Source organism: Prinia subflava, chromosome W (genome assembly GCF_021018805.1).
Source record: "Prinia subflava isolate CZ2003 ecotype Zambia chromosome W, Cam_Psub_1.2, whole genome shotgun sequence".
NCBI classification, from domain to species: domain Eukaryota; kingdom Metazoa; phylum Chordata; class Aves; order Passeriformes; family Cisticolidae; genus Prinia; species Prinia subflava.
Genome location: NC_086282.1, coordinates 4854026 through 4926114, shown reverse-complemented (window position 1 = coordinate 4926114; position 72089 = coordinate 4854026).

Below are 72089 nucleotides of genomic sequence, written 5' to 3'. Positions count from 1 at the left end.
CAACAGTTCCATCAAAATGTTCCAGGTCTTGTTAGCGTAGGAAAACATATAACCACATGAAGGCGATCATATGCGGTTCTTTATTTGCGCGAGGGGACACAGGGGCGATGATACGCCCAAATCTTGTGCCCAAGAATACAGAGTCGATTTGTGATTTTTATAGTTTAAATTATACACATGTTAACTAACCTCCACCCTTAGATATTGATTATCCTATTCCTTAGTTACTATCTTAAATCATACCTATGCTTCTACCCTGATCCACACTGGATTTGGTTAAAACAATGCTTCTCAATTATCCCCTGGGTTGCAGTCACACTTGATTCGGTCATTACAATAGCATGGAGCTGGTTGCAGAAGCTGATGCTTGTTCCAAAGCCGAGCTGCGTCAAGTTCCAGTTGTACATTCTCTACTTTCCTCCCGCCACACATATCTCAACCCCGTGGTTAACTTATACAGAAATTATATTTTTTAACCCTCCACCATCAGTCTGATCCGACAATTCTGTCTAAGGCGAGATCAGGCCAAAGCAATCATAGATACCTGTCCAAACTGCCAAAACTTCTCCCTAACATCGTTAGGATCAGGAGTTAATCTGAGAGGACTTGGCAGTTGTGAAGTGTGGCAAACAGATGTCACCCACATACCCCAGTTTGGAAAGTTTAAATATGCCCACGTTTCAGTTGATACCTTCTCTGGTGCAGTTTATGCCTCAGCCCACACAGGAGAGAGGACCACAGATGCGCAGAAACACCTTGTGCAGGCCTCCTCCACTTTAGGGATCCCCAAAATGATCAAAACTTATAATGGTCCAATTTATGCCTCCAAGGAGTTCAGTAATTTCCTTCAAGAGTGGGGGGCTTGAACATTGCAAGGGTATCTCTCAGTCCCCCACTGGTCAGGCAGTAATAGAAAGAATCCATCACACTCTCAAAAAAACCCTAGAACAACAGAGAGGAGATGTCAAAATCAACAGTCCACACCAATGACTTTGTAAAGCTCTTTGTACAATGAACTTTTTCAATTGTTCATTTGAAAATCTCAACTCTCCTGTTGTCAGGCATTTCAACCAGAGTCAGCAGTTGAAGTTTGGAGACCACCAGTCCTGGTGAAAGACCCTGAGACCTGGAAGGTCCAGGGGCCCTTTGATTAAGTCACTTGGGGTCGAGGATATGCCTGCGTGTCCACCCCCTCAGGTTTGAAATGGGTCCTGCAAAAATGGGTCAAACCTTATGTTCCACCTAAAGGAAAAGACACCCTAAATGTAGATCCACCTTCACCTTCCCTACCCAATGATGTAGCCATTGCTTCCTCTCGAAGATGATGCAATGGAAGTAGGGAACCCGAATCCTGTGTTTTCCCTGATCCAGAGTGTTTAGTAAGTTCTTCTGATGAGTGTTAAATATTATTTTCCTACTTACATGTGTATTTTGTTTTTAGATATCTTGCTATTCCCCAAAATGAAGCCAGAACTCCTGTGGTTTTTGTTCCTGCTAACGCTGTTAGCTGAGCATGAACAAGAACATGATGACTTCAGAGTGATGCCTTGCCTCAATTTATCCAGCAGAGGCCAGAGCATCTTCGATTCCATTCAAGAAATGAAGAACACGATTGAAGAAATTAAGCGAGAATCAGGAGACTGGCTGAAAAACATCTTTAGAGACTGGGGGTTGCCAGGGTGGATGTCATCAGTTGTAAAATATATTTTAATAGTTTTTCTCATTATCCTTTTAATTTCCCTAACCTTTAAAGTGCTAAAGGGAGTTCTAGCTAAAAGAGCCAAAAAATGGGCTCCTTCCAAATTCTCTGTGGCTGCCGTTAATAGATGGTGGGAAGAGCCACAGACAGGAGTTTGAAGAGTTAGTTCTCTCTCCCCTTTCATTTCATATTAAACAAAAAAGGAGGAATTGTGGTGGTGGGTTTTTGTTGGGCTGTTTTGAGTTCTGTATCTCATTGGTTCTTCCCTGTTTCCCCCCGCTCGATGGGTTGGGTGCTGTCCAGGCATGTCCCCTTTTTTGTCTCTTTGTCTACCTCTCCTACCCCTGCCTTATCCCTAGAAGCTTCGGTTAACTGTCCATCTCTCTCCTGATCCTGCCCTATGTTATGGAAAAACCTCTGTCCATCTGTCCTGGGGCCAATCACCTGCTTGTTTCTCACCCTCCACCCCTTGGTTTTAAAAGCGGGCACGGGCTTTGCTCCTGGCTCCTTTTCGCCCCCCCCCCCCCCCCCCCCCCCTTGGGGAATAAAGGTCTCTGAGGTTCATTTGAAAGAGTCTTCTCTAGTCTTTGCTCTGAAGTCTAGACACTGCTATTGCCTGTTTGCCGTAGAAGATCAGCCTTGCTCTGCACCATTACCTGAATCTGCTGACAGATTTGGCATCGGTCCTTGGCACAGCTGGGACTCAGAGCTAGCTGGGGTTCTACCAGCTGTATCATGGGCTGAATCTTCTCCGTAGCAATTTCAAATCCTGCTTCCTCGATGGTTTGGATAGTCTTTTTGAGAACAGTCTCTAAATACCAGTCAGTCTTAGTGCAAATCAGTATATCATCTATATAGTCAAAAATGATAGCATATGGGAACCTTTCTCGAATAGATGAGAGAACACGGGCAACATACATTTGGCAAATGGCGGCAGAGCATTTCAGACTTTGGGGAAGGACTTGCCATTGATATCTTTTTACAGGGGCTTGATGATTAATTGAGGGTACTGTAAATGCAAGTCTTGGAGCATCTCTGGGGTGGAGTGGGATATTAAAAGAAAAATCTTTAATATCAATGACTGCCAATTTCCAGTCTCGTGGGAGCATTGAAGGTCAGAGCAGGCCAGGGTGAAGGGAGCCCATGTCCTCCAGATTTCATTTACTTTCCTGAGGTATTGTAGGAGCCTCCACTTGTCTTTGCCGGTTTGCGAATGACAGAGACAGGGGTGTTCCAAGGGCTTGTGGATGGGACTATGTGGGCCCTAGCTAATTGCTCCTCTACGAGGGATTTAAGCACCTTTAATTTGACTTCTGTCATGGGCCACTGTTCTCCATAAATGGGCTTGTCAGGTTTCCATACGAGAGGTGGGGTCAGGCGCCCAACAGTGGCCCCAGCTAAAAATCCCATGGTTGTGAAGGGATTTCTAACCTACCTCCCAATTGCGACAACACTTCTTTGCCCCATAAAATGACAGTAGCTTTTATCAATGTCCTAGAGTGACTTTATGATGCTTGTATCCCCAATCGTCTGTTCTGTCTGTGCTGTATATTGAGTTCTGTGCCTTTAAGACTGGCTCTGAGAGCAAAACAAGACATGAAGAAGCACCAAGTTTGTTTTGAAAACAGCTCTCACTCCTGCACATTCCTCTCCGGACTGTGTTCGTCTGAAGCACAGAGCGGCAGCTGAGACAGAGATCTTGTTTTGCTTTTTATTTAGTTTTAGTTAGTTTAGCTAGCTAAGGCAGAGACGTTCCCTGAACTGGTTTTTTTTGGGGTTTTTTCTCCTTTTTCTTGAGACTCTTTAAATCTGCTCTGGACTGAAAACCCCAGAGAAGCACCGAAAGCTCACACCTGAGGCCCACTGGGCCTAAACCTCTAGAGAGACTGGGACTGATAAAAAACTGAATGAGCTGAGCTACCCATGGCAAAGATTTTTTCAAGTTTGCCATCTCTCTTCAGAGCAGCGAGAGGTTTTATTGTTTCATATTATTCATTCTTTATGTTTGTGGGCATTTTGTTTGTTAAATAAATAGTTTTTTCCACTTTTCTCCAAAGAAGTTCTTTTCCCAGACTGGCTGGGAGGAAGAGCCTTTTGAGTTTGCTTTCCAGAGGGACCCTATTCAGAGGTTTACTCCCAAATTTGCCCTAAACCAGGACAATGCATTTTGTTATATGTGCCCAACTACGGGGCTTGAGAGAGTAGAAAAAACTTGTAGTGATTATTGATTGCATTTTAGTTTTACTTTGTGTGGAGATAAAACAGTCAGTAGCCATGTTGCTGCTTGAATTCATAATGTCTCTAGGAATGGAGTCCTTCTTGTGTTTCTATTCCCTAAGCTTTTTTGAGGTTTTAATACCTCTCTGGTCCCTAGGTTTGTTTTCTTATCCAGAAATAGCTCCAATGTTGTCTCTAACCCATAGCTTTTAGACTAGAGGTGCACAAATTAAGATTGCTATTTTGTTGGGCTCGGTGGTCATGATTTATAAGAAGCTTATAAAGGTACTGGAGTTTTTGCCAGGTATGTTTAGTTTGTAGTTTCTTTGTCCTACCCTGCGTCCTAGTTCCAGTAGCATGTTTTACAGATTCATTAGTACTTGTACCCAGTTTTTTAGAAGAGGAGTAGGGGATGAAGCTTTGCAACCTTTCCTTTCCTTCTCTTTTGAAGCTATTACATCACTTTTTGAGAATGTTCAGTGTCCCCTGAATGTTAAAGATACCACCTTCCTGGTATTTCATCTGGTAAGCTTCCTCTATATGATTAGTAGCTTGTCTAGAGTGAGGTCTGAGATTTCCAGAGGGGTTGATGAGACCCCTGACCCAGAAATAGACCCAGAAGTAGACCCAAGTGTAGAAAATCCTGAGTAGTGTAGAGAATGGGAGAGAATAGGCTGAACCTTGAAGGAATTTTCTGATCCCCCAGCTTGAGAATTTTCATGTGAACAAATTCAGAACCCAGATGAAGTAGGGAAATAACTGGAGGAGTACTGCCATGATGACTCTAAAGAGAAAAAGCTCATATCAATAAACTGAGCCCTGGCATATGCTTATTGCACGCTGCTAAATACTGTAGGGCAGCAGCTAGAGGCAGGGGGGCAGGGAGACCAATCAGCAGCTACCCCAGCCCCTCAGACTGCAGCCAACACCCCAACTACTCAGACAGCAGCTAAACCACACAGTGAACCTAAGACACTGGCAGTCGCTGCGGGAAAGAAGGGAAAAAAGCACACATGCAAAACCGATCGACCGGTAGACAGTGATTCAGGTGAAAGACCCTCAACACTTCCCAACACACAATCAGAAGCTGAACCAACTGGCACCCAATCAGAAGCCAAAGCAACTGACACACAGTCAAGAAGCCGAACCAACTGACACAAAATCACAAGTCCAACCATCTAGCACAAGATCGGGAGTCCAACCAATTCACACAAGAACAGAAAGCCAATCAGCTGGTACAAGAGCAGGAGCCCGACCAACTAGCACAAGATCAGGAGCCACTATTGAGTCCTTTTCCCTGAAGGACCTTTGTGGCCTAAGAAAGAATTACACTCGATGACCTGATAAATCTATAATTAGTTGGTTAGTCGGTCTTTGAAATTCTACAGGCGAAGCTACAATTCTAGACAGCACTGAAACGAGGCATTTAAAATCCCTGTCACATGATCCGGTTATCGACCAAGAAATTATGAGGGAGACTCACTCTTGCAGTCTCTGAGAATGGGTCCTGGCAAGTGTGGCACAAAAATATCTGTGTGAAGACAATCTCTATATGCAGCAAACCCAGTGGAAGGCCATAGAACAAGAGATTCAATGCTTAAAAGAAATAGCAGTAGCAGAGATTGCCTTCTCAGATGACTGAAACATTAAGAACCCAAACTTAGTACCATGTACACCCGTCATGTGGCAAAAACTTGTACGACTTCAGCCACAAAAATACTCTTCTGCTTTAGCAATAATGAAGCAAGATGACATGGAGGAGACTGTGCAAAATATAGCAAAGAAGCTCCAAGTGTATGCAGATGCTGTGCATAGTCCAACACACGCAAGAAGCACAGCTGTGGAAACATGTCTGCAGAAATTAGAAGACAAGATAGAAGAAAATCACAAAAAGCTCAGGGAGGAGATTAGAGAGAAGATGAAAGAAGGCTTTCTCCAAATCTCGGCAGTACAGATCAGAGGTTATGGCACCAAATGCAGATGTTCCCCAGACAGAGAGAGAAGAGACACTCTACGAGCTGAGCTGTAGTCCTTCCTGCGTAATTGTAGGAAAAACATCGAGATAAGATAGAAAACCTACTGCTGCTCTGGCACGACAAGTGTCCGAATTAGAAGACATCAAGACTCCGAGAAGAAGTTCCACCAAAAAGGAAGCCGCTCCAGTTATCCAAGAAAAGAAAGATAACCAGGCTTAGAGGAGCCCTGCCTCTAGCCAGGTAGAGGCTAAAAAATCCCGTGTTTTTTAAACTGTGTAAATTTGTTGGCTTGGCACATCTGAACCACAAGAGTATGAGCCCTTAGTTGACACTGGTGCGCAGTGCACATTAATCCCATCAGGATATGTAGGAGAACAATCTGTTTCTATTGCTGGCGTGATAGGGAGATCACAAGATTTTACTTTGGTAGAAGCTGATGTGAGCCTGACTAGAAATGAGTAGAAGAAACACCCTATTGTGACTAGCCCAGAAGCCCCATGCATTTTGAGCATAGATTTCCTCTGAAATTAGTGTTTCAAAGACCCAAAGAGACTCAGGTAGACATTTAGAATAGCAGCTGTAGAGACAGAGAGTGTTAAGCAATTGAACACCTTGCCTAAACTATCAGAGAACCAATCTGCAGTAGGACTTCTGAAGGGGGAAAAGCAACAAGTGCCAATTGCCACTTAGTGCATCGCCGACAATATAGAACAACTCGACATGCCGTGATTCCCACTGACAAGATGATCCAAGAGCTGGAAAGCCAAGAAGTAGTCAGCAAAGCCCACTCACCCTTCAACAGCCCCATTTGGTCTGTGCTCAAGTCTGACAAAGAATATAAATTGACTGTAGACTATCATGCCCTGAATAAAGTGATTCCACCGCTGAGCGCTGCTGTGCCAGGCATGTTAGAGCTCCAGTATGAGCTAGAGTCTCTGGGAATACACAAGACAGAGAGTCAAACAGACTTGATTAGCATAGCTGGTTTGATAACCAAGATGCCATGGCAGGAACAAACAGAACTGTGAAAATTACAGGAGATGGGATTACACCTGCTTATGGGAAGAGAGAAGATTCAATCAACTTCTGCAAGCAAAGAATTGTTGTAAAATGCATGAGTTTTCTGCGTGATTTTTAACCTGATTATTGTAGTAGAAATCATTAACCTGTTTGAAATAGTATATAAGCTTTTGGGAAACCTGAGTAAAATCGAATTCTGATCACCGAATCAGTCTTCCCGTCTCTCATCAATCGCCAATAGAGTCCAAGGCAGCAAAGTAGTATGCCACTATTAACATTGTCAATGCATTTTTATCCATTTCCCTGGCAGCAGAATGCAGGCAACAGTTTGCTTTCACATAGAGGGGAGTGCAGTATACCTAGAACCAACTGCCCCAGGGGTGGAAGCACAGTCCTAGCATCTGCCATGGACTGATCCAGGCTGCACTAGAAAAAAGTGAAGCTCCAGAACATCTACAGTATATCAATGACATCATTGTGTAGGAGAACACTGCAGCTGAAGTGTTTGAAAAAAAAAGAAAAAATCATCCAGATCCTCCTAAAAGCCAGTTTCACTATCAAAAAGAGCAAAGTTAAGACACCTGCTTGAGAGATCCAGTTCCTAGAAGTAAAGTTAAAAAATAGATGGCATCAATTTCCCACTGGTGTCATCAACAAGATCACAGCAATGTCTCCACCTACCAACAAAAAAATCCCACAAGCTTTCCTAGGCGCCATAGGCTTTTGGAGAATGCACATTCCTGAGTACAGCCAGATTGTGAGCCCTCTCTACCTAGTCACCAGCAAGAAGAACAATTTCCACTAGGGCCCTGAACAGCAACATGCCTTTGCTCAGATCAAGCAAGAAATCACTCATGCAATGGCCCTTAGCCCAGTCAAGACAAGACCAGATGTAAAAAAAATGCTATACTCTACAGCCGGGAGCCATAGTCTGTCCTAGAGACTTTAGCAGAAAGTGCCTGGTGAAACTCAAGGCTGACCACTAAAATTCTAGAGCCGAAGTTACAAAAGATCCGAAGCCAACTACACTCCAACAGAGAAAGAAATCTTAGCTGCCTATGAAAGAGTTCAAGCCGCCTTAGAGGTGATGGGCACAGAAGCACAACTCCTCCTGGCACCCCGACTACCAGTGCTGGGGTGGATGTTCAAAGCAGAGGTTCCCTCTACCCACCATGCCACCAATACCACACAGAGCAAATAGATTGCTCTCATCACACAGCGCGCCCATATTAAAAACCCAAATCGCCTTGAGATTTTAGAAATAATTACAAAGTAGCCTGAAAGTGAAAACTTTAGTCTCAATGATTAAAAAGAACAAAAGCAAGTGACACATGCTGAAGAAGTTCCACCATACAACCAACTGCCAGAAGAAGAAACACGCTACGCTCTTTTTACAAATAGCTCTTGTCGCATCGTAAAGATGAAATGAAAGTAGAAAGCAGCCATATAGAACCCCACACGACAAGTAGCACAAGCCACTAAAAGAGAAAGTAGATCAAGCCAATTCGCTGAACTCAAAACCATCCAATTAGCCCTAGATATTGCTGAAAGAAAGAAGTAGCCAAGGCTCTACCTCTACACTGATTCGTAGATAGTAGCCAATGCTCTGTAAGAATAGCTAGAGAAGTAGAAAAAAACCAACTGGCAGTGTAAGAGAAAACCAGTCTGGGCTGCTGATAAGTGAAAAGATATCACTACTAGAGTAAAGAAACTACCTGTGAAAGTCCGCCATGTAAATGCCCATGCCCCAAGAGTAGAGCTAATAAAGAGCACCAAAACAACGAGCAAGTAAATCAAGCTGCCAAGATAGAAGTATCAAAGATAGACTTAGATTGGCAACACAAGAAAAAGTTGTTCCTAGCTCGATAAGCCCATGATGCCTCAAGTCATCAGAATAGAAATGCCACCTATAAGTAGGCAGAAAACCAAAAAGTAGATCTAACCATAGACAGAATTTCTCAAGTTATCCATGACTGTAAAACGTGTGCTGCAATCAAGCAAGCCAAGTGAGTAAAGCCCTGTCGTGGTTTGAAAGACAGGTATCTGCTAGGAAGGGGGCAGGACCTCCCTAGAGATGGAGAATTAGAATCCTCTCCCTCCAGATTATTCTAATTTAGAAAATTAAAGGGGCTTTCAGGCAGAGGTATGGGGATAGGAATAACAGTTCTTTACTAGTATATATGACAAAACAAACAAACAAACAACAACTACAGCATCAATAATAAACAGAACCAGGAACCTCGAGGGCTTTCTTTCACAAAAGCCTGGGGCAGTTTGATCTCGATGCCCCTGCAGGACTTCAAGAGGCCAAGCTGGAAGGGTGGAAAGTCCCAGGCTAGTGGATGAGATCAGATGCACTGTACTGGTAGCTGAAGCGGCAGGGATGTCCTGGCAGGGCTGGGCAGTGCAGGGCTACAGAGTAGCAGGAAAACCTCAAAGCCCCGAAGAAGCAGCGACTGTGGGGGGAGGGCCGGAGAAGGCGAGCTCAGGATTCCTGGGTACACGAGCAGATGACGGTAGATTTCCCAGGATGAGACGGAGTGATGGCCATGAACTCTTCTTGCAGCGAGGGGCAGCTTGACTGTCCTCCTCTATGCCGAGAGCGAGAGAGAGCAACTGCCCCCCTAACTCTGTCTTTTACCTTTCCTAAAGCTCGTGTTATCTCCCCTCTCTGAGGGAAGCTCCCAGAAACCCCAAAACAATAGGTGTAGCTTTGTGCTGCCATCTCCTTCAGCTACTCCCTTTGTTCTGGTTAAGCACTGTTGTTAAGGTTTCCTAGCAACTTATGGGAAAAAATTCTGTAAGTGAAAAAGAGGCAAATCTAACCCCCAACAAGCCCCTATAGTATAATAAAAAGTAGTCCAAGTATAAATATAGAGGCCTAGCAAATTGATTATATTACACTACCCCAGACATGCCAAAGTAAGCTCTATGTGCTCACAATAGTAAAAGCAATCACAAGATAGCTAGAAACCTACCCTGTGCCTCACGCTACAGCCCCTAACACCATTCTAAGCCTTGAAAAACAAGTTCTTTGAAAACATAGTACCCCTGAAAAGATTAAGTCGAACAATGTACCCCTGAAAAGATTAAGTCGAACAATGAGACTCATTTCAAGAATAGCCTTATCAAAACCTGGGCTAGGGAACATAACATTAAGTAAGTGTACCATATCCCCTACCATGCACCAGCTGCTGAAAAAGTAAAAAAGTACAATAGACTGTTAAAAACTACCTTGAAAGGATTAAGTGAGAAATCTTTCATAAATTAAGAGCAGCATTTAACAAAAACCACCTAGTTAGTGAACATCTGAAGTTCCACCAACAGAGCAGGCCCTGTCCAGTCTGAGTTCCAACCAACAATAGAAATAGATAAAGTCCCAGTAGTACATGAAAGAAGTTTGTTAAAAAAAACCAGTTTAGATCAAGTCTGCCTCAAGGACAGACAAACCCATCCATAAGATTGTCTTTGCTCAGATACCAGGTTGCACATAGTAGATAATGCAGAGATAGAACAACACAATGTGTACCTCAGAAAAATATGATTGTTAAGTGAAAACCATGTGTAAATATCATTGTTTGCTGAATGTAACTGCCATTGTCTGTATATAGTTGCATACTGTGTATATATATACATATATGAAGTGTGTGTATGTAAAGTAAGAATTTATTTAGCTTTGGTAGTAAGTTGACGATATAGAGATAAGGAGTAGAATGTCCTAATGTGACTTTATGATGCTTGTATCCCCAATCGTCTGTTCTGTCTGTGCTGTATATTGAGTTCTGTGCCTTTAAGACTGGCTCTGAGAGCAAAACAAGACATGAAGAAGCACCAAGTTTGTTTTGAAAACAGCTCTCACTCCTGCACATTCCTCTCCGGACTGTGTTCGTCTGAAGCACAGAGCTGCAGCTGAGACAGAGACTGTGTTTTGCTTTTTAGTTAGTTTAACTAGCTAAAGCAAAAACGTTCCCTAGACTCTTTTTTTGGGGTTTTTTTTCTGGTTTTTGTTTTGTTTTGGTTTTTGTTTTGTTTTTTTTTTTTCTTTTTCTTGAGACTCTTTAAATCTGCTCTGGACTGAAAACCCCAGAGAAGCACCGAAAGCTCACACCTGCGATCCACTGGGCCTAAACCTCCAGAAAGACTGAGTCTGATAAAAAGCTAAGTGAGCTGAGCCACCCACGGCAAAGATTTTTTCAAGTTTGCCATCTCTCTTCAGAGCAGCAAAACGTTTTATTGTTCCATATTATTCATTTTTTATGCTTGTGGGCATTTTGTTTGTTAAATAAATAATTTTTTCCAATTTTCTCCGAAGAAGTTCTTTTCCCAGACCAGCTAAGAAGAAAAGCCTTTTAAGTTTGCTTTCCAGAAAGACCCTATTCAGAAGTTTACTCCCAAATTTGCCCTAAACCAAGACAATCATGAAGGGTCTTACTGTAGCAATTTGACCGTCTGGACCTTCAATAACAATTGACCTTTTGCTATGCATAGAGGTGGCTGCCCCTCTAATCCCAGAGATGACTCCATGGACTGGCACTAGCTCCCAGCCTTGTGGCCACTTGGATTGAGCCACAATCATCACATCCGATCCCATGTCTGCTACCCCTGGAAGAGAAACTTTGATACCTTGGTAAGAGAAACTGCACTCTAATATAGGTCTGTCCTCGCCTAGCATCTCTACCCAAAAAAACTGTAAGATTTTCTGGCAAGACATCAGTCCAGGAGGGTACGAGAAAGGCTTGGGCAATTGGTGTGCCCACAGTCAAACGCCAGGGTGGGTCTGTACACATCACAGTCACAGTGATCTCTTGCCATGGCCCCACAGTTTGTACTTCTGGGATTACATGTAAGCCATCCGGTCCATTTATAGCATCTCCTAGGATCAAAATGTCTCTTGGCCCATCAGGAGGTCCATATTTACCAGTTGGAATTCGGTAATGTCTTCCATCGTCGAAGTCAATGGAAAGAGTGCTTACCAGCGATCTCCTTGTCCCCGACTGGACCCGATGATATGCCTTGGAGAGCCTGCACTTTTCCTGCATGTGGGTGTGGTCGTAGATAATTTCTCAGTGCCTTGACACTCCAAGGTTTCAGGAAAAGAGGGACGAACTGGCTTGGCATTTGGTGTCATAGAGCGAGGCCCTCTCACGCACGGCTGGAAGTTTTTTTGCTGCTGCTTATGCTGTACCTGCTGGTGATATTGCAACTGGGGACAGTGTTTTAAAGTTCTTTACGGTCTGAGCATGCAGGACAGTGACAGTCATAGGCAAGGTACACCTGTGAAAGGCCTTTTGTGCATTCAATTTTGAGGTGGCCCATTTCACCGCACCTATAGCACCTCATATTTTGTTTATTCTGTGCAACAAAGGCTTCAGCTGTCCCTTTAATGACAGCCATGGCTACTACTTGTTCTGTGGTTGTAAGACGTGTACAAGCTTCCACCATTTGCTGTATGGAGGGTTCTGGCTCTGGGGGCAGTCCTCCTATGATTTTCTTATGCTCAGTGTTTGCATTGCCAACTGCTAGCTTGTTGAGCAGTTCCTCTCTAGACTGTGGGTTGTCAACTTGTTTGTCTATAGCATCTTTTGATCTGTCTATAAATTTAATAAATGTTTCATCTGACCCTTGGTGAATATCAGAGAAACTTTGTAGTGGGGTGGTACAGTCTGGTGTTTGGAAAAAAGCACTTTGGGCAGGATTATTAATGTCATCTAACATAGCTTTGGGTAGATGTTGGGCCTGATCCCGAAGTTTATCGAATTGTCCCTCTCCACTGAGATGCTCCACTGTGATCTAGAGAAGTCCTGCCCCTTCCTAGCAGATATCTGTCTTTCAAACCAAGACAACTGTGTAGTGAGCTCAGCTAGGTTCACCTTTGTAATTATTTAATAATGCTTTTAGTTGCTTTTTCCAAATTGATTCCCAGAGAAGAAGCTCTCTAGGTGTTAAAAGGAGGGACATAACATGCCTAATATCATGGGGGACAAGCATATGTGCTGAAAAGGTTACCTTTAAGAGATTTTTAAAATATGGTGAATTTTGCCCATATTCTTTTGAGACTTTACATAATTCTTTGAGTGCTGCATATAGGATGGGTTCCCATTTTGGGTTTCTGCCCCTTTTGTATGTTACTGGAGCAGCTAATATTTATAATTTTTCAGCAAACTCCCAGTTTCTATCCTGTGTGTGGTAGATAAGGACAGGCGCCCGGAAGATCTTGGATGTCACAGAAAGATAAGGACCCTCCGCCCCCCTCTGACATAGTAAAGCCCCCTTTGACTATTTAACACCATGAGGCAAAAGAATAAACGCCATTTTGGACCATCCATCATATTGATGCCAGTGTGTCTGTGGACTGAGTAACCTGGGAGAGGCTGGGTTACCGTGCTGCTTTCTGGAACCCAGGTCGCCTGCCTTCTATCAGAACGCAACATTCTGGTGCCGAAACCCGGGAGGAAAAAACCCTCGGGAATCGGGGTTTTTGCCTGGACAGAAGCAGCAGCCAGGGCGGGAAAAGAAACCGACTCTGGCGGACGGGACCAGCCAATGGAAGCCATGGCGAAGGTCTTAAGTATGATTTATAAACAGTGGGGAATTAAGTGCAAGCTCAGGGATTTTCAACTTGCTGTCGCAAGATTATTAGAGCTTGGGGTGATTGAGCGCCCAGTTGAAATCCTCCATTCAGAGGTGTGGGGGAGATGCACGGCCGCACTAGCTGAAGATACAAAATCTTCAGGCAGCGGCAAAAGCCTCAAAGCGTGGGGAAAGGTCAAGTAAGCCCTACGCAAGGCGCTTGAGGAGCAGGAGTTCTGGAGCACCGCACGCGTATGTCTGCTAGCTACCCCCAAGCTGGGGATAGGAGCCACAACGCAAACAGCGTCTGAACGCGATTTGTCCGAGGGTGGGGATCCGTGGGAGCCGGGCGCTTTTCCCCGCTCCCTGAGCCCAAGCCCAAACCCCCCGGTGCCCTCAGAAAACCCCCGGGCCCCCCTGCCGAACCCGTCGGGTCCCCCCTCGCCCGCGGAACTTCCCAAAAATCCGCGGGTTCCCCATCTGTCTCTTTGCCACCAGCCAGCGTTTCGGTGCCCGAGGCGTGGCAGCGCTTGCGGGTTTTTTGGGAGGAACTCAGGGGTGAAGCCAGGGATGCCAAAAATGCGGCTCGGGAGGACACACAGGTAGCACCATACGCGTTTGAAAATGGCGCTGGCAAAAGGGAGGGGCGGGGCCTGGGGGGGTGTTTGCTGATGCGCATGCGCGGGAAAAAGACAGGGAAGAGGGAGAAGACCGCATGCTCAGGCAGGAGCCGCGGACTTTTGCTGATGTGTGCGGGCGGCAGGAAGGGAGAGAGAGCGTGCTCGGAGCGGCGCCGCGGCTCTCCACGGGCGCGTATGGGCCGGAGAGCGGCGGGAGGGGCGCGTGCTCTGTCTAGAGCCGCAGCTTTCCGCAGACACGCGAGCTTGGGAGAGTGGCAGAGAACGCATGCTCAGTCTGGAGCGGTGGGCTTTTGCAAACGCGCGTGCACGGGAGGGCAGCAGAGAGCGCATGCCCAATCGGGAGCCGAGCTCAATGCTGCTTCCATTTAAGGGAGAAACCTCCCCCCCCGGGAGGCAGGGCAAGCCCAGGGGGTGGGAGCGGCACCACCCCCGAAGGGAGGGGAGGGGCCAGAGCTGCACAAAAAGGCACCAAAGCCCGGAAGTGAGCTGGCATTCGACTTCCGACTCTGAGTCCAGCAGCAGCAGCTCCAGCAGTTTGGGAGAGCTGATGGAAGATAGCTGGGACTCGGAAACGGAAAGGGAAAAGCCGATGCGGTTTAAAGCGAAAACGAATAAAGCTTTGAGCCATTCCGAAAAGGGTTCACAATACAAGCCAGCCCAGTTCACTGACTGGGGAAAGATAAAGATAGCTTGTGCTGAGTGGGCCCCCGCGGCTTCAGTGTGAGCCTTCCTTGTGAGAGTTACCGGACCAGAAGGGAACCAGCAGAGAACATACACGCCGGTAAACCCCAAAGATGTACAGGCAATTGTTAAAGCAATCTCAGAGAAAGGAATTAATTCAGCCATGGTCTCTACACTCGTGGATGGCCTTTTTGGTAATTATGATTTGCTCCCCTTTGATATTAAACAAATAGGCCGCATGATTTTTGACGGTGCAGGTATGATTGTTTTCAAACAAGAATGGAAAGATAATTGCACAAACTTACTGGCTCAGGCTTCTAGGGCAGGACAGCCACTGCACAGCTCCAGCTTGTCCAGGTTGATGGGCAAACATGATGAGATGATAACCCCTCAGCAGCAAGCCGTGCACCTGCAGGCTGAGGAAGTCAAGGCCACCACCCAGGCCGCCAGGGAGGCCATTCGTGCCTCATCCTGAGTGGTGGCCAGGCCATCCCCATGGTCCAGCATAAAACAGGCAGAGAGTGAAAGTTTCACACAGTTTGTAGATCGCCTCCAGGCAGCAGTAGATTCGTCTACCCTGCCTCCAGAGGCAAGGGGCCCCGTGGTGGCTGATTGCCTGCGGCAGCAGTGCAATTCCACCACCAAGGACATTCTGCGTTCCTTGCCGGCCGGAGCCAGCCTCGCCAACATGATTAAACATGTCGTAAAAGAGGAACACCTGACACCCATCCAAGCAGCTGTTTGCACTCTAACCAGTGCCATGGCATGCTTCAAATGTGGCCAGGCAGGCCACATCGCAGTGAGCTGTCCCCAGCCAGCACAGCCATCCCCCGCAGTGCCCTTGCTCCAAGCATGTGCGAGAGGGCCCTGCTGGGGGATGGGAAGAAGGGGCACCTTGTCAAAGACTGCAGGTCCCGGCCTCAGGGAAATGGGAAAGGGAGGGGGCGTGCGGGCCGCACCCAGCCTCCTCCCACTGTGAATGCAAGGTGGCCCATCTATGCCAACCCCCAGTGGGGCGGGGAATCCTCATACCCCATGCCCCCACAGGGGACAGCCGGTTTTGCACCCCCGACAGCGACACATTTACAGAATTTTACAACACCACCAGAGGCGCCTTCCTACCCACCACCACTGCAAGCCATGCCTGCACCACAGGGCCAGCAGGAGTCGCCCCAGAGCGGGACCCTTGGGTGGCCCTGGCCATGAAAATAGGGAAGGAGCCCCTGATGATTTGGGGAACGTGCCGCCTTTATGGCAGCTGGGACCCCCACGTCATAGGGCTTCAGTTTTGGGGGGACATAGGATCTGATTGTTCAATCATCCCACAAGCATATTGGCCCTGGCATTGGCAATTTAAAGAAGTACCCCCATTGAACAGAGTGGGAGGGCAGACCCGGGCGTGGAGAAGCACCCAGTTAGTAGCTATAACACTCCACACGGAAAAAGGACCAGAACAGACAGTGGCAATTTAACCCCTACATTTTACAAAATTCCCCACCCTTGATAGGAAGGGACGTCTTTGCTATGTTAGGAGTCAGGATCACAAATTTATCCAGAGGGCCACTGCCGTGCACCCACCGCTGCCGATCAAACTGACATGGAAATCATCAGACCCTGTATGGGTTGAGCAGTGGCCCCTGTCAAAGCCTCGAATGGCAGCCTTGCTGGAACTGGTCGACCGTGAGCTGCAAAAGGGTCACATAGAACCCTCCACCAGCCCGTGGAACACCCCCATGTTTGTAATCACCAAGAGGTCTGGAGAAGGCTATCGCCTCATCCATGACCTGAGGGAAGTGAACAAGACAATTCAACCTATGGGTCCTGTTCAGACACTACTGCCCATGAACTCAGCCATCCCCGAAGGGCAGCCATGCACAGTGCTGGACATCAAAGACTGTTTCTTTTCAATACCCCTGCACCCCGAGGACAAGGAACAGTTCGCCTTTTCTGTCGTGTTCCCAAACGGCGAGCGACCCAGCCTCCGTTTCCAATGGCACATGCTACCACAGGGTTTTGTGGACAGTCCTACAGTATGCCAAATCACTGCGGACAGAGCACTGATGCCAGTCCGACACTCCTACCCTGCTGCAACCATCATTCAATACATGGACGACGTCCTCATCGCTGCACCATCAGCCAGCCAAGTGGATCACTTAGTGTCCACAATCACAGAAACTCTCCAGGCCAACGACTTTGAGATCAATAGCACGAAGATTAAAAGAGGACCCTGCGTGACTTTCCTGGGAGTGGGGATCACAAACTCCTACGTGACCCCACCCAAGGTGAAGGTGCGCCGAGACATCAAGACGCTCCATGACATGCAGCGACTTGTAAGATCTCTGCAGTGTCTCCACAACATCATCCTGATCCCTCCTGAGGTCATGGACCCCTTGTATGACCTCCTGAAAGGAAAGCACCCCTGGGAACCCAAGGAGCTGACTCCGCAAGCAGAGAGCTCCCTCGACTTCATCGAACATCAGATGTCTACTGGCACACTCGCCAGGTGGAACCCAGGCGTGCCCCTTGATCTGTACGTCCACTTTACACCGAAGGGAGGAGTGGGAGCACTGGCCCAAGGACCTTCCGAGAAGTCCCAGCTGATCCAATGGGTGGTCCTTGGAAGACCAGCTCGTGCATTTTCCCCGGGAGTCGAATGCATCGCCAACCTCATCATGAAAGGCAGGAAACTCACCTTGAAACACCTGGGAACAGAGCCGAAAAGAATCCACCTTCCCTTCCGCAAGCAGCTGACCACGGAGTCAACCGCAATGTCGGAGCACCTGGACCTTGCCCTCACTGGCTTCGGAGGAGAAATCTGCTACACCTCCAGACCACCTTGGACTCAGCTACTGACCATTGTCGACATAGCCATGCCACCAAAGGTCATGGACCAACCGCTGCCAGGACCAACGGTCTTCACAGACGCCTCCTCCACAACTTCCACCGCGGCAGCGGTGTGGCAGGCAGGAGAACAATGGCATTGTGTCAAAGCATGCGACCCCACACTGTCTGTGCAACAACTGGAAGCAGCAGCTGTGGTCTTAGCATGCGGACTCTTCCAAGAGGAACATCTCAACATCGTAATGGACTCTATATTTGTTGCAAGGTTCTGCCTGGCCATGTCAGGACCAGGTGTGTCAACTTCTGCAGCAGCCTCAATGCTTGAAGAAGCACTCTCCTTGCGACAGGGCACCGTGTCTGTCATTCATGTCAACAGCCACAACCCAGTCAAGGGCTTCTTCCAGACCGGCAACGACAAAGCGGACGCCACGGCGAAGGGAGTGTGGACATTGCAGGAAGCTCGTCAACTGCACAAGTCACTCCACATTGGAGCCAAAGCGCTGGAAAAAAGATGAAGGATCTCGACAGCGGAGGAGAAACATGTAGTAGCCACCTGCCCTCATTGCCAGAAGTCACCCCTGTGGACCAGTGGGGTCAACCCAAGAGGTCTCAAAGCCTCAGAGATCTGGCAGTCGGACTTCACTTTATGTCAACTGCTGAAGCCCAGAGCATGGCTGGCAGTGACAGTGGACACCTACAGTGGAGTGATTGTAGCCACACAGCACCCCAAAACTAACTCTGAGGTCACAATCCAGCACTGGCTGACAGCCATGGCATGGCTTGGGATCCCCAAGCAAATTAAAACTGACAATGGCTCAAACTTCATCTCCAAACTGGTGAAAGAATTCGCCTCAAAGTGGGGCATCACTCTAGTGCAGGACATTCCATACAATTCCACAGGTCAAGCCATAGTGTAGCGAGCAAACCGAACCTTCAAAACCAGAACAGAAGTGCTGGTGAAGTCAGAGGGTTTCACCAATGCCATTCCCCCAGGGGACCAGGCATGGCTGCTGGCAACTGCCTTACTAGCACTGAACCAATTCCCCAGGGGAGATGAAACAAACGGCCCTGTTCAAAAGCTCTGGGCCACCCGAGCACTAGAGGAGGGCCCGCAGGTTGTAATTAAAAATGAGCTAGGCGAATGGGAATGGGGCTGGAGGTTGGTACTCACGGGGAGAGGGTATGCAGCTGTCAAAAAAGAGGGCAAAATCAGGTGGTGTCCACTTAAGTCAATCAAGCCTGATCTTCAGAATGAGACTAATGAAAACTGTAAGTTTCTGTTTGCAGGACATGCTAGCGGGGCGCCCCCGTAACGTGCACACCCCTGTTCCAGAGGAAAGTGACGAACCGAGAGCACCCAAGAGTCCCACACCGGTGAGACCCAGACAACAGTGGTGTTTTTGTGTGATTTTGCTCTTGGGGCTTGTCGCCAGAATGCAAGCCAGCCCAGACTATTACCCCCATCAGCCATTCAGGTGGGTCATGCAACACCTTTCAAGCGACAAGGTGCTCAAAGAAATCACCACACCGGGCACCCCATCCTTTGTGTTCCATATCACCGACCTGTTTCCAGGGTGACCAAAGATAGACCGCCACGCCCCACACCTCATGCACATGTACATGGCCTACTGGTGCCCAGCCTCCAACCCAGGGAAAAGGTACTGCAACTACCCGGGATGGGAGTACTGTAGTTACTGGGACTGTGAAACCATTGTTACGGATGCCAGACCATCAGGATACGGGTGGGAACCGCAGGAGCCTGACAAGTTTTTACAGTTCACTTGGGCACCCACCAGCTGTAACAAACCCTTCTTCAGGACAGGGTTCTATCGAAACCCTTATAGAGACCCTGTACGTCGGACATGCACTGACTATAACATGACCGTTTTGCAGCCAGATCACCCTAGTTGGGCCACAGGCAGGACGTGGACCGTAGTCCTCCAGTCGTCAAAAGAGTGGGTGAATGTGCAAATTATCAGGCTCCAGCCACCAGCGCTCCGAGCGGTCGGACCCAATGAAGTTATTAAAAAGGACTCACTGAAAGGGAAAAGCACAACCCACCCCAAAGCCTTGCCCACAAAAGTCACCAATATCCCGACCGGCTATGCGGATGCCCTCCAGATAGACCGCTTAGCAGTGTCTGACCCGAACCCTATTTTTCACATGCTAGAAGCTACCTTTTCATCCTTGAATGAATCCAACCCGAACCTAACTGATTCCTGCTGGTTTTTACGATGTTAAACCTCCTTTCTACGAAGGAGTTGCTTTAAACATCCCCTTCAGTTACTCCACAGCCGATGTCCCTCACCAGTGCAAGTGGGACACTCCCTGCAGAGGAATCACCCTGAGTCAAGTCACGGGCCGGGGCAAATGCTTTGGCAATGCCACCTTAGCAAAGCAGAAAAGAAATGTTTGCACCGAAGTTGTCAAACCTGACAAAAAGATCAACAAGTGGGTGATCCCATCTGCATCCGGGATGTGAGTTTGTCAGCGATCTGGGGTGAGTCCTTGTGTGTTCCTTGCCAAATTCAATGACTCTGCTGATTTTTGTGTCCAAGTTCTAATTGTTCCTAGAGTCCTGTACCACTCAGACGAGGAGGTGTGCCAACTTTTCGAGGAACCCGGCAGGCTCCACAAAAGAGAAATAATAACAGGTGTAACTATCACAATGCTGCTCGGCCTGAGAGCAGCCGGCACAGCCACAGGTGTCTCGACCCTGGTGACCCAACACCAAGGACTTTCCCAGCTGCAGATGACCATCAATGAGGATTTACAGAGGATCGAGAAATCCATCTCCTTTCTGGAGAAATCAGTTTCCTCACTCCCAGAAGTTGTCTTGCAGAACAGGCGAGGGCTGGACCTCCTGTTCATGCAACAAGGAGGCTTGTGTGCTGCCTTGAAAGAAGAATGCTGCTTTTATGCTGATCATACAGGAGTCGTTAGAGACTCCATGGCAGAGCTCCGAGATAGACTGGCCCAGAGAAAGAGAGACAGGGAAGCCCAACAGGGTTGGTTCGAGTCCTGGTTCAGTCAATCACCATGGCTCACCACCCTAATTTCCACTCTGATAGGTCCACTGGCGATGTTGCTTTTAGCTCTCACCTTGGGACCATGCCTGCTAAACAAGCTGGTCTCATTTGTTCAAACCCACCTGGAACAGGCCAACATTCTATTTATAGGCCAACAACAAATGCTGTAAACCAAACTGTGAGCATTGCCAGTCGCGAAGTTTGTCTAATGAAATTTACTCAGGTTTTCCAAACCCCGTCCTCTTATTAAGTTACTACTCTGTACCCCATCTTAATGCCTATGTTTATGACTACCTCATTCTTTTTTGTGAGGGGGGGGGGGAGGTGTGTGTGGTAGATAAGGACAGGCGCCCGGAAGATCTCAGATGTCACGGAAAGATAAGGACCCTCCACCCCCCTCTGACATAGTAAAGCCCCCTTTGACTATTTAACACCATGAGGCAAAAGAATAAACGCCATTTTGGACCATCCATCATATTGATGCCAGTGTGTCTGTGGACCGAGTAACCCGGGAGAGGCTGGGTTACCATGCTGCTTTCTGGAACCCAGGTCGCCTGCCTTCTATCAGAAGGCAACACTATCCAAAGCTGCTTCCTTTTTAACCTTTGCCCAGTGATTCTGAGACTCATCGTCTGAATCACTGTCCTCCTGTGATGAAGAGGAAGAGGAGGATGTGCTGGTAGAATCATGAAGGCTTTGGCTGAGGTACCTATTTCGGTGCTTGGAGTGTGTGGTGTGTAGTGTAGGTAGCTTTTCGTTAGATTCAGTCGTTGTTCCTTTGCTGGAAGCATGAGGGCTGGGGCTGGGCAGGCAGGGAGGAGTGGGGGTTGGTCTGGGAACCAAGTGAACAGCTGCGAGTGTCGGGGAGGAGGGGTGGTGGTGGAAGCCCAGCAAAGGAACCACGGGCCCGGGGGAGAGTATTGGGCAAGAGGGGAAAGGGACCAGAGGGAGGGACAGCAGGACCCAGGGAGTGGCAGGGAAGACCTGGTGCTGCCATGGTGGGAACCGGGGTTGCCCCTGCCATGTAGGGAGGTGGCAGGACCATGGGGTACCGAAGGGCTGGGGGAGCTGGGGGGAGTGGCCAGTGCAGGGGCTGTGGCTGGCAGACTGGCAGCAGCAACAAGCAGGGCTGCTCCGGCAGGTGGTCAGGGGGCTGTGATGCAGGCAGGGGACGCAGCTGGGACCGGCACAAAAACGGCAGAAGGTACGGGAGGGGCAGCAGGACTAACCGGGATTGTTGCCATTGTGAAATACAAAGTTATGTTTCGTGTCAGGGAAATGAAGAAAATCTGTGTAATTGTAGTTGTGGAACATGGCCATGGGACAGTTATAAAGATGAGTTCTAATAAACAACTGAGGAAAGCATGGAAAGAAGTTTTTGAATAAATCTTTTGTTTGCAATTACCTATTATAAGTCTCAAGCTATTCTGTAATGTGTCTTATAATTATAACTTTAGAAGCTTGCTTTGTATTAATGAATTTTAAACTGTAGTTTTAGAATGTAAAAAGGCTTTTTTAGACAAAAGAAGGAAGTAAGGAGGGGGCTCAGGCCTTTCACAGAAGGTGGGAAAACATCCTGGACACGAAGACAAGACTTCAGCTCACTGATTTATGGCTCCTGGAGAAGGAAACTGGACATCACTATCAGAGACTGATGGACCTGGGAATAGAGATGGGACCCCCACATCTGGAAGCCAGATCCCACCATCTGGGAAAACATATCCTGGATGTACATCCTGGAGTATTGAAATGTCGAAATAGCTCACAATGGTCTATAGAATTATACAGGACAATCTATAGATTTATGGCTGTTAGGTATTGAATTGTGACGTTAAAACTAGAAATGGAAACTGCTGAGAAAGCCTATGAATATGTATGAATATAGCAAATAAAATACCAGGAAGTCCAGCAATGGGTGTGCAGTCGGAAGGGAAAACCCCTACCACTGTACCCAGTGCTGCCTTTGCTCACACTTTATCAAATTAATTAATTAATTATTAAATTGCTGCTTGATATATTGGCTGTGTCAAGCGTCTCATTTCTAGCACCATCGGAACAGTTTGCTCAGCCGGGGAAACCAACAGGGTAGAACAGCAAGGCACAGGCAGGGAGCAAACAGGGAAGGGATCAGCTGGGTTTTGGAGGGCTGGGGTGGCCAGCACGTGGCCCGAATCGGGTGCGGGGGTGGGGGAAACCGACGCGGGGAGGGGAGGGATGGGGCTAGGGGGAGGGGAGACCATGGGAACTTGGGAATTTGAGATGGGGCGGGGCTGAGGGCAACGCCCCCTGCAGGGGAGGAGGGCACGAGGGGAGGGGCCGGAACAGGGGGAGAAGCCACCACGGAAGCAGGGAGGGGTGGCACAGAGGTGGTGATGGGGGCGGAGCTGACCCCGGGGGGAATGCCCACCTCGGGGACTGGGCTCGCAGTGAGAACGGGGCCACATGGTGGGGAGGGGGAGGGGAAGGGTGGGGGGGGTCCCATACACTATTTTGAGTAAGGCATGTAAAATTCGAGCCAGTTCATTTAAAACAGCAGACCCTGCTACATCATTTCTCATATAACAGGATGGAAGTACAGGGTAAATGGGGTTGGGGCAGGGGTGAAGGTCAGAATCAAGACTAGCCTGGCCAGCACTAGCTTTGGAATTGGGTAGGAAGGAGCTGGAAACAGCAGGAAGCCAATAGCAGTCCTGAGCTACATTTAAGCTGTTTCTATCTCCAGACCCATCCTGAGGGGACACTGGGGGAGGAACAGGAAGGTAGGTACACGGTAGGTGTGGTGAAGATTTAGAAACTTTAGAACCCTTTCGAACTCAGGGTCTCTATTAACTATATGGAAGATGGAACAGAGCAACGCACGGTACAACCAATATGGTCGGATCATACGTTCTCCTCTTTATTCCCAAAATGGCTGGTTTTATACAGTGTGAAATAATTTACAATTGCAGGTGCATTTCTATTGGCATTCAGCGTGAACAAATATGTAAACAATCTCAGTTTGAGGTGATTCTACTCTAACTGTCCCATCTAGTCTATACACACACCTTAACCTAATTTCTAACTGCGCCACAAGCTTATCTACTTCTACACGGGCCCAAATCTGAGGCCTAGCAGGCCCAAATCTGAGGCCCAGTTTGGGATAGCTCAAATCTCATTCCATAACACATCATGCCCGCGATCTTTAAGAAATCCGGTTACACCCTTTCCCAAAAATTTAATAACTACATAGATAAAATGGTAGAGTGGATAGAATTTCCCAACACAAAATTCCCCTTGAACCTGTAGAGTGTATAAGGCTTTTCCCACTTTATCCCAAAATTCTATAGATAGGACAGACTCAGAAGTTACACCCAGAATATATTTAAAAATCCAACGAAAAAGAAGTTTTAGATCCCCTTTAGAGAAAGTAACATTATTTCTAACAAGGGCATTATATACAAGGGAAAAAGCTTCTTGCTGCTCCCGGGATAATTTAACCCCCATGGAGCCCTCTCCCTCCCATGTGATTTAAAAAGAAAGAAAAAAAAATATAAAAAGGTGACCTTCACCACAAATACTCACACCTGTCCAGTGGGTCAAAAGAAAAAGAATCACATGGAAGTTATGCTGAAGGAAACCAGTCTTCCTTAATCCTAGGAAGGTTGTTGGTTTTCCCCCCAGAGTTGTTCCAGAAAATTGGAATTTTTCTCTTGGGGCAGTGGTACTTGAAAGCAACTTAAAATCCAGACCAGAGGTTATTGGAGATGCTTGCCAGAGAGCTAATGACAATCTCTGAGGTTCAAGAGACCACGTGGTGCACCATTTGTAACAGTGTGTCTTTTTCGGAGTGTAGCTACAGCCTAATTAGATCTCAGTCAGCCTCTCCAGTGGAGAAACTGCTTGAGAAGAATTCAGGCAAAGCAATCAAGCCCACACATCCACACACGTTACCAGCTAGCTCAAGCAAGGAGAGGCAGAAGGCCCTCAGCCACCAGATCAGTTCCAGCAAGGTTTATTTTTCATGTGCCGAAGGGAATCCATGGGGCCAAAAAGGGAGGATCATGTGATTTTTCTCAGTTATATAGCGTCTCAGGTTCGTGGGTGGTTGTCATGGGTTGACGCTGGACCAAATGCCAGTGCACCTATGAGTGTATATTTTACCCAATGAGCAACTGTGAGATGCGACCAAGAACAGAGCAGAGCAGGCCTAGAACTTGAAATAGAAAGAAAACTTTATTAAACTACATAACAGAACATAGAAACAGAAAACCCAACCACCTAAAAGCAGAGATGAAAATCTCCCAGAACACTTCTTCTCCTCCCCCCAATTTCCATCCCATGCATGCTCACACAGTTGACACCAGCACATTACCCTCATCCACTTACTTAAACCTTCTACGACCCTGGGTTCCCATCACAATCATCATCCCTTAAAAAAAAAACAAAAACAATCTTCATTCCATCCAGGGAGAGAGGAGTCTCTCTCACACCACAGACCCCCCACAGGAAACACAGGTCCATCCTCCCGTATTCCCATGTCACCCATGGCACCGCCCAGGGGCAGTTTGCCAGGGTGACACCCTCCTTTCCATGTCCAGCGCTCTCACAGCCGCCCATGGACCAAAACCACAATAGGGCTCTTTTAAGGATGTTTGGACAAGTACCAAAAACCATCTTCTCATATTGGGACAGAGGTCCCCCCCATTTTCCCCTGGGGCTAAGGGTTTCCAAGAACAGGCCACAACGTCTCTGGTTTTGAGCCAAAAAAGCATCCACCCAAACACAGTCTTATTTATAATCAGGAGGGTCCAGGGTCCATCTATGGCTAACATTACGCAGGAAAAGTCCAGCCCAAAGGGCCACTCCTCTTCACTCTGGCAATCGAAGGGGGTTCTTTTCATCTCCCGTTACCATCTTGGTCCCAGGCTGTCCTCTCTCTTCTAAAACCACCAGCCATGAGAATCAATGTCTGGGAACAGTTCTCCTCTGCCTTAGAAAGAGTTAAAAGCTTCTGTCTCCCAGCAAGGCCACAGGCTCAGGCACTGGCAGGCTCCGGCAGCTCCCACACACAGGTCGGCACCTTCTCCCTGGGGGGGGGAAGACGGGAGGAGGGGGGGGGACGGGGAGCGGACGGGACAGGACAGGGGGACAGAGGGATGGAAAGCACCTCCAAAGTTCTCCACCCCTCCATCCTGGATGGAGCTGGCTAAGGTCCAGTCCCGTTCTCTCTTTTCCCACCCCCTGGGGCCCGAGGCCTACCTCAGCCAGGCCTACCTGGCTCCCCTCCCCCGCCCAGCCTGGGCAGGGGAGAGGAGGATGCTCCTCTGCTGAAAGAAGAGCCAGGAAAGAGGAAGTCCATCTGGGAGGCCTTGCTTTTAACCCCTTGTGTCCTCAGAGGCGTGTCCAACCTCTCAGTGGCCACCGAAGGTGTCAGCATCCAAACCTGGCCACTGATTGGTTTGACCTCAGCTTCCTGAAAAAAAACTCATTTCCCCTCAAACCAGGACAGTTGTACAGGGGTCAGGGCAGGGGGCAAGTGACCATAGGGAAGTGAAGGAGTATCTCCGTGACGGTAGAGTCGGCGACAAAGTATCTCTATAAGCAAAGTAGCAGGGGTAGCACGTGGTTTATTGTGAGGGCCTTGCTTGTAGCTGCTAGGAACAGCTAAAGCAGGCCAGGAGAGCAGGAACAGCGAACCGAGAGTGAGGTCCCGAATACCATACATTAATTATCTCTCCAAGTTGAATAGTATGAGTTGGACCAACCAATCTAATACAAGATAACAACACATACAGCCAATAGAAATGTCCCATTACCTAAGGCAAGCAGAAGGGGATTGTTTAATCAAACGATTTGGCCCTCAGCTTAGCAGGTCGTTGTTCACAAGCTGATGGCCCTGCACCCCACACCCTAAATCTCAAAGCATGCTTTCATTTCTATCTTGCTTGTTGAACTCAGACTCCCAGAATCTAAACCACCATATTTGCAAGGTCTATCTACTTCATCTTTCCCAACAGGGAAGACAGAAACTGGACACCAGGCCCCACAGCCAATGGGGGACCAGGGAAACGGGACACCATGGGGGAGTGATGGACATTGGGAAACACAGGGAGCAGATTGAGCAATGTTTGCAAGGTGCAAGGAACCATGGGGGGAAAGCCTTTGTTACACCTGGAAGGGGTATCTTTAATCTTCGTTTTTCCAGGGCAAGGCAGTTGGGAATTCCTTCAAGGGCACAAGGGATTCCACACTCTCCCACCTGAAACCAGGTCAATTCTGCTTAAGTAAAATATTTTCAAACTCAGTATCTTTCCTTTGGGCAGTGTTGTACTGTTGTTGCTGCCTAAGCCAAGCACAATTAGTAGCTTTTGCAGGAATCACATCATGTACATCCATGCAGGTAATTATCAATGCAAATGAAATGTTACTGTTTAAAACAGCAGTATAACAACTTAATTATGTTTAACTATTTGAAAACATACCTCTGTGCATAGAGACAGAATAAGCAGCAGTAGCATAAGAATTTCCATTCTAAACATCCTTTCCATTTCTTGCATTGTCAAACTTTCAAGGCCTGGTTCCTCCCCCCTGCAGAAACTGCACTTTTAGTTCTAAGCTGACATGTCTTACTTATTTCCTCAGTGGGAACTATTAGCAGTGTCTAGTGGTCAGAGCTGCCGGAAGGGATCTAATATAGATCTTGATCCCATTCCTATTTTTGAGCTGACTGAATGAGTTTGCAGCTACCTTGCCTGTTTCTCCAACTCTAAAATATTGCTGTCTTGTGCTAAGCAATTTAAGTTTTAAAAGTAAGCAAGCAGAAAACTCCCAGTTCATCACTACTTTAGTTTAAAAAAGAGTAAACACACAATTTTTGTGGTTACAAAAACTTTGCCACTCTTTTCTTTGGGTCTCAATAAGTCTGGTATCTCGAAGTGTGAAAGCTCAACATAAGGCAGAAATTAGGTTCGATTACCCCTGCTGGTGTTCTGGTGAAATCCATTGAAGATTAGAAAGATTTAAAGTACCCTGTGCCCATGTCAGAAGTTTTAAATTAAAAAAAAAAAAAATCTTACTATTCTTTATTATAAATTACAAAGGCTAAAAGTTGAGTGCTTGCAGAAAAGCTTTAAACATCTCTGTAGACATCATATTTAGTGGACTTTGAATCAACCTTTCTATGACAAACAGAAGCTGTGCTACTTCTCTGTCTTCAGAGATAACCAGTAGAATTTTTAGTGGTTGTCCCTATTCCCACCATACAGACCAGTGTCTCCTTTTCAAGTTTTACTTATCGTTTTTACTGCAATAAACCAAGGAAATTAATGACTCCACAAAATGTGAACATTTAAGAAATGCTAGAGTTTATGTGATCCATAAAACTTTACTTCCATTGTTTAAAACATTTTGCCTCCTTCTCTATTCTCCTATTTATTTTCTGGCTTTCATTAAGGCTCTGTCTCTGCAAGTGCTATGCTGTGAAGAGAAAGGAGTAGGATGTCTAGCAAACTTCAGGAGCAACTGGAGAATCTAGAGTTCTGGTCCTGGCTGGCTGGGGCTTCTGGATACACATCTGGAATGTCTGTGTACTTACCTACGAACTTCAAACTTGTACAGGCCACAGTAACTGATAGTATGTTTGAGATCAGGACTAGGTAGAGTTGTGTTCTGAAAGGCAAGAGAGAAAACAGCTGTAGAGGGGGGTGGCTACTCCTCTGTCACAGCGAGATCCTGTACCTACAGGTGCCCATCCCCTTCTGAAAGCACATCTCTACTTCCTCTCTTCATCTCCACATTAACTGGAAATGTGGTATGTCAGATCCCATTAAGCAGCCTTTGAACTTGTGGGCAAATTCTTCTTTCACTTTGGTTCTTCAAAGCCAGAAACATTTTTCTTTTAAAATAAAGTCAGCCATAGAAAATAAGCCATTGAGGAAACAACCTTGCTCCCACTGGCATTAATGGCAATAATCCATCTGGTAAAAAGTCTGTCTAGAAAAATTCACAACTGCAAGAAAATCTGAAAAAGATCAGACTTTGTTGTCCCTTTTTTCCCCCCAATGATTTTCATTTCCTTTCTTTCCCAAAGAAACAAAAAGCAGTAAGCAGCTGGATGGACAGACAGACGCTTGAAGTCAAATTTACTTAACTAGATTAAGTGGTAATCTTTTAAGTGTATTGCCAAACATACCACAATAAGATTTGAAATGGCTCTGAAGTGCAAAAAGCTGATGAGATGTGGTAACAGCACACCTCAAAATGTTTCTAAGTGAGCCTAAGACTTAAAAATGTTGCTTTCATCTTACTGGAGAGTGCATGAAATCTCAAAAGGTTTACAGCTTTCCTCTTACTAAATGTTTCCTCTTTTCTTTCAACTGAAGGCTTTTAATACCAGAAATTTTTTACCTTAATGAAGAAATTACTGCTTCTTCAAGGCAAATAGGAGTTAAAAATACCTCTAATCTACATGAATTTAAATAAAACACTTCAGACTGAATCTTTCCTGAATTTCCAAAACAAACAAAAAATTTGCATTTAACTTATATTTTTCTCAGTTTTGGTTATTGACAGCTTCTCCTAGGCATGGAAATCAGCAAAAGGAGAGAAAAATCTTCCTAGAAATGCTGACATCATTTTTAAACATAATTTCTCTCTTTTTGTGGACATTTCTATTTTCTACCTGCATTTAATGATATATCAACTGGGATTGAAGTGTACACAGATTCAAAATACCTGCCAATATGAATTAGAAAAATGATATGAACATCACTGATATTTAGATGTCAAGGCTGCTTCTGATACTTCAGTAGAAAAATTTGAATTCAGTAAACCAGCCTCACACAAATGAAAAAGAGTAAAATTCAGAGATCTTTCTGTTCTGATTTTTGCTGCTCTGCCATCCATAGTGTTTATTCACTCAGATATTTTTCACTCAGCTCCCTAACTACATCAGACTCCCCTCCATTCCTGGACTTAGAGGACACTTAGTTTCTGTTTTGCCTAGAAGGTTCTTGGTGGCTATAGCGTATAGGCTGATAGACTGAAGGATACAGTGAGCTATATTCACCTATTATTACCTATCATCCCGGATTTTATCCCCAAGGACATGCCTTAAGAAATATACATTTTAGAAAAGGTTGAAGAAAAGATTTTTGGAATACCATGATTCCTTTATTGCCTTGTGGAGAGCAGAAAGAAATATATTATCCTACTTTTACTTGTCTTTATAGTGAAGATATAATAAAAACTACTTACAGACTCCATTCTGCTGCCTGAACTACGGAAATCTAGATGTTGCTGAAGATGTTCACTTCTCAAACTCATAACATCTCATCAGTTCATTAATGTCCTAAGTCTCATACTTACCTATTTGCACTGAACATGCCCCTTCTTTTTTCTTTCCATTTCTTACCTTTTCCTTTTCTTTACCGTGGTGAATGACCTCAAAGTCTTAGTAGCCTAATGACAGTGATGTTCAGAGTGAACAAAGGATAAATCATCCCTTTTATTATCCAAGTCATTATTTGAATAATTCTATTAATATTCTAGGACTGCTGCCCTTATTGCTGTTGTAAATCAGAAAAAAAAAATGGGCGATACAGATCATGGCCTGATATTTTACAATGTGCTACTCTCAAAAAAAAAAAAAGTAATTTTGAAATAATGTCCACAAACTGCAAGCACAGAACACATCCCAACTCCTTCTCTTTGATGGAATTATTTGCCTTTAAAATCGTAAGTCTGTTCATCATTGCAAGGTACAGGCTGATATGAGGTCAGCTTTGAGGATTTGAAGTTCTGCCAGCAACCTGTAGAGGACTTTATTTTATTTGGTAAATTAGCAACAGAAAACCTAGCAATCCTAGTGAAGTCAGAAATAACATATGAGAAATCCATAATATCCAATCATGTAGACATAGGTCTGATTTCACTACAGTTTGTGTTGCAGAAGCATATCCCCAGTTACCTTTAAATTTCATTTTTATAGCATTCAAGTTGTTATCCAAGCTCCATCAGGACTCCTTCTGTTAAAAAAAAAAAAAAAAAAAAAAAAAAAAAGCAGATTTTTTTTCCCGTTTGTGTTACAAATTATATCAAATTATCTACATTTTTTTATACTGGTTCCAGTGTGACACAAACAAGTGTCTGAAGGAAGAATCAAAATGAAAACTATATTAAGTAGTTCATCTTGCTGAAGCCTCCAGAATAATTCCATATAGATTTCTGGGGTGTGATGATTGTAGGTATTGAAACCTAGCAAAGACAGAGCAAGAGGCCCTTTAGAGATCAAATCATTGGAAACCAGGTTTTTTGACAAGGAAATGTGGTCTTTAGTTCTTGCCTCATCACTGTCTGGCTGTAAAACCTTAGGGCAAGACTTATGCAGAGTTTTCTGTTGCCAGGAATCAGCCAGAGTCAAGACAGCACTCAATATGAGTTAGAAATCTTGCTCGTTTATTCAGCTGTTTGGCATACATTTATACTGTGCTAAGCATATCATGCACCTAACTCTGAACATCATTGGTTAAACCATAGTGTTCATGTGTCCTTACAGTATACATAATTGGCTTAGCTCTGTCCATGTGGCTGGATGCTGTGAGCCTTCTCTAATTTATGGTCAGCGCATCCTGTCTAGCATCCTGTTATGGTTATTGCTCCAAGCTTTACTTCATCCTTATCCCATCTAAACAACAGTTCAAGGACATTTCAGCTTCTACTCATCCTTTAGGCTAAAAGCAGGATTGTGCACATGTCCCTGCTTTTCCAGCAATGCATTCACTGTTTTCCATGTTTGGGAGCAGGAGCTGAATCCAGAACCCTAGGTTGGGCAGCAGAACAAGAATGGTGCCCCGAGTGGGGCCCAGGTGCACAGATACACTGAACAAACAGCAAACCTACCTAGAGAGATGGGAGGGCTGATTCTATAAGCAACAGAACTGAATCTTCTTAGTGGTGAGAACTGATCCTAGACTGCCTAAACATTAGACAAGGGATGTGCTTATTGAACTTATTTTTGTGAAGAAACAGATGATGCTACACTGTTGAAATGCCTTCTACAAAAGGGCCTTTCAGGAATTAAAGGCTAAAAATTAAATTTGCGAATTAACTAGCAGCTCATAAAGATTTTGATCCTGTTTTCTTATCTTTCACTAAACACTTCCTTTTAGTGTCAAAATGCACTAGGTCTTTAGCTTCTCTTCATGCACCCATCTGTAAAATGTGAAAAAATGTCCCAAGTGAAAGTTAAGAGGTTGTATTCATGTTTGTAAATTACTGCAAGACCCTCTGCCTGATATGAACCTGATATGATTGGGGGATGTTTTCATTTTGCAAGGGAAATTCACATTCCAGTCTCAGGGAAATGAGTGATAAAATTCCCATAGATTTTAATTATGTTGTTATTTGTCCAGAATCATAAAGTACGCTAATAATTTACATTTGCTGTTGATAAAGACGAAGCCATTTTTGTAAGTTTCAGAAGCAGTCTTTGAGAATACAGACTGAAGCATATCTTCCAATGTCTGTTGTCTAAATAAAAAAAAAACTTGACTTTGGAAAAGACTTATGTTCTTCCTGCATACCATATGGAAGCCATCTTGGGTTGAAAAATGTAACCATATTGTGTATTCTATTGTAACCTGTTGAAACTGGCTGTGAGATACTGTTCTTTATCTCTTGTAAATCTAGTGAGGGGAAGAGGGCGGATGGCTTCTGTTAATGGGACAACTGATAACACCAGATAAGGCAGTGCCTTCTTAGCTCTTCCTCCACCCATCCTCCTCCGAGGGACATCACGTGTGAATGGGCCATTTAAGGCCTCTCACATGACTGATAACGTTATTTCATTCCATTGTGAGATGCTCCACCCAGTGGGGAGGAGCCAACCATTCCCTACACAGATAAAATGGGGACACAGGGACCTCAGATCATTCCTCTTTTCAACAGGATTCTCAGAGGAAGACTGGATTCATCTCACTGCTACTATAGGATCATCTCTACTCCAACAGAACCACATTGGTCACTCCAGGAGGACCTATTTGGACTGCTTCCAAAACCCTGGTTGACAGGCTGTCAGGTAGTATTCCTGACTCCATCAGGGTTCTCTAGGATTTTTGTTTTCTTGCTAGTTTTTTTTTTTTTGTTTGTTTGGGTTTTTTTTTTTGTATTACTGCATTTGCATTTTCATTATTCCTAGTAAAGAACTGTTACTCCTATTCCCATATTTTTGCCTGAAAGCTCCTAATTACAAAATTGTAATAATTTGGAGGGAGGGGTGTTGCATTTCCCTGGAAAATGGTTTCTCTCTCCCCCCCCCCCCCCCCCCGAGACCCCTGGAGTCTGTAAACACGTAGTTTAACCCTTCCTCCCCTTTCTGACCCTATTGGGTGAGTTCCAATTATCTCTCCTTAGCAGAAGCCTAGATAAGACCCTCTTCTTCCACACTCAGCCTCTTTCTCCCTGGGAAACCACCTGGAATAAACGTCTTGAACTACAACTGGGGGTCAGAGCCTCTTTTGTAATCCTTTGTCCTGTCCCTGAAGTATTCCTCCAAAGCCTTCCAAGATCTGAGCTAGCATTGGAACATTGGGGGGCTACAGGGGGATTATTTCAGTTGTCACCCATCATAGGTTTTAATGAATTATTAGAAACCGCCGTAGAAGCTGGAGACCCTTGACTGGGGTCTTGAGAGCTCTTTGTGACGATCAACTACCCTATTGCATTTTCAGCTAAATTCTGTGGCTACAAGTGTTTAGGAAAGAGTCCATAGCTTGCGTAGCGTCTCAATTGCAAGTGGACTCATGATAGGAACTTTGGATGCTACTGGATTGGCACTGTGGTCCTAAAGGACACAGGTAAGTCCCCCCGAATTGTGGTTACCCCAGGAAATAACTCCTAGTTGGGGGTTGGACTCTCCCCTGTTGCGATTGTGGAAACAGGCTGTGGGAGGGTATGCTATGACCTTGCAGCCGCCTGGTTTCTGATAAACGCACTTTTTTTTTTTTTCTGCCGGTGTAACAGTCGATCCAAAGGTCCCTCATCTGCCTCACAACTGTCAGAGGCTGAGACCCCCCAAGGACCCTGGGCCGCAGCACAGGAGTTCTGGCCTGACCGAGGCGGGACACAAATTTCTCCCTGCAGGTGCACCCTTTGGACCAAGACTCCCTCCTCAGAGACCCGTGCATGAACAATGGATGCTGTTACGGTTCCTGGGCTGTGTTTGCGGAGGCAGTGTTTGCTCTGACTGTGCTGTACCTGCTGCAAAGCCCAGACCTGCTTGTCCCAAACCTGCCTGATCTGAATGGTTGCACCTGATTTCCAGAGCAACGAGCCTCCTCACAATGACTCTTGGGTGCTCCCCCCATGTTGGCCAGGTGCCCCCCACTTCTGCCTGCATTGGCCGGGTGCCCCCTGCTTCTGAAATGACTATAAAAGCTTCCCCCTGCCACTCACACTTTGAGGCCCTCCCCCGCGGACACGACATGCGCCACGAGGACTGCGAAGGTGGTCTTGGGCTCCAGCGTCACGAGGACTCACGTCTGTCAGTTGGTAGCTATGACCCCCCTTTTCCTCTTTTCTTTCTCTCTCTTTCTTTCCCTTCTCTTCTATCGCATAATTGTGTGTATCAATAAAGATACAATTGATTTCATTTGAACTAAGTTCTCTTTGCCTCTTTTTGCACTCTAAAATCAAAACGAACCATCACAACCATCCTTTGGCTTGTGACAGCCGGCCGGAGCCCTGTCTGTGCGGGGGCCGCCCCTGCCAGCAGAGCCACATTTCTGGACGTGAACACAGTACTGGGCTGGTCTCACGTGCCAGGCTAAGGCGGCAGGACACCTCCTCGTGCCCAGTGAGTCGTCAAAAGGCGGCAAAACAGGGCTGCCCAGCACCGCAGTTCCCCCCGCCTGTACTCACTTTAACACAACGATACAGGACTGCCTTGAAGGTTACTGTGCCTGAGGGTGGATATTGGATAAATGGCTTTTAAAAACATCAGAAATATGGGTGCACAGCTATCTGTTCACCAAAAGAGTGTATTAAAACAGCTTAAAGATGTTTTAATTTGTCGCTGTGCGTGTTTTCCTAAACCCCAGGGCACGCAGCGACATTCAGGGGTGCGACACCTTCCCCCGGGGAGCTCTCACTTCCCCACCGGGACTCTGGTTCAGCCAGTCTATGGGCGCAGAGACAAAGTGAAGACGAGACGGGTCTTGGGGTAAACTAAGGAGATTTATTACAGGTATAACTGAAGCATAACAACTAAAAAATGAACCCCAAAGACCAGGGGCACGTGTCCTCCCGTGCGTTTTATAGACAGGGCAATACAAAGCAAGCAACCAATGAAAATGCACTCAGGGAGGGGTTTAGAGCGGGGAGTACAGAACAAAATCCAATGGGAATAGCAGAAGCAGTGTGATGATATGAAACAGCAAATGATATATCGATTTAAGAAAGACTGGCAGGGAAGGCTCTAGAAATAGAGGCAGGGGCACAGAGGATTGACACCTAACAGTATGTATAATTTAAATCATAACACACAAATGAAATAGAAAGCTAGCTTGAAAACTTAGAGTAGAAAATCCACACCGCAACATCTCCTCCTTTTCTTTTCTAAAAGAAAGAGAGTGTGATGTCTAAAATAATGTTTACTAAGGAAAAGGGAGAAAGCAAATTTAAAGGAAACTGGCATTTACAGCATCCAGGAACTGCATTCATCATTGCAAAATTTTACTTTTGGCCAATTAAAACTTCATGGATCTCTGTCTCGAAGTTAGAGTTCGAGCTGATAATCTTAAACTTTAAATTTTAAAATCCAAATTTAATTTGTGGTTAATGGGTTCCTGGTTACTGTATTTTCACAAAGTAAAGTTTTCTTTATTAAGGTAATAATAAATCCTGTTTATAACTAAAATAAAACAACAGTAGTACTGGTCATGCCCCTTGCTCTGCAATCACTCAGTGTTGGATCTTCTTCTGGACAGCTGAAGATCTGCTCTTTGAATGGCGAGGAACAGCGTAACTACAGAGATGTTCAGTCTCTGAATCAGTTCTCTTAATTAACAAATCTATGATGCTGACAATTACAACACAAACACACAAACTTGCTGAGTCAAAGCAGGCTGCAGCATACTTCACTGTTGACAGATCTGATTGATGGCTGTTCTGATTGTCAGCTGGCTGGAAGGTTTTCAGCAGTCTCAAGTTTTTAGATGACAAAGCGCAAGGTGGCAGGTGCAGGTGAGGCAGCATGACTTTCTCTCTATAACATATAACTTGATAAATTCTTAACAACACAAAGGACAACTTGATGACAATATAAGTTTAAAATGATAGTAAACACAATACTTAATTAGAACTCTCTCTTCAATATCTTTGCTTCTAACTTAATACCTTTATTCTTAGTAAACCATTCATTTACTCTTTCACTTCTACTATCTCTAACTTTCTCTTCCTTCTTATTTCCTTCTTTCTTCTCCCTCTCCTAACTCTCTATTATTCCTTTATATTAATTCTCTCCCTTCGTCCTGCCCTCTAATACTAGCACATTCCTTCTTATCACTTACTTATACTTTCATTAGATTTCTTTTACTCTTTCAATTAAACTCAAATTACAATTTAACTAACACAACATAGAAAAAAGACTTTTACATATTAAAACTTACAATAAGAATTAATAAAATAAAACAATTTATATGTCATTCATTCTATTTCTAAACTATGAATCATTGATCTTCTGCTGGGCCCTAGCAGGAAAGCAATGAACAAAGTCTAGCAAATAGACTATTTAACTCATATTCTAAACTTATATATGATAGAAAAATATGTATATAATAAATGCAATATAATAATATTATTAAAATGCAATGAACATAAATATAATAATCATGTATATAACAATAGTATAAAATCAAAGGGATCATTGGGAAAGGAATGACAAGGAGTGGATAGGGACTTGTGCAGTTGCTACAAATGAATTATCAAATTAGAGAGACACAGGAGAAATGAACAAATCTCTTTTGCAATATAAAACAAAACTTCTTTTCTCGGGGATGAAAGAATCTTACAGAACCCAAAGGTTTCCTCAGAGGTCTTGAGAGATCGAGGCCATCTGGGATGTCTTTCCAATAATGGAATATTAACGGTTGAACGCAAACTAAACGTGGAAATTGCTTTGTAAGAAGAGAATTAAAAACATTAGGATTAATAGAAGAACAACTGATAGGGGTAGAAACTGAATGGGAATTTGAGCAACCGGCACAAGTGGTTAGGGGTTCTGGAAAGGGGGGTGGCCTGGGCCCCGCCATCTCGGGGGGAGGCAAGATGACAACCCCCGGGCCAGGGTTTCCGGCAAGCCGGAAGAAGGAGTGGGAGTGACGGTTTGGCGTCTCTTCAAAGGTGCTGACCCCTCTCTCTCCTGCCCCCGGAAGACCCCTCCTCCAAGGAGGGGCATCAGGGTGACGACAGGAGGGAGGGCGGTTGAAGGGAGGCGCGGAACCGGGGAAAGTCTCAGGGACCGGAAAAGAAGGATCAGCGCGGGAAAGTGGAACCCAATCGGCGTGGCCATCGCCATTTTGGAAGGGAAGGGGAGAGCCTGCCCGACCCGAAATGGCGGCAGGCTCAGGGGACAGGGAAGGGTTTGGGGAAGTCTGAGGGACCGAGGGTATGGGGAGCTTCACAGAAGCTAAAGGTGAATCTACGGGAGAGGGGCCTGACGCAGTCAAATATCGATGTTGTGCGTGATGGTAAAGGGCTTCTTTAATTACAGTGTAAATTGATTTTAACTCAAGTTTCCAAACTAAAACTTCCCAAAACGAAATCTTAAAGAAATCATTAACTGGGGTCCCTGGGTAAACCCCGAAAATCAACTTTATAATCTCCTTTAATTCTTTTTTATCAAACTCTCTCCCGTATGAAATTAAATACCGTTTTAACCTAAAATAAATGCGTCTCTCCGTTTCAGTTAGTCTCTGCCCCATTACGATTTTCCCTTCCCTCTTTCCCCCCCCACTGGAAGCGCCTAACCGAGTTACACCAGTATGCCGAGGAGGGAAACGGAAGGGACAGTGAGCCCACTCCCTCCCCCAAAAGGTCTCCTTCGAAGTAGCCTGCTGCAGTTCCTCCCTCGGGGCCAAGCAGAGCCCGGTTGCCCTTAAAGCCTGGACAGCAGACTGCCAAACAACTCTTGGGAAGAGGGCTTCCCTACCGACCCTGGCCAGTCACTCAAACTAAAAGCCGATAGGGCCCTATCCACCCGCCCGAAGCCTTACCCGTTTAGTGGCAACCCGGGTCCTCGGCGTTCCACGGCCTTCGCGACGGTCCGGCTGGCACGTTGCCCCGGGTGGACCTCCCCGGTAACCTGACAAGTGCTCCTGAGCTCACTGCGCATCTCCGCAGCCGGTCGGAGTAAACGAAGACTGGCTGACAACTCCTCATGCCTCTCGGCTCGCCGTTTCCGCAGCCATTACTCTCCTTGAGCTTCAGCCTTGCTGTAGAGGCCTCGGCTACGGTGTGCCCCCGCACTCTTCCCCCGCAGGAGCTCTTCTCCCTAAGGGGCCTTGCGACGAGCTTTCTCCTCCGCCCTTGGGTACGTGCCCCCCGCCTGGGTGCTGGCAGGCACGAAGGAGTCCCGGAACTACTCTGTTCCTCCCGGAGTCGAAGAGTCCCTTGTCGCCGGTGTTTTTCACTCCCTTCCTCTTCGCGGGCTGCGAAGAGGCAGAGAGCCCCTCTTTCCGCGGAGCTTCTCGCCGCCGCTTCTCCGGATGCTGAGGCTCGCGCCGTGCAGCGCTGGGCCGGGGCCGTCCCACGCCGCTGCCGCCGGAGCCCCGCCGGGGCCGCGCCGCCACGCGCTGGAGGCGCGGCTGGATTCCGCCGGGCCGGGGCTGCTGCGCCGGCGCCGCCGCGCTGGCGCCGGATCTTCGCTGCGCCGAAGCCGCTCGGGTCACGCTGCGCAGCCCACGCCGGCTGGCGGTGGCGGCACGTGGCGTGGTGGAGCGGCGTTTTCGCGCGGCGGCTCGGGGGGGGGCGTCCGGTCCGCCGGAGAAGGTAGGAAAGCGGCTGTGAAAAAGGCATATTGTATATGTGGCTCTACGCAGATATTTACTATATGTAATCTGATAGATAGAAAAGTTATACTATATTAACATTAGAATAATATAGTGAATGTAGTTTTGTAATTAACAGTAAGTTATAGTACAATAGAAGCTGTGTATGTGTGTTATATTTTTTTGCTCAAGAAGAGAAATTCCTCAGCACAGAGATAACATTCACAGAGGCCCCTAAACCTTACAGAGGCCTCTAAACCTTCTAGTGAAGAAGAATTTATGGCCTCTTATCCACAGAACCTAACTTTCTCAAGGACGTATGCTCTCATGCGTTCTTTTAATTAACAGAAAACTTTTGTGACAAGAAACAGCTGAAAATTACTCGTTTTACGTAAGATATGAATAGTCATAAACTGAAGGCTTAAAAAAGAAGACTTCTCTTTGTTCGGGGCCCTTCTCCTTCCTAGCCTTTGTCTGGGAGGGAGGGGGGACAAAAGCCCGGGCTACTTTCTTTGCTCTTGTTGTCTCATTATTTGTCCTGTCTCTGAAAACTTTTTTTTTTTTTTTTAAACTTTTATTATTGTATTAATATTTTTTGTAACCAATTTTTATTCTTTATTAAATATTCATAAATTTAAAAAAACGAGTGATTGGCATTTATCACAATTTGGTAGCAGAGGATGGTTTAAAATACCCCACTGCGGGTGCTGTGGGAGGATTAGAGACCAGGGAGACGCGTCCCGCCTGCATTAGGCGGCCCCGGCTCTGGTCCTCGCAGAGTACCCCAGAAAGGGGTAAGATCCAAGGACAAAGGGAGACAATAAGGCAAAGAGAAGGGAAAGAATTCCCTAAAAACCGCGGTAACCAGCTCCTAACATCAAAGTGTGCACGAAGAATAAAGACCCAAGAACAACGGAGTGGTAAGAATTGCTGGGACTGGGGGTGGCGGCGTTTGGCGCGGAACGGGGGCTGAAAGTGTGTGTGTCTGAGAGGCGGGCTGGGGTAACACCCGGACCTTCCAAGCGAGTGCGGAGTCCCCTACGCTGCGGTTCCGTTGTCCCGCGAGGGAGGCGGCCAGCACCGGGACGAAAGTGAATGGTAAAAAGGAGTGAGAGAAACCCCCCAGGAAAAAGGTAAAGTGTGTGAAAAAGGGGACCCTAAAAAAAAAAAAAAAAAAAAAAAAAAAACAAAAAACCCAAGAGCACCTGGGGTTGGGAAGGGAGAACCCCCCAACACTGTCAGATTGAGGGTTTGGTGAAGGGCATTGTCTGCCCGGGTTGATAACCAGCTGGATTGGAGGAAGCAATTCCGAGACATCCAGGGTTATGTTAAATTCTGCAGAATCTAGGAAATAAACCCAAGAGCACCTGGGGTTGGGAAGGGAGAACCCCCCAACACTGTCAGATTGAGGGTTTGGTGAAGGGCATTGTCTGCCCGGGTTGATAACCAGCTGGATTGGAGGAAGCAATTCCGAGACATCCAGGGTTATGTTAAATTCTGCAGAATCTAGGAAATAAACCCAAGAGCACCTGGGGTTGGGAAGGGAGAACCCCCCAACACTGTCAGATTGAGGGTTTTGATAACCAGCTGGATTGGAGGAAGCAATTCCGAGACATCCAGGGTTATGTTAAATTCTGCAGAATCTAGGAAATAAACCCAAGAGCACCTGAGGTTGGGAAGGGAGAACCCCCCAACACTGTCAGATTGAGGGTTTTGTGAAGGGCATTGTCTGGCCAGGTTAAAGAGTGTAAAAGTGTGTGGAAAGTAAAAGGTACCTTGTAGTTGTGATTGTTTTGTAGTGTGTGAGATTAAGTGAAAAATAGAGTGGAGTGAATGTGGACGAATGAAAGTATAGAAAGTGTAGATTTTTATTTAAATTTAAGTTTTATTATAGTTCCTCAGAGAAGATAAATTGTATTAAGAAATAGTGTGGGAGAAAGAAGAAAAGTAGTTTTTGTGGGGGTAAAAGGGAAGGTGAACAGAGACAGGGATGGGTAGAATAGAGAAAATTTTGAAAGAAAAGGGATAGAAGTCCAGTGGGGAGAAATCATCGACAGAGATACCACCCTAAGATCGTCCCCTGGGAGTTGCACTGCCGGCTCCGGTGTTGGTGCCTGTCTCAGTCCCAGTGCTTGCCCCAGGTTCTGGCTTGTCGCTTGTTTCTGCCCCAGTTTCCATCCCAGGCAAGAGTCCGCTGTTCGCAGCGGCAGCCCAGCCGGTTTCTCCCCTCCCCCCCCCCTCGCTGTTCGCAGCGGCGGCTCAGTCGGTACCCGGCCCCCACCCCGGTCCCTCTCGCTATTTTCCCGCAAAGGCTTTTTCAGCCTCATTCCCAGTATTTTGTTTGTTTGCTAGTTTGTTTTGGCAGCGCTGAGCGTTGCCGCCACTGCCTTGCTTTTGTTGGAAGCGGCGAGTACGGTCGCCATGAGCCACGTGGGGGGTGGCCGCGTGGTGGCTTAGCCGACCCTGGAGGGTCCCCCCCCCCCCACGGCGGCGGTGGCGGCAGAGCGGCCGGTTCCCCTCCCTCCTCCCCCCAGCAGCGGCGGTGAATCCCCCTCCGCTTGCGGCGCGAGGGGGGGGGCTTTTCCCTCTCCCCTCCCCCCCCCCAGCGGCGGCGAGCCCCCCTCCGCTTGCGACACGGCGGCGGCAGGGCGGCTGGTTCCTTCTCCTCCCCCCCCCAGCGGCGGCGGCGGGTTCCCCGTCACCCCCCCCTCCCGTTCGCGGCGGCGGCGGCGGCGGCGGCGGGGCAGCGGGCTCCCCCCCCCCCTTCCCCCCTTCCCGGCGGCGGTTCCTCCGCTGTCGGCGTGTGGCGGGTTGGTCCGGTCCCTAGCTGCCTCAGTAGCGATTCCAGCTCCGGTGGTGCTGGGCGTTGACTGCCGGAGGCGGCTGGACCCGCCAGCGTGGGCCATGCGGAAAGCGCGGCCGCATGGAGGAGACCGGAAATTGCTTCCCCTTCGGGAATTCCGGTGGCAGACCCCGCCCATGCCCCGTCCTTGGAGGACCAAAAACTCAGTGATCAGTCCTCCAGAGCTCCCCACTTCCTGTTGGGGAAGCCGTTCCCTTGGAAACCGCAGTCAATGCAGATCTTCTCAGGAAGAAAGGGAGACGGGCGGCCGCACAGCCGTGCCATGGCAGGGGGCTGCCCGGTGGAGGCGGCGGCGCCGAGCCGCGCGTGGGACGCGCAGCTCCCTGCCTGCCCCTCCTCCAGCTCGCTTATCAGCGCCCGCAGCTGCCCTTTTCCTTATGACCGAGAGACTCGGGTCATAGAAGTTTTAAAGATTTTTTCAGTGTTTCTCATGCGCTAGCCTTCAATTTCTTTTAAATCGGTAGCCTGTAAAATTCAGACAGCGTGCATGTGTTCTGGGATGTTTTAGGAAGGACTTGTAAGTTTTTTTTTGGGAAGAAAGGAGACAGTGTCTGAAGCTGTGCTTTTTTAAATGACTGCTGCTTGATGTGCTAACATTTTTTTTCAAGCGTTTTTCACTTAGTGAGAGAGAGCTTGGCCATGTGAAGTCAGTGTTTAGTGCTTTCTAAGTGTCTCTTCTACAGTTGATGAATGAATGTGTGTGAAAGTTGAAGGAGGAGGAGTGAAGAAAGAGAAGTATTAGTGTTCACTGGATTATTTGCTTAGTCTATGTTATATTTTAGAAGATGCAGACAGGAGGAAGAGTTGGAATTTGTGGAAGGTACAAAAGCAAGAAGAATTTGTTTGGTAGATATTTCAGAGAGGCATGGTGTAAGTAAAGATGTGATGGAGTGCAGGAGCAAGAAGAGACTTTTGCCTGTCATCAGGGATGTGGTGATATAGAAAGATACCAGAATTTAGATAGGAGATGTTTAGTTAGTCCCAGGAACAAGGAGTAATTTGTTAAGATGAGAATTACAAGTGAAATTAGAAATAAGAGTGGCTCCAAAAGATGAAATAATTTGGCAGACCAGGAAGCTAAGGTGCAGCAGAGAATGAAGCTAAAAGGTTCATGTTAATATTAACTCCAAATAAGGAAAATTGAAAATTCCAGAATTTAGTGAAACAGAGGAAAAAGAATTGAAGGAGATAAGAGGTAAACCAGATGAATCAAAGAAACAGAAACTTCTTGATAGAAGGCAATTACTTAATAAAGTACTTACTAGAAAAATATTAGAAGACATGCATCAGAAAACTCACTGAGGTACCCAAGCTTTGTGTGATTATTTCCTAAGAAACTATGAATACATTGGGATTTGTAGGATAACAGAGAAGATAACTGAAAGATGTATAACTTGTCAAAGGATAAAATAAAAAGATAATGAGGAGAACTACACTGGAAGGTAAGGAATTAGCCTTTAGACCATTTCAAAGTATCCAAGTAGATTTTACAGAACTTCCTCAAGTTCAACGATGGAAATATATATTAGTAATAACAGACCATTTAACTCATTGAGTGGAGGCAGTTCCCACTGCCAAGGCTACTGCTAATGTGGTAAGTAAAACCCTTTTGAAACAAATTATTCCAAGATGTGAGATGGTTAATAAAATAGATTCAGACAGAGGAACACACTTTACATCAAAAGTGTTACAACAATTAATTCAAGCTTTGGGGACCCCAGGCCCAGCAGCTCTGGCTTTGTAAGAAAACCCTAACAGAAGCTGTGAGGCAGCTGTACCAGGACCCCCCTGACCTTAGGCCCCTCTGAGCATTGGGGTCTAAGAAGAGAATGAATATCTTTGTCCCCAAGAGGGAAATCCCAGAAGCCCCAGGGTGTCCTTGGGGAAGTGTTCCTAAGTTCTGCTTCTGTTTGTCAATAATGCTGGGGTTGGTGTTGTTTGTTAACCTGTGTATACACACCAGAAAGGAACTATTATTATAGTCCCAGATCTTCGCCTGAGAGGCCCCTAATTTTCAAAATTACAATAATTCAGAGGGAGAGAATTTGAATTCTTCATTACAAGGGTGGCTCCAGCTTTTCTGTGGCAGATACCTGTCTTTCAGACTAAGACAGGACCATTTTTTTAGTTATCCTATAAAACTTAGGTGTGATATTTATAACAGTATTTTAGCATTGTACAGCTTGTATTCCAAGATTTTGTTAAAACCTATGATCAATTTAATATGCTGCCGTTTCTGTCAGCTATATGATGCACACACAGATAGATTATGTGTGCCAAAATGCAATTCAAAGGAATTATAAATTGCACCATATCAAAATTGTTGTGATTAATATCTCTAACTCCAAAATGAGAAGGTCCTTTTCAGGTATTGCTGGCACTGAGGCTGCGATCCGGACCAGGGAACGAGGGTGGATCCACGCCAGCAGAATCAAAGGACCTGTGGAAAAGCCTAAGGAGTGGACAATATCATCGGAACCGGGTGATACGAAATTAACCCTAAAACGGGAATGAGAGGTGATGAACTGGGGAGATCCACATGATCCAGGAAACATACGCAGGATCACACCTGACTGAAAACTTAGACTGAGTTTTGCATCAGTGGTTTCAAATACCACCTGAGAAAACTTTAAGACACCTCCAGTACCCTCCATGGGGAGGAATACTTCCACCACAGACAGGAGGATCGAGATTGTTTCGGACAGAAAACCCCTGTGTTTTTGCCTTAGCCTGTGATTTATATAAAGAGGAGGGGGAATTACAACCTCATATATTGCCAAGCCAAATACCCTGTTTGATTCACCCAAATACTGGACATGCTGGTTGGTTTAAATGTGTTTGAGCTGTGGGAAAAATTGGTACTGTAGTTCACCCAAACGACACTCTTGTTGCATGAAGTGTAGGGTGTCACCTGAGCCCCCTATCCAAGCAGAATTTGAAACAACTAAAATAATAACTTTGTTGTGTAGATGGGAATTATTAGTGCCTGTTGAACGAGAGGTGGATGAGGAAAAGTGGGAGACCACGGTTAAGGAGTGTCAAGAACGATTTGCCTGGAAATTAGCTAAGAGAAAGTGACAATAGAGGAGAGGGCAAGACCAGATTGGCCTCTATAATCGCCACCGAGAAGATCACATACACCTGCTGTGGGCTGCAACCCCATAGGCATGGGAGGTGGGAGTATAAGCCATACTGGACCTCTCCTGGTTCTGTCACTCATTTTCTGGCTCTTCCCTTTTGGGATGTCGACCCGGCCATGCTACAGGTGTTACCAAAAACTGTATATGGAAAAGACACCGAGGCTCCTTCTTTATTTCTCACACTCATATCAACAGTCACTGTTATAACCCCTCCAAACTGGGAAACTGCATACACAATAGGAAAAAGTATTGGATTGCGGAAAATTTAAGGGGAAGTGAATGTGCAAAAGGGGACAAATAGATGTGTTTCACCCACATTACTGAGAGTAAAGCAAAGGATTTGGCCCAAAACTCCCCCCACAAGTGGAAAGGGAGCTGTACTCTGGGTGTCATACAACCAGGATTTTTTTCTTTTGCCTGGACCTGAAGGCGATCACTTAGGGATACTAGTTATAAAGATCTAAAAAGAAGCAAGAGAGATATAATTGGAAGATTATAAAAAATTGGGGAGAGGATGAGTGGCCCCCTGCACGCATACTGGAAACGTAAGGGCCAGCCACCTGGGCACAAGACGGGAGTTGGAGATATCGAACTCCCATTTATATGTTAAATTGTATCATAAGGCTTCAAGCAGTCGTAGAAATAATAACAAACAAAACTGGTCTGGCAATGGAATTAACATCCAGGCAACAAACTCAAATCAGAGCCGCTGTGTATCAAAACAGATTAGCACTAGATTACCTATTAGCTGAAGAAGGGGGCGTTTGTGGAAAATTCAATACATCAGATTGTTGTTTAAAAATAGATGATAATGGAGATACTATCCTAGATATAATCAATGATATCAGAAAAATCACCCATGTACCAGTTCAGAAGTGGGAATCCATGCTAAGTACCAGCTGGTGAGATAATGTGTTAGGAGTAGAATGGTGAAAGAAACAAGGCTTTTTCCTCTTATGTGCTACAGCTAGTTTAATATTCTTTCCTTGCTTGATCCCTTGTTTTATTAGATTAATCACTAGTGTAGTTCAAGGTATGCAATTAGTAACCTTAGATCAAAAGATGGATACAACAAAAAAACGGTGCAAAAGATTATGGTATTAAGGAAACAAAATAAAGTAGAAGACCCCCTCCAAAAAGCTAGACTGATTTATGAAGAAAATAAACATAGAAGGGATGCAAGAGAGCAGTAAATATCCGCTCGAGCCAATGTATTATAACAAGAAAGAGGAGGGATTGTGAAAAAGGCATATTGTATATGTGGCTCTACGCAGATATTTACTATATGTAATCTGATAGATAGAAAAGTTATACTATATTAACATTAGAATAATATAGTGAATGTAGTTTTGTAATTAACAGTAAGTTATAGTACAATAGAAGCTGTGTATGTGTGTTATATTTTTTTGCTCAAGAAGAGAAATTCCTCAGCACAGAGATAACATTCACAGAGGCCCCTAAACCTTACAGAGGCCTCTAAACCTTCTAGTGAAGAAGAATTTATGGCCTCTTATCCACAGAACCTAACTTTCTCAAGGACGTATGCTCTCATGCGTTCTTTTAATTAACAGAAAACTTTTGTGACAAGAAACAGCTGAAAATTACTCGTTTTACGTAAGATATGAATAGTCATAAACTGAAGGCTTAAAAAAGAAGACTTCTCTTTGTTCGGGGCCCTTCTCCTTCCTAGCCTTTGTCTGGGAGGGAGGGGGGACAAAAGCCCGGGCTACTTTCTTTGCTCTTGTTGTCTCATTATTTGTCCTGTCTCTGAAAACTTTTTTTTTTTTTTAAACTTTTATTATTGTATTAATATTTTTTGTAACCAATTTTTATTCTTTATTAAATATTCATAAATTTAAAAAAACGAGTGATTGGCATTTATCACAGCGGCGTTCGCGGTTTTTTGCGCTGATGGTGCGGCGGTTCTTCTTGCTCCACGTTGCAGGCGCCAGAAATGTCGCTGTGCGTGTTTTCCTAAACCCCAGGGCACGCAGCGACATTCAGGGGTGCGACACCTTCCCCCGGGGAGCTCTCACTTCCCCACCGGGACTCTGGTTCAGCCAGTCTATGGGCGCAGAGACAAAGTGAAGACGAGACGGGTCTTGGGGTAAACTAAGGAGATTTATTACAGGTATAACTGAAGCATAACAACTAAAAAATGAACCCCAAAGACCAGGGGCACGTGTCCTCCCGTGCGTTTTATAGACAGGGCAATACAAAGCAAGCAACCAATGAAAATGCACTCAGGGAGGGGTTTAGAGCGGGGAGTACAGAACAAAATCCAATGGGAATAGCAGAAGCAGTGTGATGATATGAAACAGCAAATGATATATCGATTTAAGAAAGACTGGCAGGGAAGGCTCTAGAAATAGAGGCAGGGGCACAGAGGATTGACACCTAACAGTATGTATAATTTAAATCATAACACACAAATGAAATAGAAAGCTAGCTTGAAAACTTAGAGTAGAAAATCCACACCGCAACATTAATTAATGTTAGAATCTCAAAACAGCTGCTACAAAAAATTTGTCTCCTGGCTTTCAAAGGAAATACTAAAATCTGCATTTCAAAACATTGATTCTATTTCATTTTGGGATGAAATTGGACAGATACTGACTCTTAAAGATGAACAAGGTGATAAGTTGGCGTCTCTATTCCAATATTTTCACAAGCTCGCAAGCAGCTATTTGATTTCAAAAAAATAAGTCAGTCACAGATAAATTCCCCACATAACCCAGGACACAGGGAGAGGGCTGCCTCTTGCCAGCCCCCAAGGGATTGCAAAGGCTGTACCTCCTATTTCCTCAGACACTGGGAGACCAGCAGAATTTTTAAGACCTCAGGCAAATGTTGATGAAAACATTTTCTCTGTAGCACCTATCATTTATCTTGGTAGGAGAAATAACACCAGGGCTTATCAGCCGTTATCCTATCAAGATAAAAAGGAGATCTGTAAGACACAGCGAGAATTTGACAGATCTAGTGCAAGATTTAAGGGCATGACTGGAGCCACTTTTAATTCCAATGAGATGGAACCCAGTGAAAAAAAAGACTTATTTAGATGTCTGTTATCTCCCTCAGAGTATGATCTGTGGGAAAGCATGTGGAAAAGAGATTTAAAAACAGTATTACATGAGATTCAACAAACTCCTGGTGCAGCTAAAGACAATGATGGAAATGATATCACACTTGATCACCTGTGTGGTGAAGGTGTCTGGCATTCTCCAGAAAAACAAACTCGAGTGTTATCCAAGCCAATAATACTTAGGATCTGTGCTGTTGAATGTTTTATCAGATACCAACAATAGAAGGGAAGGGCAGCTATGTAAATATTAAGCAATTTGCTTCAGAGAATTTCTTGCAGTTTGTGGACCGTCTGAGAACACAGGTGGAATGACAAGTACCAGATCCGGTGGTGCAGGCAGAATTGATTAAGGAGATGGCTCAGAGAAATGCTAATGAGACCTGTCATAGAATTATTCTTAGCCTTCCCCTCGAACCATCCCCCAGTCTGTCACAGATGATGGAAACCTGTGCAAAAAAAGCAGAACTGTTCTGCGCACCTGAAAGGAATACAGGACCTGCACACCCACAGCCTACGACACCTGGGGTACCAAACCCAAGGAGGCAACCAATGTCACCAGACCAGCTGCAGCACATCAACTGCCTCTGCTGCAAGAAACCATCATACTTTGCCAGAACATGCCCTCAAAACCAGAAGCAGAAGAAATTCAACAAAAAAACCCCCTAAATTTACAGCATGTACCTGCCGTTTATACAACGATGTGCAAAGATATAAATATAGTGGAACCCACACTGGCAAATGCTTCTCTCTTAACAAAAAAGGTGGAGGACGGGTCACAGGGTGTGTGGGTGCAAAAAAATTAAAATGTCAAATGTTCAACTAACAAGGTTTGGCAGCTGCGAGGCCAATTCAGGCATGTGACTACCAAAGCTTTTCATTTCAGATCTACTGATTGGAAAGTGATTACAGTGGACCTGTCAAACATCTCACAGGACCTGACGGTTGACCACATGGGACTGGACAGTGAGTATTTTGTTATTGGGGACACAGCACACACACGCTTGGCGATTGAGGTAGCTCCCATGACCATTAAGGGAAAGATAATAGGCATCATGTTGTTGGCACATTGCACGCACCCACCCTTTTACCTGGTAGAGGGGCAAATTCTTGCCCAGGCCATTCCCGTTCCAGCAGAGATCACAGCAGAAGGAAAATCACTGGAAGTCTACTGGGCAGAGGTGGTGGGAGAGGATAATACCCCTATGGCATGCAACCTAGCCTGGGGGTCAGACTGCCTCCATGTGGAGGGCATCCTGGACATAGGCGCGAACACAATGATTATACCTAAGACCATGTGGCCATCACATTGGGAGTTACAGCCTGTGGCTGGCAAACTTCAGGGCATAGGAGGAATCACATTGGCAAAGATTTCAAAAAGCATCATGCAAATTGAGGGACCAGACGGAAACATGGCAAGTGTCTGTCCATTCGTTGCAGACTATAAGGCCCCCCTGTGGGGGAGAGACACCATGTCCCAGTGGGGAGTCCAATTGGTCATTCCTAAGACAGCCCAGGATTTTTTAAAATAGCCACTGTGGAGCGCACTACCCAAAAGTTAAAGTGGTTGGAGAATACCCCAAGATGGGTAGCACAGTGGCCTTTGAGTAAAGAGAAGCTCAAGGCGCTTGTGGAGTTTGTGGAGGAGCAATTGGCTCAAGGACACATAGAAGAGACAGCAAGCCTTTGGAATTCCCCAGTCTTTGTAATAAAGAAACCGGGGAAGGACACGTGAAGGTTGCTCCATGATCTCCAGGAAATAAAAAAAAATTGTAGAGGACATGGGACCACTCCAACCAGGAATGCCTACTCCAACAATGCTCCCTCAAGACTGGCAATTGGCTGTCCTAGATATCAAGGACTGTTTCTTCCCAATTCCATTGCACCCTGAAGATGCCCCACAGTTTGCATTCTCGGTTCCCACTGTTAATTGAGAAGCCCCAATGAAGCGTTATCACTGGAGAGTTCTGCCTCAGGGCCTTGAGTCAAGTCCTTTCATATGCCAACAATATGTAGCCTCATTACTGTCTCCGAGAAAAAGGAAGCCATCATCCCTCACTACATGCATGATGTGCTTGTGTGTGCCTCCAATGACTCTATACTCCAACACACGCTTGACCTAGTGGTTAAAGTTTTAACCTCTGCTGCATTTCAATTGCAGGAAGACAAACGTCAAAAGATGCCACCTTGGAAGTACCTGGGTTTGCAAATCACTGCAAGGACCGTTGTTCTACAGAACTTAGAAATTGATTGCAAACCAAAAACCCTAGAGGATCTCCACTCCTTGTGTGGGTCTTTGAATTGGGTAAGACCCTGGCTAGGCCTCACAAATGAGGATGTAGAACCCCTCTTCAATTTATTGAAGGGGGAGAGGGAGCTGGCTTCTCCCAGGGAGCTGACCCCAGAGGCAAAGACGGCAATCAAAAAGGTACAGAAGGCCTTGTCAGAGAGGCAGGCTCATTGGTGTGAGCCAAACATGCCTTTCCATTTCATTGTTCTAGGAAAGCTGCCACATTTCCATGGTTTGATTTTCCAAAGGATCGAGGAGCAGAGAGAGTCACTCTTGATCATAGAGTGGGTCTTCCTCTCTCACCACAGATCCAAGACCATCACAGAGCCACAGGAGTTGATGGCTCAGCTGATTCGGAAAGCCAGGGTAAGATTGTGTGAATTGGCGGGTTGTGAGTTTGCATGTATTCACCTCCCAGTCAGACTTTCTGAGGAGGGAAAGAACTCTCCTGAGGGACTGACCAAAGAGATGTTTGAGCATTTGCTCCAGAGCAATGCCAGTCTCCAATTATTTCTGGACAGCTAGAGGGGCACAAATATCAGTCCATGCTCCATCCCACAAGTTGTTCAGTGAGGAATTCCACCTCATTCCTCGTGAGAAGAAGAGTTGGAGACCACTCAAAGCTTTCACAGTTTTTACGGACGCATCCGGGGCTTCCAAAAAGTCGGCGATGACTTGGAGGAACCCACGGACTTAGCATTGGGAAGCTGATCTTGAGTTTGTAGAGGGATCCCCTCAAGTGGCTGAACTGGATGCAATGGTAAGAGCTTTTGAGAAGTTCTTGGAACCAATTAATTTGGTAACTGACTCTGCCTGCTTGGTGGGGGTAGTCTCAAGAGTGGAGCAGGCCATGTTCAAAGAAATAGAGAATGAGCATCTCTTCAGATTGCTTTCAAGGCTAATTTATTCAGTTTCTCATTGAGAGCATCTGTTCTATGTGATGCCTGTGAGGTCACATACTGATTTGCCAACTGAAATTGCTGAGGGGAATCGTCAGGCAGACTCCCTTGCTGCACCAGTTGAAAAAGCATGTCTCCCTGACGTCTTCCAACAGGCAAAGTGGAGTCACCAACATTACCATCAAAATGTGCCAGGTCTGATCTGACAATTCCAGCTAACACAGAGTCAGGCTCGAGCCATTGTGGGCACCTGTCCCAACTGCCAGCTCCAGGCCATGCCATCGATGGGCATGGAGGTTAACCCCTGGGGCCTTGGCAGCTGTGAATAGTGGCAGACAGACATCACACACATTCCTAGTTTTGGTCACCTCAAATATGTTCATGGGAGCATTGACACATATTCAGGCGCAGTGTATGCCTCTGCCCACACAGGAGAAAAGTCTGTACATGCCAAGCAGCACCTAGTGCAAGTTTTTTCAGTGTTGGGGATTCCAGAAAAAATCAAAACTGATAACGGCCCAGAGTATGTGTCCATGGAGTTCCTAGAATTTGTCCACAAGTGGAGAGTGGAAGGTAAAGCTGGCATCTCCCACTCCCCAACAGGTCAAGCTGTGGTTGAGCATGCACACCAGATGCTCAGGCAGGTTTTGGCTAGACAGAGCAGCTCAACTGTGTGGATGTCTCTGCACCAGAAGCTCTGGAAAGCCATGTTTATCATCACTTTTCTGAACTGCTCATTTGAAAACATGAGTCCACCAGTGGTACGTCCTTTTAACAGTGGCAATCAGTTCAAATTGTCTCAGCGCCCACCAGTCTTGATTAGGGATCCAGAAACTTGGAAATCAAAGGTCCCTATGAGCTCATGACCTGGGGTCGTGGCTATGCATGTGTGGCTACTCCCTCAGGCCCTCGGTGGATTCCCCAGAAGTGGGTGAAACCTTTTGTCCCCGAAAATCCAGCTCCAGCAGAAGGGGATGAGAAACAAGTTACCGATGCTTCAAAGAGAAGACGCCGCCGGATGGAGGAAAAAGAATCTTCCTAGGTGTCGATTCCTTCCGGCAGAAACAGAAACCTTTTAACATGTTTTAAAAATGTTTGTTTTTCCTTTTCAGAGAAAACCTGCCTCCCACTCAACCCGGTGATGAACCCCATCCAAGTTGTCATCCTGCTAATGCTGAACAGTCTGGCAGCTGCATGGACCATCCCTCAGCCACGTCAGAACGTCTGGATGACCCTGGCACAGACACTTCAGCAGGAAAACATATGTTTGTCCACTGCAGCAACAAAGAATCCTATGTCCACCTGTCTGGTAGGAATTCCATTGCAGGCTGGAGAATTTCCAGCAGATTTGAACAAATATAGGTCCAACGAAATTCCAGTCACACACCCCCCGACCACACAAAGATCATCAGAAGCAAGCTGTGGTGGTGATGAAATCCTTACAGGAGTGCTTGCTGAGTGTGCCCAAGATAGCTCAGGAACCCCAAGAGTTAGAGTTATTGGGGTCTTCCCCTGCGTCATACTGCATACATTTTTCCGTGCTCCCAAAACCTTCTAGCGCTGATGAGTACCACACCATAAGACAATATCATGGAGAGTTTACTGCAAAAAGGTGGTGTCTTAATATAAGCCACATTGCAGCAGAGAACCCATCTCACTCAAGTCCGAAAAGCCTCCTTGACGGATTGTTCTTGATTTGTGGGGATCGGGCATGGGCAGGAATTCTTTCTCAGCTTTTAGGAGGGCCATGTACCATAGGGCGGTTGTCCGTATTGACACCCACCAAAACTTTAATTGGTGAATGGACTCACAAAAACAAATTGGCAGACAAAATTCAAAAGAGGAGCGCTGACAATTTAGACCCAAATTGTAATTCAGATTTTTTTCATTGGGCAAAGTCAAAAAGAGTTGCTGTGTCCCTGTTCCTTCCGTGGGTCACAGCAGCCAAAGCTCTAGGTGAATTGGGCCATCTGGAGTGCTGGGTGGTCGAACAGGCAAACTTGACGTCCATCGCCATCAGCTCTCTCCTAAAAGACGGGGAAATTACCACACAGGCTACCCTTCGAAACCGTGTTGCAAAAGATTTTCTTTTGTTACTGCATGGACATGAATGCCAGGAATTTGAAGGAGTCTGTTGCATGAACCTGACCTCAAAAGCTCCAAACATCCATGCTGCCCTTCAAAGCATGAACAACTTGATCATATGAGTGAAGCAAGAATCTGAAGATTGGATCAAAGAACTGTTCAAGGGCTGGGGATTCACAGGGTGGTGGATCTCTATAGTTAAAACAATTTTGTTATTTCTTGTTTTTCTTTTCCTTGTAACAATAGCGTTTGGGATCTTACGTTGTTTGATTTTCAAGGCTATCAATAGCCTCATACCTTCTACCTCAGAAGTCAGCCACATAGAGTTGGCAAACCTAAAGCAGTCTGATTTCCCTATCAAATGTAAGTGGTGGGAAAACCCACACTCCATGTCAAAATGAACCTAATGTTTTACTTGTAACCTTGTTTAACAAAAAAGGGGGAGATGTTGCATTTCCCTGGGAAATGGTTTCTCCCTCCCCCCCCCCCAGTACCCTTGCATCTCTAACCACATAGTTTTACCCTTCCTCCCCTTTCTGACCCTACTGGCTGTGTTCCAATTATCTCTCCTTAGCAGAAGCCTAGATAAGGCCCTGTTCTTCTGCATTCGGCCTCTTTCCCCCCTGGAAACCACCACGAATAAACATCTTGAACTATATCTGGGGGTCAGAGCCTCTTTTGTAATCCTTTGTCCTGTCCCTGAAGATTTCCTCCGAAGCCTTCTAAGATCTGAGCTAGCATTGGAACATTGGGGGGCTACAGGGGGATTATTTCACAGGGGGTTTTACATTTTCCACTCCAAGGGAAACTCCAGTTTTCCCTGACAAATACCTGTCTTCCCAAACCTAGACAGAAGCCTTTATTTGGAAAGATCTTTCATGGTACTCTGGCCTGAAAGCATTGTCAGGATAAAATAGCTGAAACATACCACTCCTTTAACCAGGCCAAAGCAGTGCCCCTTCTTATCTAGGAATGTGTTATGGTTATGTCTAATAAACCAATTCAATAGGCACAGTATAAATTTAGTTTGTCAGTTTTATAGAGTTATGGTTCTTTGCATGTTTAAGTAACCGAAGATTTATGTAGATATAACTGAGAGGATATGTCCATTTCAGACAGGAAGTACAAAAAAAAAGGATTTATATGTAAGTATGAACACTCAGTAAATCACAGCAGTGAACATTCAGGAAAATGCCTGTTTACAGACATGTCAATGCAATATGACTGAAATCAAGAAAATTTTAAGGTAGTTTGAAATGGCATGTGAGCCATTAGCTTAAACAGATGTTTTCCTTAAACTGGGAAGCATAATATGAGCAATCTTTTATCAGATGGAGAGAAAGAGAATGGATTCTGCTTTAATTCTCTCCCTTATATTTGTTTTAATAGGGTAATACCAAAATGTAACCTGAATAATGTGCATCATTAGAAAAAGGGCAATATTTTACAGTCATCTTGATTTGGAAGGGATTCAAAGACTGTGAACTGCACTTCTCCTGTAATTTGTGGGTTTAGACACTACCAAGCACAGATGAACCACAACTGAATTGACTGAGCTTCGGGTTTTGCATTATGTGCAGAAACCATATTCCTTCGACCCTGCAGTCTCACATTATTTATTTATACAATGGCAAAACGTGGCTTTGAGATCAAATAAGAGTTCTTTCTACCCCAGTAAATTCACAGTCTAGGCTGAGTGTAACATCACATTCCTCAGTCTCACTGCTGACCAATTCCACAACAGAGTTTTAGTGAAGAGCGCTCTTATTCTGAAATGGCTCCACTTCTGAGTTCACATACACATGCTTGCCTAGAATTAAGAATAGAGAAAATATTTTAATACTGGGATTTAACTGTTATTTCTTGGGAATTTGGAGAGAAACTGTTACTATAACTCCTCAGTAAGTTAGTAAATCTCACAGAGCAGGTGTAAGGGCCAAGGTCAGTACCACACAAAAAGGGAGAAACGCATAGAGAAAAAGTATAAGAATGAATTGTCTCTTGCTGCCTGAGGTGCTTTCTGCCTCTTTCTGGGATGCTAAACAATTTTCACAGTTTCTGTGTCAGAGTTATGGCTATCGAATTGGGGATGTGTGTGTGTGGTGTGGTGTGTGAAAACTGAGTTGTGAAATGAGAGCAACCACAACTCGTCAAGTACAGGCCTGTTTAGTAAAGGTAGTTGTTCATTTATTACAACATGAAGTTTCTGTTGTACAGATTACATTGGTAATCATCACTGAATAAGGAAACTAAAAACTGGCAGTCTATTTACAGATACTTTGGGAAAGGAAAGAAACTATCTATCATATAAAAAACAATGTATTTTACAAAAGCTGTATGATACTTCCTACATTTTGTACCTGAACCATGTGCATCCAGGTAATAGGATTTCTGTAAGGAGTGACCAAGATAATTTAGGAACCTTTCAGGTTTGATATTTTTTTAAATTTTGTTCTAAGTCAGTGTAGTAACTTGCATTTTAAAGTGAAAGCTGATTCCCTCGTGTTGAGACAGTGCTCTAAAAAAGATAGATCTTGCAAGAAAAACTTGAGGAAGCTGGAAATACCACCTCCATCTGACAGAATATCTTATAATTGTCTATTTCTGACTTGATAGTAACCATGTCTATTCATAAGGGATCCATAGTGTAATGTCTAGAAGACCTGACAATGCTCACAGTTTCTGCCATGAGAAAGTATTCTGAAAACTGCACCAAAGCCTGATTATAAAATTTATTCTCATTCTGTTTCTACTGGAGGTTACACGAGAAACTTAAAATTGAGCCCTGTTAAATTGAGATGCATAGTCTGTGTGTTAATGTAGACAAATAGAAACGTTTGCAGTTTTATCTTGTAGCTAACTAGATTAAAAAAAAAATTTGTGCTAAAAGGAAGTAAAATCTTTCACCTCTCATGTCTGCATTACTGCTGTTGAGCAAAATGTTTGCAGGGACAGAGGAATTCCTTAGTGAATTGGAGAAAATATTATTAAGCCTGCTCTTCCCAAGTATTAAATAAATATATTAAATAGTTTCAGATTTATCAATCTATCTATTTAAATAGATTCAGTCCTCACAGCATAAAATTATTAGTGTTGTTGCTATATCTGTTTTCCATTCTTAATATTAATTAGTCTAATTAGTGGTTGGCATTTCATGTAGGCCTTTGATCACTTTCAAATGTCTCTTTAGGAAGATGTCAGTTACACTCAGATCTTCTCATGGCCCAGAAGGTGGCTTGGCTGTGGGGACAGGGGCTGAAACACAACACTCATGGATTTGCCACCAAGCTGGAATAAGCACTGTCAGTAAATAGAGCCCATGTTTGCCACCCACTCATTCCAGCCTTTTCTGTCAGAAGCCAGTACACAATTTGTTTGCCATTGATATACCCAAAATCTTATTATCTCTTCATCTCACTAGCAAGGTGGTCAGGGGTGTGCTTCCCCTCAGGTTAAATGTACCTGTTAAGGCAATATTTCTTTTTACTCTCCTTCTAAGCCATAGGCAACAGGATTAGAGATTCAGCTTTTAATTGTGCTTGTCTTTTTATCTTGCAAATGACAATCATTCCATAGCACCTCTTGTGATACGAAATTGAAAGTTGGATTAAAACATATTTTTCATTCCTGACCAACCTTCCTGGTCAGAAAGGCACCTTGCCTTTCTGTGGGTGTACTTATCAGCCAGTGCAGGCTTTGGCAGCTGTGTAGTGTAGGCAAATATTTAGTAATTTCAAAGCAATCCAGGCTTCATCTTCTAGAGAAGAACAGTAAGACCTGTTTTGTGGTTTTGTAGACAATACAAAGAATTATTTAGCAATGTTCATTTATTTATCAACTTCAAATCTTTAAAGTTTTGACAGATTATTAACTTCCTTCAGGAGTTTTAAATAAACATGATGCAGTAAAAAACAGACCAAGAGCCTACTTAAATTGTACTAACATATAAAGCAGGCTGCCTTGTCTAATGAAAACCTGATAAGAAAAATATCTTAAAAAAAAAAAAGATTGTGTCTCAATTTCCAAGGAAATAATTTATCTTTATATATCCACTGGAATAACAGATGAATGGAGTCAGTCAGAGTTTAAATAAACCCCAGTTATGCTCTGCCTGATAATTTGATTATATCGACACTGTATATATTTACTTATAGTTTCAATTATTTAATATTATAAATATGGTGTGTGTTTTGACAAAATAGGATTTGGTTTTTCTTTTTTTTTAATTTCAGCATAACTTCTGTAGATTAGTATAATGAGGAAGAAATATTCCATGTGAAGGGGTTTGGAATTATAGCTTCAACAAACCTTATTAGTATTGGAGCTTTTCTAGAGTCTCAGCATCAGAGGTTGTGTATTCATGTAAGTTTAATTGATGTTTAAGAACAAGCTGGATTGATCGAGCCATAGTCACTTAGTTCAATACATATGCCAAACTGGTATAGATTTGGGGCCAGATGGCCCAATTCTCTACAGCAAAGATTGTTGTTTAGACATATTTCCTGATGATTTTCAACTCTGATTTTTCCAGACACAGAAACTGGGCTCAAAGACCCACTTGCATACGTTTCCCTATTGACAGAGTAGCGGGGTGAGCAAAACATCACCATTAAACTACCATTGTAAATCTTCCAAACTTGTGCTCTGCACATGTAGGCTTCAGCTAGCAAGTGGCTCAGCATTTCTCATGGGAAAATGAGCAATGAACTCTTGTTCATGCCTTCAGCCTGAAACCTCTGACACAGCTCTGCGGCTCTACAGTGCAGGAGGGCAAGTCATGGCTATGCGGCAGCCTGGAGACCAGCAAGACTGACCTGGCACAACTCCTTGATATGTTTTGCAGGTAACCCCAGAGTCCCTGCTTATCCTCCTGCTGGGACACTGCAGGAAGCCCAGTTCCAGTCATTCACCTTCAGCAATCTCTGCATTCAGGCCTTCAGTGCATGTAGCTTGGGGTTTATTGGCAGTGTTCAGTTTGCACTGATCATATAAAATAAAACAGTGGCATGGATTTATAAACATCCTCTAAGGAATATTATTAGATTTTTAAATGCCTTAACAGGTTTAAGAGGTGTGTTGCATAGGAGCAGAAACAGAAGGTGTAAACCAAAGGAATAAACAATAACCAACAAAGCCAATGTTAAACTAAGTGTCAGGAAATATATGGACCGGTTTCCACAAGTAGGAAAGTTCAAATGATTCAAGAGGATCCCAAGGGTCAGACAGCAGAACAAAATGTCTTTTTCTTTTTTTTCTCAGAACAGCTTATCACTTAATTAAAATAAATATTTCTGCATTTCTTGAGTAAGTCTACAACAAAAATGACAGGTAGTCCTTGTTTGTGGTAGATATTGCATTTTGACCGTGCCAAGATTTAATATTTTATAGGAAGATATATATTTCTAACATTGATTTGATTTTGAAAATTAGATGATAATTTTTTTTCTTAAATGTAGAAATTTCTTCCCCAGCTGGTGTCATAAATCAGCTACTGAAAAAAAAATCTTAGTTTAGAGGAGACCTGTTGCATTATGAAAGCTTTGTTGTAGAATTATTGGAATACTATACCTTTAAAATATATTTTTCAGGCAATCAGTAAAACTCCATGCAATTCATTTTATGCTGAATTCATAGTTCTGCTGTTTAAGTAGTCACACTACATTTACATCAATATTATGGAAGGAACTTGAAGGAATTGAACATTTCATTCTTTAAATTTTTTTCAATAAAACTGCAGAAGATACAGAAGTAGTACATGTAGGGCTTGAGGCCTAAGAAGGATGTAATTTTGTTACCAGCATTAACTTGAATAATGTTTAATTTAAGTCTAATAACTCTGATTTTTTTCTATATTCAAAACAGCCTGGCTCCTATTTTCATTAAATCTGTTTCATAGGGATGCCTTGTTTATTTTGGAAAAAGGAATTGCAAATTATAGGCACTGAAGGATTTTTAATTATTTAAATCTTCCTTACAGTGGAAAGCCTTCAACAATGATTTCTTCCTTTTTTAAAAAACTGTAACTTTTTCACTCAATGTACTACTAAAACCGTAGTGTTTCTTTTGGTTTATATGTTTCATTTTGGAACAAACTGCATCATTTTGGGGAGAATTAGCTGAGACATCAGAATATCAGGCTGATTGACAGACTGGACCAAAAGTTCTGCAGGGAGCAGTGGGAGAAAACACAGGCATACTCATCCTACACAAAAATTAACACATCAACAAGGAGCTTAGAGGAGTGAAAAATTTCAGAGACATTACAAAACACACTTACATCAAAGGTTTTTTTAAGCTGTGTGCTTCCTTTTCAGTGTCTGTGGCTTATTTTGTCTGTTGCTGTTTCTATTAGATTTGTCACTTAAAATTCTCTGCAAACGGAATTTCATTAAATCCCAGAAGGCAAGGAGATTGGTAAATCTTTTCTAACAATATCATGAAAGAGGGTTTGAATAACCAATACACTTGGGAATTCTAATGTAATTATGAGTGTTTACTTACTCTATGTGTTTCTCACTGAGCCTCAGCTGTATCAGGATAAACCAAAGGGAGCTAATGTTTTATAGATGGTAAAACTCTGTTTTCAGTAGGGCTAAGTCTCCCAAAGCACTCAGACACACTAATTAAACTGCAGAGGCCCATAATAAAATATATGTTTGGACACTGAGAGATGAACTCCACTGGCTTATTAAAAGTCAAAAGAAAAATATACATTATTTATGACTTCAACGGGACACATTGTGAGCTCCAGTTTATTTAAAGGATTAACTAAGCATTGGTTATTGGTGACCATCTGAACAGCTTTCCTTTCACAGTTCATCAGTTATGTCATATATGTGGGAAGTCATAATTTGAGTTTAGATCAAATATTATTAATCAACTTAATTATGGAGGGTACACCAACAATATTAAATGTAATCTTTAGGAAAATAACACCTCACAAATCCACTTTTCTCCAGTTGCCCAATTACATTTCAATACATAAACAAAAATCCAACAGATACATGGCAAGTTTTATAGAGCTACCGATCTCTGGAGTGGGTTTTTTTTTTTGGCAATAAATACAACACATTTAAAAATACCAAATAGAATTGAAAAGGAAACTCTTTGTAGGCCACCAAGGTCTTTGGGATATACCAGAAGTATAAATTCACCTACTGTGAGTATTGTTGTAATTTGCCTAACATGTTTAGTTTAGAAAAAATTACCAGATATGTGGTAATGAGGGGGAACCCAGGGTTTCCAGTGAAAAGGGTACTGGGACACAGTATTTTCTTTCGCATCTTTGTCAGTAGTGTACCCTGTGTATCCTTTTTCTCATTTTTCTAATAATTCTACTTACCCAGCTTTTACTTATGACTTAAAAGCTGTATGGAAAACATTTGGCCAAGCAGAGACAAGCAGAAGTACCCAGACACACACTCATGAGCCCGGGAAGTGACATATTTTTATTATGTTCTTCTGTCTCTCTGTCTTTCATGATATGCTTAATAAGACTCAGATTTTAAGGGAGGAGAAATGAAAAGATTCAGGTTGTTAGCAATAGAGCTTAAATCAAAGATTTCAATAAATTTTGCATCGGCAGTTAGGTATGTAGAGTTTGCTGATATTTTGATTAAATGGTCTCAAAAAGTGTCTAAGTTTGGGTTTTTTATGTAGCTGTTTAAATGAAAAACTCAATGAAGTCAAGGTTAAAAAAAACACTTATTCATGTGCTAAGTATTTAATTCACAGGAGTTTTTTTTTAAGGCTGTTTGTATTTTCACTGACATGACTTAGGAGAGCGAATGAAAATTGTAGTCCCTTTTGTTTTAAATATGATAGGCGAGGTAGTTTTTTTAATATTGTACTGTCGTTTTTGGATCAACTAAACAAATATGCTAGTGTTGGTACTGCCTCAAGCTTGTAGCTATTTTTTCTGATATTAACACTGAGGGGAAGAAGAATGGAGGCAACACGCTCTACAGCCCAAATCAGCATCATTCTGCCATTCCACCACTGAATACTGTGAAATCCTAAAACTGAGGGAGACTTTGCTATCATTTGTATTCTTCACTTGATGGAACAGCAAGCAGTGCTGTGTTTCTGTAAATAAAATCTCCTATAAAATAAAATATTTAGCAGTGGAAGTCTGTTTATTGCTGCTTTCAGTTCAGTCTTTTTGCCCAAGCTACCAACAGGCAGTGGAAGTCCCTTAGTTTGGAAATAAATTCTAAAATAGCAAAGCTTTGCCAAAATGTGTGCCAAACTTATGTCCTGCTGAACAACAGAATTCACAAATATGAGTATTATGATATATTATGTATAATATATATTTGAATATTTAATATATGCAAAGTTATAGTTTTAAAGATTAAAAACTCTTCCAAATGTCACAAAATCTCATCATGCACCTGACCCATTTTACAATTACAGATGTGAGGAAGAACACTTTACAGTGCTGGTTCTCACCTTTTCTGTGTCTATGAAGGGTTTCCCCATAGCACCTTTCCCAATCAGCTGACATAGCTGAGGTTTCCCCAGGCATTTACCAACCTGGGAAGTGAAGGTGATCATGATTCCAGATTCCACCCTAGGCATTTATGGGTGAATAACTATTTCATAAGACACAACTCACATGCCTTGAGTGGAGGTGTGCCTGACACTTCAGTGCTCCTTCCCAAATGATCCTTCCCAGGCTTGTAGGGAGATCTGGATTTCTTGCCAAATGTCTTCTCTTTCTGCATCACACATAAACAAATGGTCTCTCGGTTTTCTCTAGGGTTATATTTCTATAAAATCTTTAGATTTATATGTCCTGTAAAAGCAAGGCTTTGTTTTAGAAACTGACCTACATTTAGAAAAAAAATAGGAGAATAAAATCCTTTTAAAGGTTTGAAGCTGAAATACAGTCAATTTTTTTTTTTTTTATTTTTTTTGCAAATGGGTGTTGCTCCGTTTTATTCAACTCTTTGGGAAAAATATGGTTTAACATAAGATGATAATTTATCTCAATCAGTAAACCTAAAGCTTCATTTTTAACATAATTCTATCATTTGTATTTTCTCCAGCATGAAACAGAATTTTGGAGGTTGGACAAAGACACCTTTCAAAATATTATGCTCGTTCTTCATCCTCTGCTAAGGATTAGTATACAATCGGAATTATTGTGCTCTTTCCCCCTTTATATCACTCTATGGTGCAAATGACAGGAAAAGCAGTACTAGTAAATCTATAAAGTAATTAATTTAAAATAAACAACATCTCACAGGAAACTTGACTTTGTGGACCTCACTGTGAAAAATACTTCATTCAAGTTAGCTTCTAAACCTCAGGACTTCAGAGTAACGTTTTATATATTTTGAATTTAAGCAATTGACTTGCTAGTATGACTAGAATAAAAGAGAACTGATTCTGATATGCAATATTTTAGCACCTAATTGTGCGTCATTTACAAAGACAAATTGTAAAATTATGAACGATTAATCTTGAAATTATCATTGAACTTAGAAGCAACAGTAAATTTCAGAAGGTGGCCTTCAATAGATTAATGAGTGCTCCTGTCCTTTTCTATATCTGCAGCCTAATTTGTCTGAAGATGGCTTGTCTTTGAAGTCAGGTTTAATTTGCTACGTATGAGTCCTTTAATAGATGTCTCCACAGCAGATATGCTTACATGGAAAGTCTTACATGAAACAGGTTCGCACCTTACAGATAGAAAGAATGCATTATAGGTACCCCTGTCATAAAATTGATAACTGCATTGTTATAAGGTTTGTTTTCTGGCTTCCTTAATAGTATGCAGACAGAAGATCAAGATCAATAGCTAATACAAGTTTCTTAAACTGCTAATTGATCATTAAATTGCAATGAATATAATCCAATTAAATGTCTTCATACATTTGACTTTATGCTTCCCTTTTTGCACCAAGTAGTAGAAGCGTAGCAAATTCCACTGGTTGAAAATTTTACCTTTTTGTTTGGGATTTTTTTTCCAATGATGCATTGCATATTTTCCTGCTAGTTTTTATTTTTGTTATGGACTATAGTAGATATGTAAAAGAAGCTTACTGGGAGAAGGGTATTGAAGACAAAAATATGTTGACTTATGAATTTATTTACTGGTTTAAGAACATAATGTGGCTTTACTTGGAATATATAATATAAAAATACTCTCAGAATTTCTGAGTGATTAAATGAATGTTAACTTTTTATATTTAAGCAACTGTAGAATGCTCAAACACACGGAGAAAAATTGTGCTCTTGGGTTCAGCACCTAAGTTGCTGTGAATAGATGCTTTTCAGTGTGTATGATAAGTATTCAATTACAATAAATCCTTTTTCATCCATTGGAGAGAAAGGAAAAAACTAGTTCTAACTAGCATATTTTTTACCTATTACACCCTCAAATTAGAAATTAAGCTTCTTCTTATAATTAAGGTATTATAAGTGATAATGAGTCATGATAATTGTTGCTTATGTATGCTATATATATACCAGTAGAACATTTGAGCTAATGTCAGGAAATTTGCCCTGATCAGAGAAGCTGAAAAGGAAAAAGTGGTCTTAAAATACCACACTAAAATGAAGATTAAGAATGCTTTCCAAGATATTATTCACTCTAGATTTTTTATCTGGAAGCTCAATTATGGAACCCAGCAGGAGACTGATTGTAAAGCAGAAAACCTGACTCCACAAAGACACATGGGCAAGCAGACAGCAGAAAAGAGTAAAGCTTATTTGCTTTCCAAATCCAGGAGTAACTGGGAGTATATAACTATACTCTCACAACAGAGCAAGCCCTATGCTGAATCAGTAGCTGAAGCTACTTATGCAAACAGAATCTGGCAGAACAGCCCAGCCATGAAAAGATTAGCAGAGGTGAGCAACTTTGCCCCTTTCTTCTCTGAGAGCTGGCTTGACATGAGAGTACAATTTAGGGAAAGTGAGATTTGAGCAAGATGTGTCATAGTGGAGCCTGGAAGACTGACTGTTTTATACCTTCTGGGTATAAAGTCTTTCTTTACCCTTTTCTTTTGTGCAACACCTTCTGAAAGAGCTTTTGAGTACTTGGAAATCAGAAAAGAAACAAATTGACTTACAAGTTACTAGTTTATTTTTGAGGACCAGAATTAAAAGCATTTCTTTACTTCAGAGCCCAAGTATCAGAAGTAAGCAATGGCATCTTGATATTGAGTCTGGCTTACTTCAAATGTGTCCTTGTAGGTCCCACTCAAGTGAGAAATTTTGCTCAAGTGAAATATCAGTTCATTCCTGTCTAAAAAACATCAAAATTTTCAGCTTATCAGGATTTATCAAGGCAAACCTTACCTCTCTAAAGAATACTCAGTAAATACACCAATAGAAATATGTTCATTTTTCTTAAAGTAAGTCAAAATAGGAATAGGAATCTATGTCACCTGTGAAGATGAGGCTGCAAATACAGGAGTGTCTTCTGGCAATTAGTAATGTTTCTTACAGAAATAATCAAAGTATTGAAAACTTTTTATTCCTAAAAATCCAAATTCAGGCATTTTGCAGCTTCTTGAAAAACTGATATTTTAAAATAATAAGCACTTTAGGTCTCTAAAATAATAAGCATTAAAGGCCTTTAAAATAATAAGCACAGGCTTTAGAATACAGAAGAGGCAGAAGAGACTGCCTAGAATACAGTCTAGGCAGAAGAGGCTGTCATTTGGAAAACATCACCTTGTGTACCTAGTATAGTTTCTACCACAGTTACATGAAGGAATAGTATTGAGGTGTTCCTGGTATCTGGTGCTGGATACTTCTGGGACAACCCAGCATTGCTTGGGGCATGGAAAATGCTCTGCCAGTCTGTGTGTCCTGTGCCTGCACTCTGCACACCTTGTGCATTGTCAAGTCCCACTGGATTCCCTGTTGTGCATCCTGCTCAGGGAAGAGTCTGTGTAGCCAGCCAAAGGCTGTTGTGGCAGATGCTTTTTTTTAATATTATTTCTATATGAGAAAACTCTACTTTTTTCCTAGATAATTTTTGATCTTAGACTGTTGTCAAACTCTCTAATGATTTTCACCTTGCAGATTTATTACATAATTTTCTAGTTATTCTCTCAGATTTTTCCACTAATTAGAGTATTAATTGGTTTACTTATCTCCAGTGGATTGATACTTCTGCAAAATGCCTGGAAGAGGGATTGCTAACTTTGTTGAATTTGTTTTCTTTATTATTAGTGATAAACCTCATCTTTCTTTAAATATCACAGAGGTTTTTGGTCATTGTTTTGCTGATGATTATTACTTATAATAGGTATGTTGCCAGCTAAAATCTAAATATTTTGGCATCCTGCTTAAGCTTTGATATTTGTGTTGTATGCATCTACATCTTCTCTAATGATAAGGTCAATGGCAATGCCAAACAGGAGGAGTGAGAGATTGCATCCTGATTAATTCCTAATTTTGCATTCTGGGATCATTGTGTTCCAATAGAACGGGGTGAATAATTCATTGTGAACAACTGACAGCTGTTTGCCTGTTTATCTAAATGGCCCACGAGCCGATCATGTTTCAACAAAACTATTTCTTGGATTGCATTCGCTCCACATCACTTCTTCATGCTTCCTGTTCTCTAAATCAGATTCCCAGCTTCACAGTTGTCGTCTCACTTCAGAAATAGTTTTATTTACTCTATTTCCTTTCCAGATTCATGTGCCCTGTACACTTCTCCCTTCTGATTCACAAACACTAAGTAATTAAAAATGACCCTTGAAAAAGTGAGAATAAATGGGTTATCATGGTGTGTCAAATGCATTGCCAAGTCCAACAAAGCCATGTGTCTAAATTGCCTTTTGACATCCCTAGAAGATCTTAAAAATATCCAGGAGTACCAACCTGTCATGGTTATGTTCATTACCTTTCCTTTCTGTGGGATGATTCTGTCACTTAATTTTGAGTTGTATGTATTTTTCCCTCTGTACCATCCCAATGAACACAGGATGCAAGGATGTACTTGGTGTTAAAGATCAAAAGGATGCTTTGCCACAGAAATATTGGCATCTGTTCTTCCACAGAGTTGGCTACAGACATCTATCATCTATTGAAAAAGCTGATATCATTTAAAGAAAATCTAAGTGTTCCTTTAGTGTGTTTGAAACTTGAGAAAAGATGTGATTTTGTTATTTGCTTCACTGGTTAAATGATCAAAAACATTAGAACTCTCTGTAAACAATATTTTGGAGGGAACCCTGTCACTACTAGGAGTATATTTTTTCTAGATCAACTACAGAAATTAATTGTAGAATATATAAGCTGCAACAGAAATTTTCCTCTTTTAATTAATATTCATTCCTGTCAATGCAAAACCATTCCACAACTCCTTATAGTGAATAAATTTCTATGTCTCTTTATCTTGTCTCTATCCCTACCAGGAAAATTATATATATGTATATGATGTAAGCTGAGAATTGCAGTTTCCTCCACTAGAGAGAACTTTTTCCATTCAGTCCTAAGCATATCCCTCTCCCCCAACCTAGGCAAAATTCAGTGGTTTTTTACTCTTTCCTGATCTAGGAGACCTAAATTTCATCATGTCTTGAAGTTATTAGAGCTGTTTCTAGTGTTTGGTTGGCTAACAACTGAAATATACAACCTGTTTTCTTTGAATGTTTATCTCTGTAAATTCATACCTTGCCAGTCAGCGCAGCTACTCAGTGATTTAGAGCAAGCAGCCTTTCCTCATGTCTCCATGGAGTATAATCCTTATTATGTAGTAGAACCAAACACATATTTGTATGTGTATGAAACACGTATTTCTCTACATCCATGAAATATTTTGAGTGAGGCTGCATCATTTGAGGCCACTGGGGAAAAAAAGACCTAACAAAGAGCTGGTTCTGAACTGTGAAAAGAAAAGTTCACAGGCATCATGGCAAGTTTACCACTACTTCAACAACAAATCTGGAGAGATAATAGTTTAGGACCTTCAGGTATGTGAGGAAGGATATTAGGTAAAGTTTTGGCTTTTTTTCAGCAGTGCGTTCTGGCAGCCATTCATTGCATTTGTGTGGCATTAGAAGACTGTGGATTAACACATTTTGTCATGTTTGTGTACCTTCCATGTGTCTGAACATTTATCAGATTTGCTTCTTCGCAAACTTTTGCTTTGATCTTGTAGATCAGGTAAGAAAACATTTCTGAAAATTGGACCTAGAATCAAAGGGTTTCTGTGTAATTTTCTCCTATTTCATTCAAAACTGGGGAAGTTTACAAAAATGCCTCACTCTACCTGAACTCCAACTCCACTTCTGCATCAACTTTGAATTCAAGTCAAACCCTATCCCCGAGCAACGCCCTGCATCACAAGCACCCAAGCCGTGTAACTTGAGCCCTCTCTAAATAAATCTTCCAGTGCAGCCATTTTGCTTTGTTTTCAGAATTTGTAATAAGCACTTCTCACTCTTCTAGTACCTTTACCTAGGAATGAAATATGCTAGATTTTTATTTGTGGAGACAAAGTACATTCCTCTTGAAATGAACAGGGCTTATGCCTTTATGATTATTCAGCTCTTTATTAAAGTGATCAGCTGAGTGGTAGAGCCCAACAGAGTTTCCATGCTGCTGTAGCAATTCGGAGAAGCAGGAAAGGTCCCAGTTCATTTCTCAGCTGCAAGCAGTAGGTGCCATGTCCTTGTTCCCATGGGAACAGCTAGAAGCTCTCTCTGGTCAGCCTTCAGAAGGCAGAGCGGTGGAGGTCTGTTGCCATGAAGTTTTTTCCTGGTTTGCCGAGCGTTCATATTAAAGGAGAAATGTGCAGTTTCTCGCGCTTGTGAATGTAAACACAGGACCATGTTTTGTAAACACTGCCCTTGTTATGAATTCCTTCTCAAGGAGAAGGAGAGGTTGAATGACAGCCTCCTTAGCCAATGTGGTGGGGAGGTGAGAATTCCATCCTCCAATCCACAGACCTCATAGGAAATGTATAAAGGTGGGTTTTTGTAAATAAACTGGGTCTTCCTGCCCTGCATGCTCGATGAACCCAGATCTGTTCCCAAGTCTCATTTCTGGTTAGGCCCCGCAGTGATAGAGGTCTGGTTGCTGAAGTGTGAAGCAGCAGACGTCAACTCTTTACCCTCAGGGAAAAACCTCGAGAGTTCCTTGCTCTCTGTCTCTGTCCCTCGAGTTGGCCTAGTCCCCACGCCTGTCAGACTATTAATAGATCATGGCGAGTTCTCAAACCAGGTCAGGGGGTGCATCCACCTCCTCCTCGGCGAGAGCATCTCCTGGATCTTTCACTGTGTCCAGTCTTCCATCTTGGGGTGCCTTTCATCCCTGTGAAAAAGGCATATTGTGTGTGTGGCTCTACGCAGATATTTACTATATGTAATATGCTAGGTAGAAAAGTTATGCAATATTAACATTTTAAATAATATAGTAAATGTAGTTTTTAACATTGAATCTAAGTAAGAATTGTGTGTAAGGTATTGTCCTTAGCTCAAGAGCAAAGAGAAGATAACCCGGAGGTTTCTACACAGAGAGAACAATTACAACAAGCCAGACTAAAACCCCTCTTGGATGTTTCAGAGGGAAAGATACATATCTCCTCGAAACCACCCTGGTCAAGCCAGACCATGCATATCTCCTTGAATCCACAAAGCTACCTGGTTAAGCCAGACTCCAGGACGCCAGGGGTTTTGCAAAAGGCTCTTGGCAAACGGGCTTTTCTTAGATAAAGTATGCATAATCATTAAAGTTGGTCCTCAAAAATAGAGAGGCATCTCCCTAACGGGGCCCTTCTCCTTCACAGCCTTTGCCTGGGAAGGAGGGGGGACGTAGTCCCGGGTTACCTTTCTTTGCTCTTATTGCCTCATTATTTGTCCTGTCTCTGAAAACTTTTTAAACTTTTGTTATTGTATTAATTTTTTTGTAACCAATTTTTATTCTTTATTAAATTTTCATAAATTTCAAAAAGTGAGTTATTGGCATTTATCACAATCCCCAAAGAACTCTCTCCCAGCATGCTGTGTGTCCGTCTTATTTGCATATGCCTTCCTTCAGTAGGCAGCATGGGGGGGGGGGGGGGAAACTAGGTAAGCTCCGATTATGGTAGGCACAGCTAAGACAATCAACTCGCTTTTAACATGCTAATTCAGGAATGCAGGACCAGCAGGATGGCTGCCCAGCCTCGCCAGGGACGGGGGTCGCCTGTCTCTGAGGCGCCGGAGCACCAGCCCCTCCCATTGTCCCCTCCAGAGCTCCACAGAACCACGCTAGGCACTCCCCCCCGCCCAGTCACGGCTCCCAGCCGGCCAGGGGGGCTGCCGCTTCCCGGGCAGCAGGGGCCCCAACACTAGCAGCTGCAGCGGCTCCAGCGACCGCCAAGGCATCCCCCCAGGGCAGGGCCCTGCCTATGGCGGCAGGGGTCCGGCAGTGGATCCTTCAGGGCTGGGGGCAGCGGCAGCAGTCTCAGGAGTTCTGGATACGTAACCCCGCCACATCTCGGGCCGCGGCAGCTACACAGGGGCAGCCTTTGGAACATCCACACCCTGCCCCCGGGAAGCAGGGGGAGTGCCAAGCGTGGTTCTGTGGAGCTCTGGAGGGGACAATGGGAGGGGCTGGTGCTCCGGCGCCTCAGAGACAGGCGACCCCCGTCCCTGGCGAGGCTGGGCAGCCATCCTGCTGGTCCTGCATTCCTGAATTAGCATGTTAAAAGCGAGTTGATTGTCTTAGCTGTGCCTACCATAATCGGAGCTTACCTAGTTTCCCCCCCCCCCCCCCCCATGCTGCCTACTGAAGGAAGGCATATGCAAATAAGATGAACACGCAGCATGCTGGGAGAGAGTTCTTTGGGGATGAAAGGCACCCCAAGATGGAAGACTGAACACAGTGAAAGATCCAGGAGATTCTCTCACCGAGGAGGAGGTGGATGCACCCCCTGACCTGGTTTGAGAACTCGCCATGATCTATTAATAGTCTGACAGGCGTGGGGACTAGGCCAACTCGAAGGACAGAGATAGAGAGCGGGATACTCTGGAGGTTTTTCCCTGAGGGTAAAGAGCTGACATCTGTTACTCTGCACTTCAGTGACAGACCTCCACCGCTCTGCCTTCTGAAGGTTGACCAGAGAGAGCTTCTAGCTGTTCCCAAGGGAACAAGGACACAGCACCTACTGCTTGCAGCTGAGAAATGAACTGGGACCTTTCCTGCTTCTCCGAATTGCTACAGCAGCATGGAAACTCCGTTGGGCTCTACCACTCAGCTGATCACTTTAATAAAGAGCTGATCACTTTAATAAAGAGCTGAATAATCATAAAGGCATAAGCCCTGTTCATTTCACAGGTGTCCTTCTTCCCTTGAGACCCCTCCCCTCTACCTGGTTGGTGGGTTTCCTGCCCCTTCCCATCCCCCCTCCCCCTGATAAAACCTATGGGGACTACATGGCCGGGGAGGTTCTGGTGCAGCTGTTGCTGGATTCAGAAGCCTGCGGGCTGCAATAAAGCTCTGGATTGAAACCCCCCATCAGAACTGACTCTCTCCTTTGCTATTCGTCTAAAAGCTTCTGTGACAGAGAGATTCCTGAAGAAGATTCACCCTCTGTAAAAGGGCAGTTCTGACTCACTACCACCAGAGCTCTGGACAAGTCTGGACTTGTCTCCACGTGCTCGGCCCTGCCGCTTGCAGCATCTGGCTAGCTAAAGGTGTCTCTGTGGATAATACTGCAGCAGCCAGTTTCTGGCTCAGCCACCGAGATTCAGGCAAGCCCGGACTGGCTCTGTCTCGTTCCATTGGTAACACCAATAGCAGAGGACAGTTATTTGATCACCTTGTCAGGAGAGCTGGAGACAGGGAGTGCCTTGCCAAACTTGGCATTCTGCAGTACCTGTGACCGTACTGCCTAAGTTCATATGAAGCAAGTTGGTGCACATTTCCTGATACACATAGTCAGAAGCAGCATGCAGGTATAAACAGTGAAACAATTGTGTTTTCTGTTCAGGGATAAGCTTCCTTTTCCTCTTAAAATTTTTCACAGAATAGTCTGATATTTAAAACATCATCCAGGATATCTGGAAATGTGCAAAATGAATAAATGGGCTTATTTTCTCTTCTCCTACTGCTAAATACATAGTTTTGCCAACCATATATTAGGCCATTTCTGAGGTAATACATATAATTCAGTGAAAAATCCACTTCAGCCTTCATAATGCCCTTTGTTTTTACTTCAAAACATTCACTGACTCTCATGGATTTGTACTATTTAACACCCAGATAAAGGTAAGCTGCCTCTTTTAATAACTCTGGATTACATTTTCTTGTTACATGCTCTGATTTGATTTGGATTTTACCCTATGAGCACATCTATTCCAGAGAAAGCGGTAAAAAAACAGAGAAAACACACATGCCAGTGTGCAAATAATTATAGTAATTCAAAAGGTAAACAATCTAAAACAAAAATTAACATCAACAGATTAAGTTACTGGTTCAAAGTCCTGCTTTTTCCTTCCTTTTGCAGAAGTATCTCTACATTTTTTTTCTTTACAAGTTGTTAGGGGTTAGATTTGGTTTTGTTTTTTTTCCTTTCCTCTTCTCACAGAATTTTTTCCCATAAGTTTCCAAGAAGCCTTAATGACTACTTAGTCAGGACAAAAAGAGTGCTTGAGGGATATAGCAGCACGAAGCTACACCTATTGTTTTTGAGTCCCTGGGAGTGTCCCTCAGACGGGAGAGATGATTAGCTTTGGGGAAAGGCAAAAAGACAGATCTGGGGGAGGGGGAGGCGCTCTTGCTCTCAGCGCCGAGGAGGACGGTCAGGCTGCCCTCTGCCTCTGCCTCGTCCTGGGAAAATCTATCGTCATCTGCTGTGTACCCGGGAATCCTGAACTCGCTTTCTCCAGCCTCTCCCCCCACCGCCGCTGCTTCTTCGGACCTTTGAGGCTCTCCTGCTACTCTGTAGCCCTGCACTGCCCAGCCCTGCCGGGACACCTCTGCTGTTCCAGCTGCCAGCGCAGACCTCATCTCATCCACCAGCCCGGGACTTTTTCCTTCCTTCCAGTTCGGCCTCTCGGAGTCCTGCAGGGGCACC